The sequence below is a fragment of the Colossoma macropomum genome, unplaced genomic scaffold (assembly GCF_904425465.1).
Source record: "Colossoma macropomum unplaced genomic scaffold, Colossoma_macropomum, whole genome shotgun sequence".
Lineage (NCBI taxonomy): Eukaryota > Metazoa > Chordata > Actinopteri > Characiformes > Serrasalmidae > Colossoma > Colossoma macropomum.
The window spans coordinates 47,799,304-47,871,392 of NW_023494792.1; the positions used below are offsets into that span (position 1 = coordinate 47,799,304).

General features: G+C 39.1%; 2 protein-coding genes and 1 long non-coding RNA gene across 3 annotated transcripts; all 3 read right to left on the reverse strand.

The window, feature by feature from the left end:
• Window positions 1–4,628: 4,628 nt before the first annotated feature.
• kcna1b (potassium voltage-gated channel, shaker-related subfamily, member 1b) lies at window positions 4,629–8,184 on the reverse strand. The gene is made up of 2 exons (XM_036577397.1): window positions 7,824–8,184; window positions 4,629–7,242 (listed from the first exon to the last, which is right to left on the reverse strand). Exon 2 carries the CDS (start codon window positions 7,051–7,053, stop codon window positions 5,566–5,568), a length of 1,488 nt encoding a protein of 495 aa, XP_036433290.1. The 5' UTR covers window positions 7,054–7,242; window positions 7,824–8,184; the 3' UTR covers window positions 4,629–5,565.
• A 26,421-nt stretch (window positions 8,185–34,605) lies between these two features.
• LOC118812401 lies at window positions 34,606–51,843 on the reverse strand. Its single transcript, XR_005007535.1, has 2 exons — window positions 51,464–51,843; window positions 34,606–40,721 (listed from the first exon to the last, which is right to left on the reverse strand). It is a non-coding gene; the product is annotated as an uncharacterized LOC118812401 (long non-coding RNA).
• Window positions 51,844–53,006: 1,163 nt separating this feature from the next.
• On the reverse strand, window positions 53,007–55,115 carry LOC118812402 (shaker-related potassium channel tsha2). The gene has a single exon (XM_036577398.1). It carries the CDS (start codon window positions 54,761–54,763, stop codon window positions 53,300–53,302), a length of 1,464 nt encoding a protein of 487 aa, XP_036433291.1. The 5' UTR covers window positions 54,764–55,115; the 3' UTR covers window positions 53,007–53,299.
• Window positions 55,116–72,089: the final 16,974 nt, after the last annotated feature.

Sequence of the window (72,089 nt, forward strand, 5' to 3'; positions counted from 1 at the left end):
TCAAGCTCCACTTTTGCTTCAAATCTAAACAATCCACAAGGGTTTCTGTCCATCCTTCCACTGTGAGAAGACAATTCAACACTATGAGTCTGAACGGATGTGTAGCTGTCAAGAGAAAAAGACATAGACAAAAAATAATTTGAAAATCAAACAAAGAAGCTGCTGGTGCTCTCACAATAATGGACTGACCTCATCTTAGTCCTGACCTCAACATGATTTAATATGTTTGGAATTATTTGGGTCATGAAAAGCAGAAAATTCTTAGACTAAACTTTGGAGGTATCCAAAAATATCCAAAAAAAACAGAAAGCATATCTACCAAAAAAAAGCTGTAATAATGGCAAAAAGTGGACCCACTAAATACTGATTATAAATCTGATGTTATAAATAGTTTTTCAGGCTTCTGTGTAGTTTTCTTTCAAATCCTTGTTTCCTGCTTTTTTCTTGATGCTACCTTGTATTTACTGGCCATTCTGAATGGAAATTAAATAAACAAAGGGTGGTCTCTGACTTTATTGCATCTCATTATTGTTAACCATGATGTATAGCAATGATATCTAAATGAAGAGCAGAGTAGAGGGCTCATATCACACTGGATGGAATTTCATTGGTTTCTTCCCATTTTACCCTTACATTTGCGTTTAGTAAAAAGGTTCAGAAAGCACTAACATTCTTTCAGACCTCAGTAATAAAGCTTACATATAGTAATTGTAACAGATTATAAAAGATTATAAAAACAGAAAAGAACAAATATATAAGACGTTTAGTACTACCATAACCAACCCAGTACAATGCAGCTGAACTGTTTAAAGTATACAAGCAATTAAATACAAAGAAAAAGGCCAGTAGTTTTCTCCTTCTTGTCAGTAAATGTGTTTATATATATGAAAATAAGATTCCATACTTCAAATTGTGTAACATCATCAAAAATCAATGGCTGCTTTATAGAATTCCATTGATTTAGACCCTCTATTAAATCATGACCCAAACCTGTAATTAGAAAGCTTTTTAGAAAGAAATACATCATTAGAAATTATTAGAAATTATTATATGGATTATAGAAAGGGTTTTGGTAATATTCCCATTTCATACAGTGAAAAAAGAAAGAAAAGAATACTGTAGATATTTTTTTAATGAGGATTTTATCCTGGCATAATAGCTGTCTCAGTATTTTATAATATTTTGCACAATGTGCACAATGTAAAGGGAGAGAGAATTATTTTTGGTCCCCTGGTTTGTCTGCCATAGTTTATAAAAACAAATACATGTATATATATATATATATATATATATATATATATCCTACTCTTAAGTAAATGTTGTTACTCTGACATGAAAATGTACAGAAAATGCTCATGGTAGAAATCTCTTGAAACACTGGGTTATCCTATATTGGCAGGACGCAGCTGCTAAAGCCCAATTAACACATTATTTTCATGCTCTTTACTTTGCACCCTTCATTTTCCATCAGAATATCTTCAGCCATATACAAAACCTATTTATAAACCCCCCAATCCTATAAACTCCTGGATCTTTTTCTAGGAACTCCTAATTAGACTTTTTTCCTACAACTGTTGCGGTCAGCTGTACTTCCAAGAACCCATACAGTCATAGGCAAAAGTTTAAACACCCCTGGACAAACGGCATGGTTTATTGATTTTATAAGACAACAGAGGGAGCAGGTTCTATGGGGAGTTCTACGAGGAACACACTTAAATGTGGCAACATTTCTGCACATTTTAGTGCACAATGTCTATTTATTTGCTAAATGAATAAAATATAAAATGTACATTACATATTGCACATGCCGCATTTTATGTTTCATACTGTTCTCATGTTATATGTTACAGTCAGCAAAAAAACAGAAAAATAGTGTATAAACAGTTGTGTATTAAAATGTGCAGAATTGTGTTCTCTGTAGAACTTGTGTTAACTTATTTTCACTTAGAAGATCAACAAAACATGCCATTTGACCAGAGCACCCAAACTTTGCATACATCTGTACATTAACAGCACTGAAGTCCAGTAAGCCCAGAGGTGGATAGTACCTAGTCAATATACTCAAGTAAAACTGTGAATGTATTTGTACTTTTCCTGAGTATTTTCTAATTGGAATATGTTTACTTCTACTTAAATCTATTCGTGATGAAAAGATATATAATATTATTTACAGTTTAGTCATCAACACTTAGTTACTATTGTTATTTCAGATACATTGGTGACTTCTGTACTGTGCTTTGCAATTGTTCACACCTCTGATGACTGAGGTTTATATTATTTTAGACCAAAGATGCAAAAAAAAAAGAAGAATAGAGCCTTTGGAAAGAGTTCACCTCTGATTGAGTCATTATTTCACCAACATAGCAACACTTTTACATGAGTATGGGTTTAGACACCTGTTAATCTGCTGCATACCTTTACTGTACTACTGTTATTATAGGGCTTTCAAAGGAATGGTTAGCATTTCCCTGTAGTTTGTTGTTTATATGAATAAATATACTCTTTTGGACTGTGCAGTAGGTTGGTTATCATGGCAGTGTTGAAATCATATACATTTATGCTTCCGTACATGCTGTTTGTTAAGAAATAACACTACTGCTCCTAAACTTTACTAAATGTGGTCATCTCAGACCCCTGTAGAATGGTGATTTCTCTTATTTCCTCTCAGATTTCCAAATTCTGGCAGTTAAAACTGTGCACGAGTTCTTTAATAGCCATTTGTAGCACTTTTCTCTATTAATTCATTACATAAAAGACTGTGGTTCATGACCTTGGGAGAATGCCTAGCTAGATGTTAAGCTTCTGGGTTTCACGAACACTCCAAACATGACCACACTGAGGTAGACAAACACATAAAAAGGCTCGTTATGGTATGATGCGAAAAAAGCAGAAAATAAATGGACAGCGAAAGAGATGAAAAATAGATATTTCTAATTCTTCTCTGTACAATGATGACCGTTTCTGTTTCTGAGATTAAGTCGCTTACTGAGGTTTATATACAGGGATTCAAAGGGGCAAATCCTGAAATATCCTACATTAGAATCTTTTTTTCTTGTTGCCTTCTCAATCATTATGTCGTCATGGAGGCCATGCGTTGTGCCGTTCATTCTAGACTATTCCACAAACAGAGCCCCCCACCACACCACTATTTTTATGAGCAGTCTTTTTGCATTTTCTCACTACAATAGTCCAAATGATACTCAGATGGGTCCTTCAATATGTATCATACAGTAGGTTAAAAGGAGCTGCACAGTAAAATTGATGCTATTGTACATGGAGGCACTTTTAACAGTTCTGTCAGTTAGAGGGTTAAAGGCACTATATGCAACGAAAACAGAATGTGTATCTTCAAAAATGTAGATGTTAAAGTAGATAAAGATACACTAAGTAACATTTTCCTCCTAGTTTTACACTTTAGCTGTATATAATGGTAAATATGCTGTAAAATCATGAACGTCTTGCAAGCCTTAAAAGAGACTAAGTGAGAGTTCTGTAGTGTCATTTTTTGTTTTTTGTCAGAAGTGCTATGCTAGTACAGTTCTTGTAAGAATAGTGTGGATGCATTTGTGTGTACTTTAACAAATGCTACGTGCACCAAATAAAAATGGATTACAACACGCATGAAAAGATTGCTTGTGATATCATCGACAATGGCAGACACTGAGAAATCCTAGGAAAAAACTTAATTAGTGTACCTTTAAATGTGGGGTGCATAATTTACAAGTAGTTTTAGAATTGGTCTGATTATAATCTGTGGGTTGCCACCTCCATGTTGTTTTGTCTGTAGATGTAATACTGCTTGGAGTGTACCAATATTATTTCAAAATGCCATTAAGATATCTTTGCAAATATATATTTTTTTAAATCAACATGTACACCGATCAGTCATAACATTAAAACCACCTTGTTTCTACACACATTGTCCATTTTATCAGCCCCACTTACCATATAGGTGCACTTGTAGTTCTACAATTACAGACTGTAGTCCATCTGTTTCTCTGCATACTATGTTAGACTGCTTTTACCCTATTCTTCAGTGGTCAGGACCCCCCAAGGGACCACCACAGAGCAGGTATTATTAGGGTGGGGCATCATTTTCAGCACTGCAGTGACACTGATGTGGTGGTGGTGGTGTTTTAGTGTATGTTGTGCTGGTATGAGTGGAGTTTTTAAACATGGCATCCACTCACTGCCTTGTTGGTCCACCTTGTAGTCAGAGACAACAGCTCATCTATTGCTGCGCAGTTTGTGTTTTTCTAGTTCTTTATCTGTGGTCACAGGACGCTGTTGGCTGGATTGTTTTGCTTGGTGGACAATTCTTAGTCCAGCAGTGTTTAAAAACTCCAGCAGCACTGCTGTCTGATCCACTTGTACCAGCACAACACAAACTAACACACCACCACCATGTTAGTGTCACTGCAGTGCTGAGAATGATCCACCATCAACATAATACCTGCTCTGTGGTGGTCCTGTGGTGGTCTTGAACATTGAAGAACAGGCTGAAAGGGGGCTAACAAAGTATGCAGAGAAACAGATGTACTACAGTCTATAATTGTAGAACTACAAAGTGCACCTATATGGTAAGTGGAGCTGATAAAATGGACAGTGAGTGTAGACACATGGTGGTTTTAATGGTATGGCTGATTGGTGTATCCCTTCATTAATCTACAAATACATACAAACCAATCTCAATTCGTAACACTGATGTCATGCATTAATTATAGCAGGATACACAGTACCTGAGTCGAGTAGGCCTCAATGCTTCATAGTTGACATGCCACGATCTCTATAATTAACTGCTCTGACCTTAAGATTAAACATTCAGTTCATAAATGCTTTTAAATAATTTATACCAGGAACAATAAATAATAACCATTGCACTTTTGGTGAAACCAAATGAGATAAAATCTGAGGGCATAAATAAATGGAAAAAAAGAAAAGAAAAAGAAAATAATGAGGTAATGTTTGTGCATGCCAATATCAAAAAACAAAGAATATTTTAACATGCTTATAATCTCCCAAAAATACATGTGGTGTCTCACATGGTATTGGGACTAATGGGGCGAAAGTCCTAGCATCTGCGGGAGAAATAGCAGCATTGCAGATGTCTTCCAGAAAAGTGCCACCCATCCAGCATGAATCCTTAGAGCGAGACTGGAACACTATGCTTTTCCTGTTACAATAAGGTGCATCTATTCTGCTCAGCGGAGCTCAAGATGTGACATCGCATATCCCCCAAAAGCAGACCACGTATCAGTATCTGCAGATGCTCTAGAAGGTCTGATGCACGTTCCTGGATGCCGTGTGCAATGTGTTATAATAAAAATCCATGTGTAATTGTTTCGGTGATGACAGGTAGCAGAGTCTCCCATTGGGCTTGCATTTTCTTAGAATTGAATATTTTAAACCACAGTATCTTAATTTTAGACAATCTGTTTGAAATATCTGTAGAAAGAATCCCTTGTCGTAAATATAGGGTAAAGCAAAAGCAATGCAATAACGCATTCTGGTATTATTAACACACTGGGTACGGTTGAGATGTTTCTCCAAGATGAAACTGGAACATTACACGTCTGTTAGAAGCTTCCCCTTGTTCACACAGTTCTGGTTCATGACGGTGCAGTTCCCAGTTCTTAGGTTTGCCTCTCTAAAATTGTCAATGCTGTTGTTCATGTCCTCATCTATCTCTACATACTCCGACTTGCTGACGATAGACGAGCTGCGCCGACTAGAGCTGGAGTCGGTGGCAATGTTGGGATTGCTTACATTGAGGAGCTGTGCCTGCTCTTCTCCTTCAGTCTCTCTGTGGTAAAAGTAGTTGAAATTGGACACAATCACTGGCACTGGGAGCGCAATGGTCAACACACCGGCGATGGCGCACAGAGAACCCACAATTTTGCCCCCAATGGTCACAGGGTACATGTCCCCATAGCCCACAGTGGTCATGGAAACCACAGCCCACCAGAAGGCATCAGGGATGCTTGTGAAGAAGGACTCCTTCTCCTCAGCTTCTGCAAAGTACACAGCACTGGAGAACAAAATGACCCCAATGAAGAGAAAGAAGATGAGCAGGCCCAGCTCACGCATGCTCGCCTTCAGAGTCTGGCCCAAAATCTGCAGCCCTTTGGAGTGTCTCGACAGCTTGAAGATCCTGAACACCCTGACCAGACGGATTACCCTGAGGATGGCCAGAGACGTGGCTTGCTCTCCCCCTCCCTTCGGTTCCCTCCCGTTCTCGGGATCCTCTGCTAGCTCTGTGCCAAGCGTGATGAAGTATGGTATGATGGCCACCACGTCAATTGTGTTCATCATGTTTTTGAAGTAGGCTGCCTTGCTTGGACAAGCGAAGAATCTCACAATCAACTCGAAGGAGAACCAGATGATGCAGAGAGTCTCCACAATGAAGAAGGGGTCTGTGAGAACATTTGGTTTGTAATAGAAGGTGCTGTTCCCTATAGTTTGTAAGTGTCCCTGCGGGTCCTCCTTGAGCTCTGGTAACGTCTCCAAGCAAAATATGACGATGGATATGAGAATGACCATAACGGACACAATGGCGATGCCTCTTGCTGGACCTGAGCTCTCAGGATGCTCGAACAGGAGCCAGATTTGCCTCTGGAACTCATTCTCTGGCAGTGGGCGCTCCTCCTCGCGGATGAAGCCTTCATCTTCCCTGAACTTCTCCATGGCCTCGACACCAAGCTCATAAAACTTTATTTCCTCTGAGAACATATCCAAAGGAACATTCACAGGTCTCCGCAGCCTTCCACCGGACTGGTAGTAGTAGAGGATGGCATCGAAGCTCGGGCGATTCCTATCAAAGAAGTACTCGTTCCTCAATGGGTCGAAGTAGCGCATCCTCTTTTTGGGATTGCCCAGCAGCGTGTCTGGGAACTGAGCAAGCGTCTTGAGCTGGGTCTCGAAGCGCAAGCCAGAGATGTTGATGACCACACGTTCACAACACTCGTGCTCCTCGTGCTCGGCGGCGTAGGACTCCTGTGGGTGGCCTGCCAGAGCCGAGCTCTCGTCCATGTGGTCTCCTGCCACCACTGTCATTGCGGAGCTCAGACCAGCAGCGCCACAGGAGATGCTGGGGTCGGGCGCACGTTCATGCAGCTTCTCGCCTCGCTCCGCTCTCTGCGGCTTAAGCTGGCATCGGAAAGGAGCTTCTCCGGCGATTACCCTTCCACCGGCCCATAGCTCCAGTCTCCAGCAGAGTGCTGCATCATCTCCTTTTGGTCACCACTCATCCATAGAGAAAGAGACAAGGAGAAAGGGAGGTGATTGGATATCCGAAAAATGATTGCAGAGAACAAAAGCAAAGCAGTATATTTCCTATCATGAAGACAAAGCAATTTTTTTTCTTTCAAGATGTGTCTTCCTATCTGTGCACTGTGAAGGCTAAAACGAGCACTATAAAGGCTAAAATGCGCATCAGATGAGATGAACTCCATTAGGAGAAACCAGAACAGCCTCTCGAATCCTACACACACACACACATACACGTACACACATATACACTATTCCTCGCTGCGTAGCCGTTATGCACCAGCGTTCAAGTTTCAGGCTGCTGCCCACCTTGTACTGCAAAATCTGCATTCACTCTTACAATATTCATTTACATCCAGCTAAATGTAGGTGTACACTGTAGGTACCGAACCCAAAACAGTGGTGCTTTTGCCGTTAGTGTGCAGTACCACGGCACGGCACCTCACATAGGGAGCTTATAATGCACAATAATCCCTTAAATACAATTACAACCAATACCTACAATCATGTCATTATGACCAGTTGGTGTTGTAACACTAATATTTTATAGTTCTTACCTATGGCGATCTGTCAAGGGCTTTGTAGGGGATCTGGCTCCTGATTACAGCCGGTGCTCCAACTTTGGCTTCAATCCGAGCCCCGCCGCGCGCCGAGAGCTTTTCCTTTCGTGCTAAACGAACAGACTCCGGTTTCCTTCGCTAACGATCCTCTGTGTTCCCGCAGAGTCACAGCCAATGTGTGGGTAAATCTCCACACCGGCGTCTGTTTACCGTCACGCTGAAGGGTCTCGGACGCCAGTGAGCGACAGCGTGAGAAGAAAAGTGACCAGCACCAACAAGATCTCCGCGCTTGTGTTTTGTTTTTTTCGTGCTCGTCGTGCGCTGCTGCGCTCCGAGCGTAGCGCGCCTCCGCCGCTGCCCAGCGCGAAGAAGGGAAAAAAGAAGATGATGATGATGGTGGTGGTGGTGGTGGTGGTGGTGTGATGGAGAGAGTGAGTGAGAGAGAGTGAGTGAGAGAGAGGTGGGGGGTGGGAGGGGGGGGTACATTAGCGGCCGAGGTGCCGCATCAGCAGAAACGGGGATAAGAAAGAAGTCTTTCGTGTTTTGGTTGGTCCAGAAAACGCGGACAAGCCGAGACGCAGCGGACACTCGGCGGAGCGGGACGGAAACGCGTGGGAGGAACCGGCGCTGCGCGAGTGGAAAGAGCTCCGAGATAATGTGAAAAGCACACTGCAGGAGCGGAGTGAAGGGGAGAGAGAGAGAGAGAGAGAGAGAGAGAGAGAGAGAGAGGCAGAAAGGATGGGGAAAGAAGGAGTGTGTGTGTGTGTGTGTGTGTGTGTGTGTGTGAGTGAGAGAGAGAGAGAGAGAGAGGGAGAGAGAGGGAGAGAGAGAGAGGCAGAAAGGATGGGGAAAGAAGGAGTGTGTGTGTGTGTGAGTGAGTGAGTCAGTGAGTGAGTGAGTGAGTGAGAGAGACAGAGAGAGAGGCAGAAAGGATGGGGAAAGAAGGTGTGTGTGTGTGTGTGTGTGAGAGAGAGAGAGAGAGAGAGAGAGAGGCAGAAAGGGAAAGAAGGAATGTGTGTGTGTGTGTGTGTGAGTGAGAGAGGGGGGGGAGAGAGAGGGAGAGAGAGAGGCAGAAAGGATGGGGAAAGAAGGAGTGTGTGTGTGTGAGTGAGTGAGTGAGTGAGTGAGTGAGAGAGACAGAGAGAGAGGCAGAAAGGATGGGGAAAGAAGGAGTGTGTGTGTGTGTGTGTGTGTGTGTGTGTGTGTGTGTGAGTGAGAGAGAGAGAGAGAGGCAGAAAGGAAAAGGAGAGAGGATTGAAAGAGAAAGAGAGAGGGAGGGAGATTGAGAGAGGGAGAGAGAGAGATAGACAGAAAGGAAGGGGGAGAAAAGGAGTGAGAGAGGCAAAAAGAAAGGGGAGAGAGGGAATGAAATAGAAAGAGAGAGACAGAGAGAGAGAGGCAGAAAGTAAGGAAAGAGGAGTGAAAGAGAGAGATAGAGAGAGAGACAGAAAGGAAGGGGGAAGAAGGAGTGAGAGAGAGAGAGAGAGAGAGAGAGAGAGAGAGGGAATAAAGTGAGAGAGAGAGAAAAAGAGAAAGTGGGGGGTTGGTGGTTGCGGCACAATGCAGACGGTCTGTATCAGCCTCCACAAGCGCTTTTTCCACACCACAGAAAAACATGCAGTGATGATTTTCTTCATCTCTCCTGCGTTTTATACACTGTGTTGTGATGAGCATGAAAACGGGGGGTCTGCATGTGTACACAGTCAGAAAAAAAGGCCCTGTGGTAGTAAAAGGTCCTTTTTTAAAGGCCACTAAGGGTGAATGGAAGTACTACCTGTGTACCTTCAATGAGATTTAAAGATACACTACATTTACTTTGGCATGTTTATATCTTTTCTTAACTTAACTTCTCTAAAAAGGAAAAAATAAAATTAAACCCCTTGGTGTATGGGTTCAGTCCAACTTTAAAAAAAATGGAAATGGTGCATAATGGAACTGTAGACTTACGCTTGAGGGTACAATTCCAGTGACAGCATTTGTGCTTTGAAACATTAAGTTAAATCAACTGGTCTTTATTTAGTCATACCTCAGTGTAAGTTGTATACATTGAAATGAAATGCAGATCTTCAGGACCCTGGTGAAACACACCAACAGCAGTACATTAAACAAAGACTTTATGGTGCAGATATACAACAGTGTGAGACAAGTGCAGAATATGCAATAAATACAATACAATAAATATAAAGAACAAAAAAAACACATAACAATAAATACTAGACAGGACAACAAAATAATATTTACAACTGGGCACATATATATATATATATATATATATATATATATATATATATATATATATATATATATACGCTGCTGTCAGAACAAAACCTTGTATCTCATTATTGTCAACCTTGTATCTCCATTGTTGTTTTTCAGTTTTTGACATAATTTGAAAACGCCTGTTGCCCTTTGCATTGTATGTAAATTTTTTGATTCATAGAGCAAAAGAAATGGCCCAGGTCCCAGGTTCCATTTACTTACAGTAAAAGTAAAGCAGGATTTTTTCCTTCTCCTATAAAGTTTCCATTTTGGATATGAGGTTTTATTCAGACAGCAAATATATGTATATACACACATACATACATACACATTGACATCAAAGCAGCATATGGGTGCAAACATTGTCAACTATAAACTCTACAGAAAGACTGATGTCTCATTGCGGCATTCAAATAGTTACAGAATTTAAAGTCTAGGCATGCGGTGATAAAAAAGGGGAGTGTGATCAGTCTATAGTGGATGTTGGAACAAACTATGGTCGTTATATGGTTTAGTACCTTTTTTGTCAGTGAGCCTGTGAGCATTTAATTAAATTCAGTTCTATTTTATTTGTTTGTTGTTTTTCAGACAGAAATGCAATTCCAGACCAAGTCAAATGTGCAATAAAAACTCTTGAAGAATCTTCTTGAGGAATCAACACTCAGAAGGAGAACTAATCTATACTATAGAAGTTGGATTAAGAAGCACATGCTCTCAATGTTGCAATACACATTCAAAAGTTTTGCATAGCAGCTGTGTGCATGGCATATTCTGGTTTGAAATGTTGTGTGTCATGCTTATGTATGACAGCACAGAATACAATATGCTGCAAGAAGTAAGGTCTTCCATATCCAGCAGTTTCTTGTTGAAGGACACTTGGGTATGTCTTGTTGAAGGGCACTTGGATGTTTTGCTTTAGTGCACTCAAAATCACAGGCAAGAGGTGAAAGCAGGTCTATTGTGAGAGGAGAGGAAGGTCAATGTGACAGGGGCACTTGGGCTGATAGGAGTGGCTCATTATCTCACCTTGACATTGCAAATCAGGTACATAATCATTGCACCAGATGTGTGGAGGCTAAGCACTCACAAAAGAAAGAAGACAAATGGCTCTTTGTATCTACAGAATATATAATGTTGACTTTTCACAGAATAGAAGAAAGAGTCTGAAATATGTTTTTCAACTTACTGAACATTAATGGTGGTTTTATTTGAGAACACTTCATGGCAATGCTCCAACATTTCTCCACAATAGAGAAAAAAAATATATAAATGTATATGATGTAGTTCAATTCATGTTGGTCATTAAGGAGAGGTCACAGTCACTTCATGGACAATTTTGAAGAAAAAAGGTAGTTTTCAGCACCTTGGACAGTGACAGTTCTTATGTCTTAAGCATAAGCTTCATCCATTTATCCTCTAATTTAAAATGACCTTTTGGATGTAAGAGGTGTCTGTTTGTGAATGTAACTGCAATTGAACATCTGCTAAAATGACACCATGCTTTACTTTAGTACCCGCCTCCTTACCAACATATATGAATCAATATATGATTCATATTTTATGCAGCTCGCACCCCACACTGCACTGCTGTGGGAGGCCTGAAAAACACCATCTATAACACAAAAGCAGTGTCCCAGCAACCAATGCAGGATAAACTGAAAAACAACCTGAACTGGGATGCCAAACATTATCAACAGCACTTATTTCATTATTAGAACAATTTCTTGCAAGTTTGTTTTTCTTTGATTCATTGTTAAATTATGGCTATTTGGCTATTAGAAATGGCAGTTCAAAGAAGCCTTCACCTAAAGTGTAATTAGTGAGTGGCTTTGTATGAAAGCAATTTCAAAGTAAAATCACTAGATCGCAAAATCTCGCCGAATAACACATGGATTACATGGCCTACACTGATCTATAGGGCTTTATATAACAACATTTAGTTATAATTGCAGCTGCTATGATGTATTTGAGTAACTTAGCAACTGCCAGGTGTACCTCTGTACAGCTAAATTGGCCTTTTACTGCATGCAGGGAGATGCTGTGCATGCAGGTTTACAGAGCAGCGACAAATTCAGTAAAAACACATGGGGATTGTGAAGAGAAAAAAATAAATAAATGTTGAAGGTCAATAAAAGTAGCTAGGATGGTAACATTGTAGAATGATTTCTTTGAAGAATGACCCTCCACCTTTTTACGTCTGTGCTCCCAGCCTAGCATGGAAATTTCAACAGCACAGGTACTGACAATTTCAGCATTTAAAAAGTGCTAGCACTCGCCATGTTACTTGTGTTATTGCTACCACAAGGTAGATTTTATTAAGATAGATTTCATTGACCTGCAGAAGTGGCACAGTGTAACTGTTAGATATAATACAAATAATGCAAGGCATAAAACAAGCAATATTGGTGAACAGTAGGAATTTATTTATTTTTTTGTGGAAGTCATCCATTTTCAGCTTTTGTTCTCAGTTCTTGCAAAGATATGAGCTCTCAGTCGGCCATCGTCCAGTACGTATTCCAGTGTATATGCCATACATGTATGTATGACCTGACTTAGACTTGAGCCTCATTCTTTTCTTCCGAAAGTGGAAGAAACATGGAGAGGCGTCTGACTGCAGACGGGACTCTACATTGTCAGTTAAAAGCTTCTGCAGGTGCAACATTCACCACGAAGATGAATTTCAGATTCAGATTTGTCATTCCACCTTAAATGGTGCAACAGTATTTCAGCACCTGACTGCTGCACCATTTAAGGTGGAACAGACAATTTGACCAAGCCAACTTCAGCTTTGTCATTCACCATTATTTTGCTGTCTTTTTGTAAACTATGCTCAGCTTGGTCTTTTTGTTTTCTGCTGTCATCTAAATTTAATCAAAACTAGTGGTTGTTTTTAGTTTGCTGAGATTTTAGTACTAGTTTTAGTGCTAAGCTAGTTTTTATTTGAATCCTGTGCTCCCAAAAATCATCAAAAATGATCTTCAAATATAATTTTTTTAATAAAATCATTAGTACTTTGATTTTTTTTTTTATGTGTAGTATGCCTGTCATGGTTATCTCTGTACCATGGATTTTGTATTAAAAACAACCTTAATATACAGTCATACACTACTAACCTGCTACTATTAAAAAGGCTTATTACAGTTAATGTTATTTTTGGTGTGCAGTGTTGAAATGGCCTTAAATTAGCTGAGGGATGCATACTGACTTTAGGACTCAAAGATTAGGACTTGGGATTTTACTTGAGACTTGTGTATTGACTCGTGTATTAACTCGGGACTTGAATTGAGACTTGACTGTTTTGACTTGGGACTTGAGTGTCAAGAATTGAGACTTACTTGTTTCTTGCAACTTAGTGACTTGTTCCTACCACTGCTGTGTAGATATGTATTCCATCTCTTAGTATGTATTCAGCAGAATATATAAATTTTGTACATTGATAGTACATATATGTATATTTACAGTATATGTAGCCTCCTTAACGAAGAAAAAAGTCTGTACAATTTTTCTTGCAAGTAAAATTATCTGCCAATATAGTGAAATAATTTGACTCATTAAAATCACTTAAAATAAGAAAAAAAGAATTGTCTTATAATGAGCTTACACCAATCTCAAATGAGAAATATTAGATATTAACTAGACTCAAGAAATTTTCACTTGCCAAGACGTAGGTATGTCAAAATATTACATTTATTACATCAACTGTACAATACACACCAACTCTGAACCGATGTACACATTTAAAACAAGTATAGTCAGTGCATTTTTTTCAGTGTAGGAGTGGTACCCTGACTAGTGCATTTCAGTCAGATGTTAGACATGGAAAACAACAGCAGCTCTATGCCAGGACTCTGACAGAGTCGCTATGGAACTGCTACAAGGTAAATTATGTCAACATGTACAAGCTTCAAACAAAACATGGAATGTCATTTACAGGCTTGTTTAGATTTAATCTGGAATGGTAAATATTCCTGTGAATCTGCTTCAGGCAAACATAATACTAAAATCACATAGGGGTGCTAGCAGAAACTAGCACAATCATTGCATTATCGTTTGACTGAGTTTTATATTTATGACCTGAACTGAATGCCTAGCTCTAATAGTCATGGTTTGCCATGTGTTTGTTTGGCATGTAAACATATCGTACATGTATATGTTCCACCTTCCAGCATGCACTCAAAACAGTAGACTTGCTGCATACATATCTGCTTCATCTGCCATTATGTTTTCGAAACAGTACAGAAAACTGCACCTCAGAACATGATGTTCTGCCTCTTCTATCTAACGATTTTAATGACAGCTAGGCCCTGAGCTGGCATGCTGGTCCTGCCAGGGTAGGATGGTAGTCTCTTTTACACCTTTGTACCAATTTGCTAGTGCTGCGAGCTGCAGGCTGCGGTGCTGCAGCGCGGGGACATCCTCTAGTCAGCGGGAGAGCGAGAGAGGGTTCAAATGTACAGCATGTTCAACACACTTCTCCATGGTAACCAGGAGCTACCAGGCACTAAAAGAGAGAGAGAGAAGAGGAGGAGGAGGGAGATAGAGAGCGATAGAGAGGGAGGGAAGGAGAAAAAGCACAGAGCAGTGTTCTGCATGCAGAATCGAGAGCACTGCGGAACCTCTTATTGGCAGGTTTATCATACTGTACGGCATTCTTTATGCAGGAGCTCTCCAGCTTTAAAGCAAAGGCCGTGTAGATGATTCTGACACGAGTGCAATTGGAAAACTCATTTGACACGAGTCTAAAGCACATTACGTTTTTGTTTCCATATATGACAGTGTGGGGGAATTTTTGATCATTGGTGAGTCATTGTGAACTTGGTCTGTTTACAATGTCCAGTAATGTGCTCAAAAAAATAACCTGGTTTAATGATTCTGCGCATTTATTTACTCAGAGTCAGAATATACAGACTTTGTCACCTCAATATAAAATGCAATTGCAATTAATGTACACATATTTTCTATATTCCTATATTCCTAATTTTTTTCAACTGTATAATGTTGCTGATTTATATTTGATAACATAGTGTGGGCTCGTTTGCCATAAGCTCTTGTGACCACATGCTTCCGCCAAATAACCTGGAAACCTTTGCTTTTAAGCCTGAGGTAACATTAATGGTCCAGTATGGTAAACATGAACAGCATAATTACAGTCACATGATAATGAATCATTTCACACAAATACGTTTTTGCAGGCAGCTCATTTTTACCGCATTTGCTCTACTCTGTGCAGTGGAATTAGTCTGCAGTGTTTTGAGGGTCCTGTGTTTTGGTATGTAAATTTGCCAGTTAGTGCCCAATCCAGTCACTTCAGTAGAGTGTTAGGAAAGACAGATCGTCTGTGGTTTCTTGGCTGGCTGCAGTGTATTAGCAACCTTTAGCTTACTGGAGCACAATGTGGTGAGATGCTTCTGAATCATTTTATTGCCACCTCTCATCTTTTTAAGGTCGCTGACCATTCCCCCCAGAGTGCCTACAAACTAGGAGGGTGATATGATGAGGAATACTGAGCCGTTCTTTAATGTGTTATTTTGGTGCTTCAAACCCTGATAGTGAAAATCGTCTGCCTTTTTCAAAATCTATAGATGTCAAGGTTGATTGCTTTTTTTAATGAACAAATCCCAGAACATTATTCTCAGAGGAATGTGGAAATTATGTTTGGCAATTACTGACATGTTGCGTAGGTTATGTATTTAAAGCAATGGTTCTTAACCCAAACCTGAACCAGGTATTCTCTGTTCTTAATGGTTTGTTTTGAGTGTGTTGGAGTTGGAATACAGCAAAAATAAGGACCGTTGGGGGGGTTTCTAAAGACTTGTTTAAGAACCTCTGATTTAAAGAACATTCTACAAAATAGAGGTACTAAGGGATAAATAACATTTTGTTTACTATGGATTCTTTCAATGGACCGTTCAAGACACACAAGTGTGAAGAACATGGGCAAAGTTTAAAGCACCTCCACATAATGTAAAGTTTCTGTATCAATAAAGTGCTAACAAGTCGACTTCAGGAGCATAGAGCCTCTATTTGGGTTTTCAGGTTTCTTAATGGCTTAATTATGATCCCCCTGAATGAATGTGTTTACATGCACTTAATAATCCGATAACTGCAGAAAATCAGATTTTGTCAGTAATCTGATCAATGCGTTTACATGTACTTGAGTAATCAGATAATGGGAAAACTCTGGGCTTACATGAGTCTGGCAATAATCGGATTTCTCCTTTGCAACCAGACAATAAACTCACAGAAGAAGACGTGATGTAAACATAACGTAAAACTCAAACTTCATACCTCAGCTAAATCATGCCACTTTACCTGAAACTATGAATATACATCATCTAGAAGATGAAGAAAATTTAAATCCTATGTTTCGTCAAGCATGTTGTTGGTTTCAGCGCCGCTCCAAAAGTGTTTTGCTGCCATCTAGCAGCAATGGCACTTGCTTATTTCCGGTACCGTCGTCTGTTTTCTCACTTGCACAGACTGAGAAATCCGAAAGAAATCCCAGTAAGAGTTTACATGCACTGAGAAATCTGATTACTGAGCTATTATCCAGCTCTCTTTGTTGGATTTCTCAAACGGATTTCCAGACCTCACTCCGGTCTAAGAAATTGGAGTATACTGTTTACATGACCATGTGGATAATCAGATAACTACAGAAATCCGATTATGATCAGATTATTGAGTGCATGTAAACACACTCATTGTCTCCATCCACTTTTTTTGGTGGCTATCTTCTTCCTCTTTTACCCTCCATTGTTCCTAGCTTAATTGTCTTTTCCAGTAAATTAAATTGGTTTTGCTCATAATATGTCCAAAATAAGAGTTTCGGTTTGTTTAGCTGGGTGCCAAGTGAGAGGTGAGGCTTAATTCTGTCAAGGACTCATTTGGCTGTTTTCTTTACCAAAGTTCATTGGCATCTGTGTTTTTTCCTGTCACGCTTCTTTTATTGTCCAGCATTCATATTCAAAAAACACAACAGAAAAGACCATGTTTGTAGAGAAGATCTGTTCAAGCTCCTTCACATAAGTGCCAGTCTGTGTCGTATTTAGGAACCTTTATTTTTAAGAGTGTATTTATGTTTTTTTTCATCAGAAAGTCAAATAAGCAGTTGTTGCCTTTGACACACAAGGATGCAGCCTTTGCATCTTTCAAACTACCAAGCATGCCATTTTTTAGCCAGGAAGAGATCCTGCTGTCTTCCTGCTTTAGCGAGAACTCACTAGTTTGCTTACGTTTATATGACAGCCGATCAAGCTTGACTCACAGAGCACTGCTAAACTGTGTCTTTATTGGGTGCTGGGAGAAGCTGCACAAGCACATTTACAGAACAGTGATAAATTCAGTAAACTGATATGCGGAGACACATTGTGGACGCCTGAGTAGCAAACAGAAGTACAGTGGTTTTGTTATGGAAGGTAATTGGTTAGTGCACCTGCAATGAAATCACTCAGTCATGCATAGTGAAGCAATCTGCACATACAACACATTCTCATTACACAAGGGAGCATATCAATCCCCATATGCTCAACTGACCTTTCAAAGAGATATAGCCCATAGCATTTGAATCCAGTTTGACTTCAGGTCAAGCTAGACTCCAGGTGGAGGCAAGTGTCCTTATTTAAAATTTTTGCTCATGTTCAGAGACAAAAAAACATAAACAAGCACTGATGACTGTGAACAGACTGACACTTACTGCTCGTGATTGTGCTTCTCATTGTGAGTCATCTTGCTGTTTCTTCCTAGGAATATGTACAGATCACCGAGCAAATGCATATTCTTCTTATCTGACCTGTCTTGCTTATATAAACATATACTCACCGTTGTTCATAAGTGCACACACACTCACATAGTTTATTTTCCACACAATTTTGTATTTCTGAAACTAAATGCTACATATCTACACCTAAATCTAACCCTAGTTTTTCAAGTGAAATTTGGGGTAAAGCCGCAGTTGCACTAGATATTTGTAATTCGTGTGATCTTGCGAAATTGGGCTTGATCAAAGCTGGTTCAGAAGATTAGTGATGAAAAAAATCCTCTATGTTAGCGCAGCTAACAAGCTAGCTAACTCGCTAACCATAAAAAGTAGCAGCACAATAGTGAACATAACTGAATCAGATAATTATATACTTGTTTGAGTATAGTGCTGGACATTAAGCTGTACCAAAAAATGTAAATAACTGGCATGGTTGGTGGCAGTGAGGAGACTTGTGTGCAGCTGCAGTTAGCCAATGAGCTTACAAAGTATTTAGCAAGCTGGCTAACTCAACTACCATAAAAAGTAAAAACACAAAAGTGAACATTATGTGGCATCAGGGCAGGCCAGTGTTCTATGTAGTTTTAAAAAAATATTCATGTTTATTTAGTTCACAGGAAATGTTAGCATTTGTGATGCTCAGTGTTGCAGGGATCTTTATTTTGAATGACGAGGTTCTTTGAGGTGGTGGTTGTAGCTAGTGAGTGAGCCTAGAGTAGTGTTGGTAGAGTAGTGTTTTTTCTGCATTTGTTTCTGTACGTGTTTTTTGAGTTAAGCCAAGTTGAATTATGGACCGGAATCCCTTATGTCATAATAATAATCAGATAGTTATGTATTCAGCACAGCGCTGCTCACATCTGCAGCAAAAAAAAAATTTAGATAACAGGAGTGGTCGACGGCAGTAGGGTGACTTGTGTGCAGCTTCACTTAGCCAACAAGCTAATATCATAGTCAGCTTACTCATCTAAAACAATAAAACAACAAAAGGAAATATACTAATACAGTGTCCAGACTGACTGTGTATCATGCTGTCTCTCTTTCATGTGTTTATTTGTAGCTTGTGGGGAAGAAATTGGAAATGCTTTCATGCTTAGCTTAAATATGATTTACTAATTAGTGTTTCCTCCATATTGTAGGTTCAGTGGTGTGAATGATTGCCCCATCAAAGATCACCACAGCCAAAGCAGTACTGCTCTTGGGGGAGGAAGTGAATTCATATGTCAAAAACTGTACTTGACATTAAATCACTCATTGGGGAAAATTCCATTGAAATGAATGCATTATAAAGGCAGTGGTACATATTACAACCAGTGGCGAGCTGTGTCTATTACAGCTTCAGTTAAATTTTAAAACTTGGTCAAAAATTAAAGATTAAAAAGCCTCTATTATGATGCCAATTTCTTATAGCACCCTAATGGGATTCTGGTAGTATGTTAGTGCTAAGCCAATGGTGACATGGGGACAATAACTTTTTTCACCATTTTAAATGAAACACAGACATGTGAAGCTTGTAAATGACATTCCATGTTTTATTTGAAGAGTGTAGCAGACATAATAACATGCATTTTACCTTGTGTGTAACAATTTTACAGAGACTCTTTCTGTAAAGAGCCTTTTCACAGAGCTGCCGCTGCTGTTTTCTGTTTCTAACAGCTTATTCAAATGCACTAGCCCATAACTCAGACTTGCAGTCAATGAAGTATTTCCAGAAGGCCTAGAGTGATGTTGTTTCTTGCAAAAAATTTTCCCACTCACCAGAAATCGAAAAGTGATTGTTTGATTCCAGTGTCAATTCCCGAATAATGGTGGTGGTTAATCTGACATGTTAGGTCTTCAGTTCAGCTCCTGAAGTCCTAACCAATGGGGGAGCAGGCTTGGCTGTATCTATCAAGATACCACAAAGAAAAACTCCTGACTAAATAATTTTCTGTTGGGTGTTTCAAGAATTTAACCCTTTTGTTTCCAAACAAAACTGGTAGGTCCAAAGTTTTACTACATACTTCTATAACCCAAGAATAACTACCATTTTGCATTGTAGTCCATGTAGTTGCTGAATAATAAGATTTTGCATAGAATAGGCCTAGGATTTTAAAGAGTTAACAATGAAATGAGAGTAGCACACAAACATTTTAAATACGGCAAGCATTATGATACTACTAAATAAAAATGAACTAAAATGACAGACTATTTTTAGTTCATTATCTTCAGGCCTTCTCTGAAGATTTCCCACTGTCTACAGCCTATATTCAGGTTTGAGTTTCAGCTGTGCTCTCGTGGCTCGGGGTGGCTGAGAATGCGATTGTCTCTAGGAGAAAGTAAAGGAGAGTGCCTCCCACATTGCTAAGCAACACTTTAGCCAATTGACCTATTAATGCTATGCCCACAAGTTTGTTCTTTCATAGCAACTGTTGCAAGTTTTTACAAAATGCTGGCAAAAAAAAGCATTCAGTGTAATGATGTAATGAGAAAGTTTATTGCACAACTTTGTTAAAAAAGGGCCTTTCCTTTCCAACTCACTTAGTTATGAATTAAACCACGAAGGAGTCACAGCACTGTAACAAACATATATATATATATATATATATATATATATATATATATATATATATATATATATATATATACACACAAATACATAGGGTCAGATCGGGTCAAACTGTATTTTTCTTTAATAAATGAAATCATCATTTAAAAACAATGTTTTTGGTTTACTTGGCCTATGTTTGTCCAATATTTAAAGCAGTGGGAGGATCTGAAAATCATTAAAAATATGCAAAAAAAGTAGAAGGGGCAAACACTTTTTTGTAGCACTGTACCTGACGATGTTAAATGGCAGTGGTTGAAAGGATGTTGTGGAGGTGCATACTGGCATTTGCTCTCCTACTTGGGTAGAGTTATTGGACCTCTACATTGGGAATCGGGCTTTATTAAGAACTGAATGAAACAAGGTGACTGCTACCAGGTGACTGCAGCTTTTGTTGCATCTAAGGCTTTGAAAAGAGAAAACATCACAGAAAGCACACAAACCAACAGAGGGTAACAGATCTCACCTACAACAACTATGACGAGTCAGTTGATATTTATAGCTGCTAGCCGTGAATGAGCTTCCGGGTAGTTTATGAGCCATGGGTCAGTGGTTTTAAAGCTCAGGACAATAACCGAGGCCTATTTCTTGCAGGACCATCAACAGTTCAGGAGGAGACACTATGAATATCAAGAAGAGTCAAAACCAACTGGAAAGTAAGCACCATGCTTTGATGAGATGTAGTGACACCAGTGTGTGACTTTTTTGCCATAAATTTTGACCACTTTCTCGATGATTGAAAAGTCCATACTGTATTTTAAAATGCACATTATAATGTGCAGACAAAGCTGTTTAGAAATATTAGACTCATTTATATAGCAATGTTTACTCCAGTTAAAATGAATGTGACAATTTTCAGGAATTTCAGGGCCTGGGTGACTTGCCATAATTGACAGAACATGATCTTTGGCATGATGCTATAGATGAAGTGCCACTGTTCCGTAAAGAACCAGTTCATGGTTCTCCAGCATTTTCCAGCCTAATCTCTATCTGCTGCAACTGTAACTAACACTCTCAGCAAAATGAGTTCTCTTACAGGACCAAATATAGATTCTATGGTTTAATAATATTAACACATAAACTGAGATGTGATGTATCTCCACACAGACTACAGTGCCATGATAAAGTTTATGCCCCCTCCTTATTTCCTCCATTTTTGCATTTTTGTGACACTAAATGGTTTCAGATCTTCATACAAAATGTAATATATGATGAACAGAACATGAGGAAACAAAACAGTTGATCATTCATTCATTTACTTATTGAAGGTTTTGCAACACCTATATCACTCATGTAATAATTGACCTCCCCTCCAAAATGTAATAACTGGTTGTGCTGCCTTCAGCAGGCTCAACTGCAACCAAGTGCTTCTTACAACTGGAAGTCAGTCTCTCACATCACTGTGGAGGAATTTTTGGAATTTTGCAGAATTGCTTTATTTCAGTCACATTGGAAGGCTTTTAAGCATGAACTTCCCATTTAAGGTCTACTCACAGCATCCCAATGGAGTTCAAGTCAGGATTTTGACTAAGCCACTCCAAAACCTTAGTTTTGTTTCTTTTAATTCATTCAGAGGTGAACTCTTGTATTTTGGCTTGTTGTCTTGCTGCATAACTTAACATGCTGCATAACTTGCACTTGAGCTTTAGATCATTGACTGATAACTGGACATTCTCCTGCAGGATTTCCTGGTAGAGAGCAGAATTTATCAATTATTGCATGTCGCCCAGCCCCTGAAGAAGCAAAGCATCCCCACATCATCACACTACCACCACCATGTTCGACTGTCGGTCTGATGTTCTTATTTTGTAATGCTGTGTTAACTGTGTTCCAGATGTAGCAGAACCCCTGTCTTCCAAAATGTTCCATTTTCAACTTCTAAAAGACTTAAGGTGTTTTCTGGCATACGTGAGATGAGCTTTTATGTTCTTCTTGGTTAGCAGTGAGTTTTGCCTTGCAACTCTCCCATGGATATGTTTTTGCTCAGTCTCTTTCTAATTGTGAAATCATGAACACTGAACCTTCTTTGAGGCAAGCAAGGCCTGCAGTGCCTTATATGTTCATCTGGGCTGTTTTGTGACTACTGGGATAAGTTGTTGCTGTGCTCTTGGAGGAATTTTGGTAGGCAGGCCACTTCTTTGAAGATTCATCACTGTTCCAAGTTTTCTCCATTTGGAGATAATAGCTTTCACTGTGGTTCACTTGAGTTGCTTAGGCTTAGAAATGGCTTTGTAACCCTTTCCTAGAACGATATGTTTCAATAACTTTGAAATAAAGTCCTATTTTATTGTAGATTCAATAGGGCTGGTAGTAACCAAACCTGAGTGTTTCTAATTTAATTGTTCTCAGTTATCAACTAAATTTGGTTAACTGGTTGATTGAGTAACTAAGGGTGCAATTACTTTTTCACACGGGCCCACTGGTGTTTGATAACTTTTGTCCTTTAGAATATGAAATTATCATTTAAAAACTGCATTTTGTGTTTAGTCAGTTTGTCTTTGTCTTATATTAAATGTTGATAGAGGAACTGAAACAAATGTGACAAATATGCAAAACACAATAATTCAGAAAGGTATTTTTTTAAATGACTTTTTTATGATTTCTTCATATGATATCTGCACTGTCTATCCACATTTCATATCAGCAGCCATGACTTCACAGTTTAGACCATTCAAACCAAAGAGAACCAACCCACCATATTTGTCACATACTACGGCAGCATCTCCTTTGGTCATTTTGAGGTGCTGTGATCCTGATCCTGATGGCGTATTCAAAGGAATTTGCGTGAAATGTGTTAAACATCAAGGAATGCACCACATAGAGCTAGGGTGCACAGACTGAATCATTGTGTATTACATACTGTAAACCTGCTGGTGTGGAGTTTCCAATGGCTGATTTTGCCTAGCAACAGCAGCGTGTGTAGTAGAGGGCTTCTGTGACAGCCTTCACATGCATTTAAAGGAGAATGCAGTTCCACATAGTTCATAGATCTGGACCCTTTTACATCATATATGTGTTAACGTTTAGATTTTGGATCCATGTGACTTGGAAAATGCTTAAATGCTTCTTCTTTGTATTTTGGGGTTTCAGATTTTTTTGTACGCTGTGTACATATATTAGCACACAATCACTGTCCTACTATGATATCGTGTGAGAGATCTCCAGTATGTGAGAATAAACCCAGTCGTACTGTATGAATGTAGACCCCCTCCTACACCCCCATCCCCCCAGTCTCATTCACAAACACACCGGTGCTTATATAATTCCTGTGATCTATTTATAAAGCCCATAGTATGTGCATGGGGAAAGAGAGGGACTCACGCAGCGCCCTTCAAGACGAACACTCATGCCCCGGGGGCTGCTGAGGCCGGACTCTGGGGAGCTATTCTTAGCCCCGCGTTCTAGCACAGCCAATGAAAAGGGAGTAGAAGTGACAGATGTAGGGGGAGGGCGGAATCCGACGCATGGAGCGCATGGCCGTGTCGGACAAGAACGAGGGAGAGTGAGGGCGTGCATGTGAGAGAAAGTGAGTTAGTGTGTGTGCGTCTGCGCACTGGAAAAGTCATGATTGATGGTGTAGAACCGCTATGGAAATGGTTTGAAAGCAAAGTGGCTGTGCTTGGAGATGTGTGTTTTTGTGTGTACATGTTTCTTAAATGTGAATTAGTTTGCTGGTAATTGGATGAATGGATTTGAACATGAATGGTTTCTCTACGTTATTTCTGTATTTCACTATGTGAATGACTATCCAATAATAAAGGCGCCATAGGGTTATTTGGTGATGCCATGGAAGAAAAACCTTTGGTTGCCCACAGGACCTTTCGGTGTGTGTTATTTTAAAGGAATACACCAGCATTTTTCAACCTAATCTCTATCATGTCACAGCTTTCTGTGATATAGCTTTTAGAGGCATATAAAGTTTCAGACGTCTGGTTCCCATCGCCACCACTGTGAACAACTCTGGGTAACTTTCTTCCACTCTGAATGACTTTGTTTACATCTTAATAATTTCAATATGCAAACATTTTGGAAAAACTGAGGGATTCCCCTTTAAAAATAAAGGTACCAAAAAGGGTATCTTGGAGTGATGTCACAGAAGAACCGCTTTTGGTTCACTTGATAACCTTTTAGTAGAGGGTTTTTTAAATAACCACTTTTGTAATGGAGATGTACAAGTGTGAAGAACCATTCTGAAGTGTACTGAATTTCCACATAATTTAAAGGTTCTGTACTAGTTAATGTGTTTCATAGAAGCATGCACTCTTAAAAAAGATGGTTCTTCAAGGGTCCTTTAGTAAAGGGAATGGCTCTTTTTAGATCCATGGGTTCCATGTAAACCATTTCATGCTTAAATGGTTCTTTGCATTGTGAAATGGTCCTTTGGATTGATTGAGAATGTGTTGTATATGGTTCTATTCTATGGAATCATCTATGGAAAGAACAGTGTCACCATGCAAAGATCCATTTAAGCATGAAATGAATCCATATAGAACTCATGGTTCTAAAAAGAACCATTCCCTTTACTAATGAACCCTTGAAGAAACATGTTACAAGAGTGTATATCCAAGCCAATAACCATTATATAGCCTTTATTGTCAAGAGTGTTATAGAGGTGGTCCTTCTTTGGCATCACTCCAGAGAAACTTGTCATCTTCACTTTTAAGAGTGTTTTGCATTTAGGGAATTATTTTAAGTATATTGACTGTTACTAAATTCTTTAATGTTCCACTAAAGCTCCAGATCATGCTTTTGAGCAACTGGCCATGCTTGTGATTGTTCTCCCCAAGCACCATCTGAAAATTAATCCTGAAATTGGTGAAATCACCAGGATTCTTGCTATTGTTAAGTTACACCAAAGCTGCTTGGAATCACAGCTGGGTTACACTGACATACAGTGTCTGGCCCGCAGGAGAGGTACTGACCTGATGATAATGCTATAGACTTATTATAGTAACGCTAATTATACACTTTTATTCTAAACAATGAATGCCAACATGTCCTCGTAGCATTTATAGGGTAACTTCTGTGGTGAAATGGGCTAAATGGGCTAAATGTGGCGAAGTGGTCAATGGTCTAAAACACAAAAAACTACTAACAATATTGTAAAAAATGAATGGGTCCATACACAACTTGTCTAGATTTACTTATTCTCTGCTTCTTATGCAAATAATCTCCAGGTTATGCAATGGTACCATATTATTATCAGAAGTGGGCATCTGTGTGACTGCAGGCAATCATTAGGTTCTGGGGTTCCAATCCCCTCCATGTCAAAGGGGGTGAGTGTTCACCTCCAAGCAACCTTCAGCTGGTGTAGATGGTGCACATGTGCATTAAACCACACTCCTTATAATGAAAGTGAATCATTAACAAATTTATTTCAATTTAATTTTATGATTGTCTTAGTTTGTATTATAAAATGTTTGGCGTTGTTTTCTTCTACGCAAAGAAAGTGCATAATTAAGCTTCATATTTAAGTCTTTAGTTATGTTACCTATTTTTAAAGCATCAAAGGTAAAGCATATTGCATATTTTGCACTGAATTATAAATAAATTGGTGCAGCAGTTCTGAAGTGACCATGCATCATTTCAGAAGTGTAACGTTTGTAATTGTGAGTGTCTCAGAGACAAAATTGGTGCATGTCCTTATATTAGTGTAAGATGAATTTTAACACCTATCAGATTTGATTTGGAAATGAAAATACAATCTATACAGCTAAACAAAATAAGGTCCTAAAACTGAGCCATGTGGAACCCCTTTGGTCAAGCATTTCACCAGCAGCTGCATGTTCAACTCTCTAGATGTGATGTTGTTTTAACAAATTGGAGAATGAATGTCTTTAAACTAGTATGTGTTTAAAAAGTTATCACATTTGATGTGGAAAAGCAGATGCAACCCATAAGACTGAAAGGGGTGTTCTGCGACAGGCTAGCCATGTGACTTTCACGTCAGTGAGAGTGGTCTTTGTTTCAGTAATGTAAGTCAGCCAGGCGAGAGCACAGCAGCTTTAGTCAGACCCCGCAGGTCCTACTGTGCCAACTGTGACAGAGAGGATGCTGGGATACTTCCTGGAGGTATGGGTGCTGTGATCACAGCCAGTGATGTGTAAGGGCCATGCAAAATCCACAGGAGCCCAAAACTGACTGTCCTCACAGTAAAATCCTTATTGCACAAAGTCTAATCTTATCTGCAGGGCAGCCCAGTACTGAGCCAAAATGTGTAAGGGACACGCTTTTTTTCTCTGGTTATGATTTCAGGCACTGAAGTCACTGAGGGTCATTACAAAAAAAAAGAGATTCACACATTTGGTCACTAGACATTGTTATCCTGGAATCTGCATTCCATGCCTAAATGATTCTGAAAGAAGTCTGTGTATTTACTCATACTGTGACTTTTGTCAATTTATAATGGTCCATGTCATCAAACACATCTCGATGCATTAAAGGGGCATGTTTGGTTCAAAGATTCAAAGGGTTATTTTATTAAATGCTCACTGACTTACTTCTTAGTCACTTGACCAACAAATACATGCCTTTACAAATCAGATTTTTGGACAAAATAAAATAAGGTCCTAAGATGGAGCCATGAGGGACACCTTTAGTAATAGCATTCATCAGCAGCTACACATTAAACTCTGTTAAGATACAAATGTGACATGGTTACATACAAATTCAGCTACTCTTTGACCAATTTGCAATGCTATAATAATTAATAACTTAAGTAATTAAATTGCAAGTTTTTGTCACATTCCAGAGAGAAGCATATTGGTTCAGCTTTTAGAATTCATCGCTGACATTCAGTGTGCACATCATACACTCAGTAGATGTTCTGCTCTGAATAATTTCTGTTCATGAAAAAGGAGGCCACAAATTATTATCCACTGCCTTTTAATCTGCAATCAGTGCTCTGTCTGTGATGACTGGTCCTTGATGTGGCATTCACAGCTGCGCAGCATTTGGAATTTTTTCTCTCCTCGTCAGCACATCTCAAAGTGAGCAATGTGTTGTGCCCAGGCCACAGGCATGTGTGCGTATGCCTGGGCCGTTGGCATGTGTGGTGGGCTTGTCAAGTGGGCTTATGTCTCCTGTCATTCTCCCCAACCTCTCGTGGAGTGATGAGCTAATGTCACATGTCGTAATAGAGGACAGAGAGGTGATGGGGCCTAGGTGAATGGTAGTAGTGCTGGTGGAGGGGGTGCATTTTTGATCACATTAACATTTCAGCGGGGTTCTGTTTCACTGTGCCTGGCTCAGATCCATCCATACTGTAGGATGTGTTGTCTCAAACTGCTTTAATAATTGATGAACAAATGGTTTCATTTCACTTGAGTGAAATGAGTTTGCACAACAGAGACTGCTGAGGACGGGAATTCAGGTCTGTGCGTGTGTGTGTGTGAGTGAGTGCGCATGGAAAATTACTGTTATAAATCTGATGTTTGACAACAGTTTTTTCTAAAAACGCTTCAGCAGAGCTTCTACAGAGCCTGAGAAGTTTCCATTACCATAAATTACCAAGTAACAGACACAAGTTTGCCCTTGTTCTTGTAACCAGCCAGTGCAGTCCCTCTGATCCTAGGTCACACTTTCACTGAGGAGGTTAATGTGAGCTGGAGCGCACTTTTAAAGTGTTTACCATGCCAGTGACATATGACCACTGAGAATGGTTGGATGGTTGCTCTAATTACACCTGAGACATGATTACCAATTAGTCCAGAGGAGGGCTTTACTAATCTGTCAAACAAACTGGTGTATTTCTAAGACATTATATTAGCTTGAATATTCCTTTATTATTGAAAGAATATATGAAGACTTTCATTCCAAAATGCTATATATCCATACAGTCAAAAGAATAATACCTGATGTATAAGATATAGCCAAAAGTAGGCGAACACCTGACCATCACACCTATATGAGCTTGTTGGACGTCCCAGTTCAAAACAATGGGTATTAATATGGAGTAGCCCCAACTAAGGGGCTGAGCTCAAACCTTAAAAAACAGCCCCAGATCATTATCCCTCCTCCACCAAACTTTGTTGCCACTGTCAGTTCTGGTAGTTAATGTTCCCAGATTCATCCATCAGACTGCCAGAAGGTGAAGTGTGATTCATCACTCTGGAGTACAGTGGCAGCATGCTTTACACCACTCCAGCTGATGCTTGGCATTGCATATAGTGATCATAAGCTTGTGTGCAGCTGCTCAGCCATGGAAACCCATTTCATGAAGCTTCCAACACACAGTTCTTGTGCTGATGCTGCTTCCAGAAGCAGTTTGGAACTCTGGGTGATGCAACAGAGGATAATTTTTTACGCTCCATGAGCCTCAGCACTCAGCGGCCCCGCTCTGTGAGTTTGTGCGGTTTACCACTTTGTGGCTAAGCTGTTGTTGCTTATAGACACTTCCATTTCACAATAATAGCACTCATGGACTTGTGGCAAAAGTGACATCCTATGACAGTGCCATGTTTAAAGTCACTGAGCTCCTCAGTACAACCTGTTCTACTGCCAGTGTTTGTCTCTGGATATTGCCTGGCTATGTGCTTGATTTTATACACACCTCTTAGCAATGGGTGTGGCTGATGCACCTGAACTCAATATATAAGAGGGGTGTCCACATACGTTTTGGCTATATAGTGTATTATGGAAAACACATGACATTTTCATGTGCTGAAATGTCTTACAGGTTATTAGTCTAATAAAGTCAAGTCCACAGCATCTGGGAGATAAATTACCACACTGGCTTAGACAATTCAATGACCTGGATGACTGAAAACCTTCTTTTGAATCTTTTCTCAGCTCTGACTCTTTCGTCTTCGTGTGGATTAGTGGATTTTATCAGCCTCTGAATTCACAGGGGGAGCCAGTGTGAAGTCCACTCCGATTCCGTGGGTTGAATTACAAGTGTGTGTTCAAAAATAGATTATTCTAATTCCCTCTGTGGAAAAAAAAGGCTTTGCTAAAAATAGCAGGCATGGGCACGCACATGGGGAGTGGGGGAATGTGGGGGAGGTTCGGGGGTGGGATTCCCTAAAGGGTGTGAGGACCTGTGAACACGGACTGATGCATACTGTCTTTGGTGCAGATCCACTAATAATAGCACAGTGTTGCATATTATCAATGACACAGATCCTGCCCTTTATTTATTTGTGTGTTTAGTGTTTAGGTGACTAATTACAGGGTAGCTTCAGGTTAAAGCAGGACACTTACTGGAAGCATCTGAATAAAATCAAAACCATTAGCCTCAAAGATGGATAAAAATATGTCCAAATGTATTTTAATGCAAAATTTTAAACACTCCATGTCCAAATGTAATATAACAACTTACACATTACTGGAACATAAAGAAAACCTGCATAAATATGGAGAATCATTTTGTGTTTTGACAAATACAAAACTACATCAGCAGTCAAGCGCATGCTTTGGCTTTTCAGTTGATATAGGTAGTGTTATGGTTGTTAAAGGTAGCTTTTCAGCTCTTACTAGTAAAACGTATAGAATCCTTTAGATTAATTTAAATTTTACTATATTGTATTATAGTTTATTTTTTTATTGTATATAGTTTATTTTTACTCGCATATGCAGCAGGTGACATTGATGATAGCTGTGCCTACTGTAGCATGAAATTCATTAGGACAAAGTATGGCAAAACAATGTAAACAACAGAGTAAACAACAGTAAAGTTTTTTGCAATGTCTTTGGTAGAAAAAGCTAAAAACTTTATTTTAATATAACATTATCATCTTATTTTCCATTTCCCCACCTGGGCAAATCACTGTTCTCCTAGAGAGGGCGCTATAGTCTACAACACTGATGAAGCTATGGCACAGACCCTAGTCTTCGTGGGCCACATCTCTGCAGAGTTGAGCTTAAACACAACTGATTCAACTAATCAGCTAATTAATGAGTTATTGAACTCAATTATTGGTATATGGTATATGAACTCAGAGTGCTGGAAGAGAGAAAAAGCTGTTCTGCTGAGCTGTGGCCCAGAAGGAAGCCAGTCTGACATCCCTCAGCATTTTGCACAAAATCCAAAGCAGTAAATAGTATTACAGTATTTTCTATTTCATATCTACAATACTGGGCAAAAGTCTTAGGCAGCAATGAATACAGCATTAGCAGTAAGTGTGTTTTTCCCCACTAAGATTAGAATTGATACAGAGGATTCCAAAAGTCTAAGACCACATTGAAATTCTGGTATTTTTCATTTAATCTTGATTAAATAAACAACAGAAAGCTTTAAAATCTTGAAAAATTTGAAAACAAAAAAGTACAAACTCACGCAAGTTTGAGACGGTGGCCACGTTAAGCCCTTTGTACAGAAAGGTCAGATTATTTTTGTAGTCTAATTTTTTTAGATGAAACACATGTTCAGATGACTCTCGGGTAGATTTGATCTACCATACCATCTCATACCATATCATCTTGATTGCACACTGTCATTAAAGCAAAAGGGGGGCATACCAAATAATAAAAAAAATCAAAAATTCATGTAAACGTTCAGAGATTCTACTTTTCACTCAAGTTGCTCTGCTGATGATAGCATTTGTAATAAAAAACCCTTTGTATGAAATCCAAAAGAAATGCAAAATAGAAGCATTTCCACCAGCAATCTCACACTTCTTTATATAAATAAAGAGAAATATAAGAAGAATACAGTAAAAAAGTAGCAACGCTCCCTTTTTTTCAGCAAAGTTATTAATATGTTGGTTAAAAGAATGCAGCTAGAAGAACACTGGTTCAGTTTCTGACTTATTGCTGCACTCCATCCTTCACATTGATTTGTTAAATCCCATCAGCTGCTCATCTGATTTAATTTAATGAAGGATTGATTAGTTGAAGCAGGTATTGGACGGTAACTACATACACTGGGCTTCCTCAAGGAGAGCTTTGGAAAGAGTTAAGCTAATAAACACACATACTTCAAATCACAATTGAAATAGTTTCATATAGTTTCATAATCATTTTCTCAGATAGCACAGTACTATATACTTCAAACACATGTACCAAAGACAAGGCAAATGCAAGACAATTGCATAATGCTTGACAAACAACATCTAAATACCATATAAAAGCAATTACTGTCAAAAGAAAGTAACCAAACAAAGACATAGGCATGTTGATGTAATAGATTTTATTCATGTGGAAAGAACATACACATTTGAATCAAGTCAATTCAATACACCCCTTTTCTCCGTGTAACATTTATTCATAATAGCAACATCTAAGTAACATTTATTCATATTCAACACACATACAGCAACAGCCAAGCAATTCGCAGTCATTGGCTGATAAAAGCTACAAAGCACAGTGCCTCTACGCTTTAGTGTCACACTTCACCTCATGTACCACTTAACCTGAACTCACCCTAGAGGTCTTATATAATACCATGTTTGACATTTGCATCAACATGAACATTTCCATTGGGCCCATTAAGAAGGACGTCTAATGAGGATATCATCAAAAGCACAGAACAGTTTGAGCTTATTTAATAGGATATAGCATAATGTTCCTGATATTCAAAGCATTTTACTATTTATTCTTCATAACAACAATGTTGCCTCTTAATTTCAGATGTAGTCTTTTGCATCAATTAAACGCTTGGCTGCCTCAGTTGTTTCACTATTAGCTATCAGCTTCCTGTAGGCCTTTTTCAGAGAGTGGTACCAGCCAGAATGTAATGCGTTCAGTTCCACTGTGATTGTCTAGTGAACGTGACTGACTGCTCTTGCATAACATCTTCATTACCTGAAAATGAGCTTTTTGGAGAGTTCTCAGCAGCAGCGGATAACATCCAGATGTTTTTCCACCGGCCTGCATCTGCACAGGCCCACGGGAGCGCACTTCACTGCTATACACTGCATGCTAGCATCAGCATTTTTCATCCTGAATTAGGATTTCACATGCTACACAGGAAAACAACGAAAAAACTCAATTTATTTATGCCACACCCTTTCATTAAGATGAAGTATGCATATTGAAGTAAGCATAAGTAAGCAGATGAAGTGCGCTGTTGTTGGAAGAAAACCTCATATCTCCAAAGTGCGATAACTTTACTGGGGAAGGAAAAAAAAAACTACATTACTTTTAATGTAAGTCAATGGAACCAGACTTTTTTTCCAAAGGCAAGATTATGTCAAAAATGTTCAAATTATGTCAAAAACTGAAAAATGACAAAAATGGAGATACAATTTTTCGACAGCAGCGATATACAAGTTTTGTTAACTCAATAATTGTAATAAGAGTAGTAATAAGTGTAGTAATTGTAGTAAGAGGCATTCTGGCCTAATCTGTTTGACAGAAGCCACAATTTACATCATTTTCAAGTTTTGTCCTTCAGTGTCCTGTCTCTACAATACTCAGCATGCATTATGTAAATACACTGTACAACCTTTGGGAATCCTTGGTGTCAATCAATCCTGACTGCTAACCTATACGCTAAAAAATACAACCAAGCTAACATTAGTGTAACAAAAGGGCGAAGAAAACAGCAATTCCATCTGTTTATTATGTCCTTTGTCTTTTTTTATTCAATACAAAATGGACACCAGATCTGAGGTCTTAGAAAAGAAGTCAAACTGAAGTGAGGTATCTACACAGCCAGTTAGCTACCTTGCTAATTTTACCTTGCTTTCAGCTTGTCGTCCTCCTCATTTGACAAGTCATTTCTATCGTTTCTCTCATTTGTACTGATGATAAAATTAACATTGTACTGTTATTTCTTTCATTTTGAGTGCAGTGTGATGTCAACATTTTCAGTTTGTAAGTCAAAGAACCTGTGACTTCATTGTTAGTTCATTTTTGCATGTAAAACTATACCTTTTTGTTGTCAAATGTTGTGTATTGTGTTCCAATGCTGTAATAATGTAATACTTGGCATGTAACAGCTACTTATTTGACTGTCATGCTGTCATTTGACAGAGGACTCTGACTTTAAATGGAAAACTGAGAAGATCTAAAACGCCTTAAACGAACTCGTCAAGACAAGGTTCACTCTCACCGTGGTCTGTGGCCAGCCGTCCTTACATGCTCTCCTGCAGGCAGCATCATCCTCCTCTAGCATGGTTTCTTATGTAATCGACTTGTTTCCTTGAGTGAAATCATTACTTTTGAATGAGGACGGGGGCACTTGAAAGGCTAGGGCTGCTCGAGACACCCTGTCTCTCCCTCTCTCTCTCTCTCTCTCTTTCTTTCACCCACTTCTCTCCCCCATTTCCCGTTGACATTACTTTATTGTCCAGAAAGCCCAGGGCACCTGGCCAACACTTGTCCCATTGATTCTGCTGTGTTGGTTACTTCCTGATGCTCTGCACTCTTCACCATATGATTACTGTATGGGTTCAAGCTCAGGGGCCTTTTAACCTCTATGAATGGGACATCTATGAAGAGGACTGTTTTGTAATTACTATATACAGAGCTTTTGGCCTGGGAATACTAACAGTGTATGCATTATTTTTGCTGTTTATTGTGATGCAGATCAAGGAAGCTGACACTTTATATCCTTGCTGTAACAAAATCTTGTATCTTTTAAATGGTTACTTTACAGGAGTATCCTTGTACTTGATTAGTCTTATTCATCCAGCAGATTCAAATAATTATATATGATGTACATATTGTTGCTGTGGAATAAATCTTTGCCCCATGACATTCTATTATATAAATTTCAAGATATATGGAGCAACAAAAATGCTCCAAAAGTAATTGTAAACAAATCATGCTCTACTAACTTCCATTCAAAGTTATGAACATTGTAAAGTTATAATTTTGAATATACACTCTAATAAAGGTAGTAAACTGTCTCTAGGGCAGTACCCCTCTTGTCACTGGGGTGGGACCCTCAAGGGTACATCTCAGTACCTTTAGTCAGAGAACATTATTGTGCTATAATCCACTGAAAATATATTTTCTAAGTTGTATTGACTCCACACAACCCGTCTCGTCTCCAGGCTTTTTATTTTATTGCTCTGTTTTAAAACATTCGGTTATGAAAAGATACAAATACATACTTTTCACCTGGAAAAACTTATTTAAGGTACACAATTGGACCTTAAAACCACTGTTGTACCTTTGTGGGTACATTTATATTGTTTGTACCTTGATGAACGAAAAATGTACCTGCACAGAACCTTTATTTCTAGCAGTGTACAAGGTGGGAGCTCAGATACCAGAAGAAGAGGGGGACACTGTTAATATTCAAATGGATTTTATTGCGTACATCTTCTATGTACGTTTACAGTTCATACATATATACATTATTTTAGATGTATAATATACTCTCTATCAATTACATTTGTTAATTTACTGTATTTCACACACTGTACATATTAAGCCACACATGTAATTCATCACCCAGTCATGTTAAGAGCACAAGACAGAAGACACCTGTACAGAACGCCCATTTAACTTTAAGGTCTCTGTTGTATTTTGCACAATACGAGTGATGACTAATGGTTCAGTACAGAAGCAGGACGAAACACAATGCATACGGAGCTTCTCACAGCTCATAGTGAATGAATGATAAAAGACTGCACAGTGTTTACATGGTACAAATGGGCAAGGCTACACTGTAGACCAATACCCACACATACATACAGGATGAAAGCACACAGGACTGAAGACGGGTGGATATTGTGTGTATCGTCTTGGGGGATTTCATTTTCTTTCAGAAATGCACTAGTGTTTTGGTCATGCTCCGTCTACTGGCAGCACATTCGTAAAGTTACTCCACAGAAGGATAAAGCAGTTAGATAGATACAATACTGCTTACGTTACGCTATAGCTTATGTCATACTGTTTTGGGGTTGTTTGAGTCTACATACTGAAAAAAAAAACTGGGAGGGGAGTAGTTTAATGAGCTTTGCCAGAGTGAAGCTTTGACTACTCACTGACCACATATGGCATACATGATTTGCACACAAAGCAAGACTGTATAGCAATTAGAGAGCATACAAAGGCGGTCTTTGCTGCACCATCCTCTGGAAAACCAACCATAAGCAATGACTGGACATTAATGTGCTCATTTTGGTCCTTCACACTGATTTTATGATAAGGCATTTTAAGTTGGACTATGAGGGCCAGTTATAGACATCCAGAGTAAATGTGGGGTGTATTGCCTTGCACATAGTTTAACACGGAGTCATTCCAGAATACAATCCCAGAAGACTTACATTCAGTACATTCATATACTGTTTACTTCAGTCAGTTTGTCAAACTCGGTCATTAATGTTGCTATATAAGCTATCAAAGCTGCTAGACTCTAACTTTCAATCCGCAGGATGTAAGTCATCTAAGTCATCTAAAGAACATCACCATCAAAACTAGTTCTATCTATGTTTTTAGAAGTTAGCTGTTTGCATTCCATTATGAGATCTTAATGAGATCAATGTGACATGAAATATGTAAGGCACCATTCATATATATATAAATGTATATATGAATAACTGAACATGAATATTCATATATATGATAAAACATGCATTATTGCTCACCATACAGAACTATGAACCTGCAAGTTTCTACCTATAAATATAGTCTAAATGTCTAACCACGTTCTGCCTGTCCTCAACATCATTCCCCATAGTAGCTTCCAGAAGTGCTGTGGTGATCAACAGTGTATGGCAATGAATTGGACATTTTATATTACATTACATTACATGCCCTGAATCTAACTTTCGAGTAACAAGATGGCAAGAAAATGAATGTTTCAAACGTGTACAGTTCTACAGATTCTATAACAGCATTGCACATTGTAGGCCAAAGCAGATATTCTGGTTAAATCTCTCCATACATGCTTTATGCAGCCAACATCATTGCACAACTCCAACAAGCCATATGATTTATTTGCTGCAATTCCACATCCATTAAAATACAAATGGAAGAACGTTTGCTGTGCAAATTCCTCAGATAGCAATGTGCGTACAATGTGTAATAAGTGCCCCACTTAAAAGGCACATTATATATATAGTGTATAGATGGTCAGTATGTGCTAGCCAGGCTGAAATCAAAGCCGCAGTCCACCTTGAAGTTCGTGCATTCACTTGCATTCTCTCTAAAGCTCTAAAGTTTTTTGCTGCTTGCAGTCACAGGGGTATACTTATGTGATGAGTTCTGCAAAATTGAAAGTGACATCGCGTACCCCAGGACAAAAACATTAATGCTGGCTTCATCCTAAATCACCAGGGATACGGGGACCCAGGGGTAGACTGACGACAAGAACACCTGCTTACTTTCCGCAAGTGGGTCAGTTGCTAGCTGGTGGAAAGCTATGCTGCATCACTGTTGGCTAATCCCATTTAGTGGTGGTTAAATATATGCATCCCTTAAGAGTGTTTTAACACAATTGGAAGGGTGTGAGCATAGCGCAATGGGGGCTAACTGTGGCTTTTTCAAGATATGCTTTGATAATGTATGTTTGTGGGCTCCAGTCATCAATAATGCTTTGCTATAAAAACTCTGGAGAATCTCAAACAGGTGCTCATACAGGCCTCTGCACATGATACTTTCCTTTACAACATACATCAGACATTCTTATCAAGAGAGACAGTCGAATCATGTTTCAGAGAAAAGTAGATGTTGTGTTAAGGGTCTCTTCCAAGGCAGTCTAAAATACTCCCATTGTTACCCGAGCAGGGAATTGAACCCCAGCTCATGAGACATTAACCACTATCGAGTCTGCTTGCAAGAGAATATTGAGTTAAAACTTTAAGAGATCAACACTGCTGTGTCTTTTAAAATAACGAAAAGCTTGGTGACAGGCTAGAGAGCACCCAAGAGCAACGAAGCTCACAGAACCCAAGGCGAAACCAATAGCGCTATTCTTGAGATGTGACTCCATTTTTACCTCACCTAAACAAATCTTAACGATAGTGGATGCAATATATAATACACCAACTAAGAGGGCACAGGTGCAGTTAGACCTATCTGTGCATTTGCTGAATTATAGGTGACAAATATGCACAGCTTTACTGCAATTATTTAATGAATAGAGCAGAACATGTGCTTAGAAATCTAGTTCATCACTGTATATGGTGAAACATGATGAAACCCATAGCAAATAAATGATCACGTTAAATCTAGAGGGGAGATAATGTTAAATCAATATGAGCAATAATTAGCATCATTTATTAAAGTATTTAAAGTACTTTCTATTTCTAAACAGAAAGCAAACAAATGGCACAATTTGTACTGCTGTGATTTGAATGTAATGTGCAAAATATAATGAGGCGAGGTGTACATTTGCACAGTCATGCACCAACATGTTAGCCGCATACACATCTCACATTCTCGCATTCTCCCATACAATAACTCCTCTTAACAGGTATTCTTCTACACAGAAAACAACAATCAACATCTTGTACACCTGAAATTTTAGAACAATGACAAACAAGTATTTATTTATCAAAAATAGCCCACAAATGAAAGTAAAATTAACAAATGAAACAGAAAAAAGAAGAACATTTACAGAGAAAACAAAGCAAATGCATCTTGCTTCCTCCAGGAAGTGCTCAAAGTGTAAGTGACTGAAATGCATGGCTTTCTACACTATTGCTTTTCTCACACAAATAGTCCCATTGATTCTTGTTTGTTAACGCCGTGTGGTGGTGTGATCCATTAATGGAGCTGAAGGTGGATTATGAACATGGAAAAGAAATAAGCATTTCCACTCTGTTTCTGAAAAATAGTAACGCATTGAATTTATGTGATTTAAACGTTTACACCACTTCCACATGAATAGAACATATTACATCAGCACAATTATTGCCTAAAGTAAGTAAACTGAAAGAAGACATTGTGCTGATGTAATTGTGCCGATGAGTCATGTAAATTTAATGTATCACTTTTTCAGGATATTCAGACACTATTTGCTCAAAGATGTAGGTTTCTAAATACACTGGCTATGGGATAATTATGACATCTTATGACTTTTTGGATGGTGTGGACAGTATTGTTACAAAATCAGTACCCTGTTAGTCAAGGTCGGATATTAAAGGGCCCACATTTTTCTTGTATTTCTTGATGTCCACTTGTAGTGTTTGTGTGGTTTTACATACCAGAACAGTCAAAACCAAAAATGTGACCATTTTCCAACCTCTTGATTTTGCTCTCATTATTGTATTTTTCAAAAATTCTGCATAATTCACTTGTTGCAGTATAAACAAAGTCACTCTGAGTGGTTTGATAAGAAATGGTTAATTAAAGAAAAACATATCAATTCAGATTTTCCTAACAGTATTGGTGATGGGAACCAGGTGTCGCGATGCAAATATAGCCATTTTATTTATTATCCAAAACATTTAGTGACTCTACATATGAAGACTGTATAATGTTAATAAAGGTAAAACTGTGTAAAATCCATGAAAATATGTTTTCTTTGGGGACCACTTTGCCTTATAACACCCTGTATGTTTTTAATTCTATCTCAACACTATCATAAATCAATGTCTCAGGCATCAGGAAACAGAAATATTTATGTAGTAACTTTCCGTAATGTAGCTTTCAAAGGCAAAAGATGCTTCAGATGTCTGGAGCCTTTCACCGCAACTGTGTATAATTCTGATTTTCACATCAAACCACTCTGAATGTATATATCTTGATTATTTTGTTGATGATTTAATGCAGAAAATCAAAAAAAAATGTAAAATACTTTTTAAGACTGATATGTGTAAATGAGCACTGTTCTTATTGGCCACCTTATATTGTGTCTCACTCAGAAAGCGGTCTGGGCTAAAACTCTCCTAATAACTTCAACATAAATGGATGTGGGCTAAACTGCTGTGGGCTAAATAGGCAGATATATGTAAATGCACTGGTTTTCGTGACATCACAAAAAAGTTTTAGCTTAATTTCCATATATGACTTGGGGGTGAAAGGTATGTCTTGAAACTGTAACAATGTTTTCATACACTACATCAAGTTTCAATGATATGGGCCCTTATATATGTATAGATCTTGCTTTACTGCACAAACCAACATGTCAATGGGCTTCAGCTAGACTAACGCGTACAGATACAGCAGGCCTCAAGAATGGACAGTGAGGACAAGCGGGTCAAACTATTTTGAGGAACATGACATATAAGTTCATCTGACTCCATGGCAGGGTAAATGCACTGGTTTAATGACGGCACAGACAGTTACATGATTGATGCAGCGGTACTGTTTCCCAGGGTGAAGCTTCTGGAAAAAATGAAGATCATGACATTGAGGTAGATGCTCTTTTTTTTTTTTTTAAACGACAGGTGATACAGCATTCTGATCCAAATGTTATTTCAAACTATATGAACAATCACAATTAGAAAAAAAGGAATAAAGAAACAAAGGTGAAGTCAAAGACCCTGCAGCTTTTGCCCTGCACTACACTTTGTTTGAGGAGAAAAGGGGTGTGAGGCTTTCTACACTGCCGTTATTCTACAGTTCATCTGTTCTTTCAGTTGCTGTTCCAACAAGGCAAAATAAGTCACGAGAAAGAAGAAAATCATTTAGCAAAAATGCTTTAAAAAAATAACCTGTCACCAGTTTAACCGATTTCTTTTCATATAAAACATATGATACCTTAAAAAAATAGAGATTTAACAATGTTAACCCTTTTTTATCTACGCTGTCATCATTGTTCCCATATTACTTGACGAGTACACTTGAAGCTGTTTCGAGACGTTGGTTAACAAAGAGTGAAAATGAAGATTTCTTTTTGTGTTGTTGTTGTCATTATGTCTGATTGCATGCTCTGTACTTCCAGGCATGCAATATGATTTGGTATAGCACATGATATGCAATGTTCATCTGTGACATATTCTTGATGTGTACCTGTGAGAACATACATGCACACGCATACACACACACACACACGCACACACACTCCTGTCATTATAGCATGTTGTTTCCTAAAAGACATCAAGAACACGTTTAGTGTCTCATAAAGCATATATGTAGATGATCTGTGATTCAAGTAAATTCTCCTCTACCTCAGTTCAGCATGTCTCTAAGCCACAGTTTGTCCTCAGCCTGTCTGTCACGTTGTCCAAGATGTGCCGTTCAGTTAGACTCCACGTTTGAAAAGCATCCCTTTATCGAGATCCTTTGAGGCGTTGTCCAAGAAAAGAACGTTTGTGGTCCTCCCTATGTTACGTCTGAACATTGTAACGTCCGTGCTCACTTTATTTCAGTCGCTTTCATTTGAAGTGTGAGATTGCTGCCTGGTCTGTTTGACCTCTGAGTCCATGGAGTGGTGAGGCGACTCGTGGTTCTCATTTTTCTTGCTGTTTTTCTGTTGATCCAGAAATCTGTGCCAGGGATCGTCCCTCTGCTCCTGAAATCCAAAATAAAACAGCTATAGTCCAACTTTCATCACAGTCTTTAAACATCAGTCCCACCTAAGTGAGACTTATAAATGTTCTACCCTGAATGCAAGTGACCTATCCATGTCCCGTGTTCTGTAAGGTGAAGTTTCACTGAACATTGGCAAAAACCTCAATTCAATTTACTACATAATGCTGAGTTTACAGTTTACAATGCTATGGCACTGAGTAGGACTATTTGCTGTAACTAAACAAAACTAGTAAGGTTTGAACCACCATGCTAACGTTGATTAGCAAGAATTAGAATCAAGCTAGCTCTTATGCGGCCCAAAGCTGGAACCAGCTGCCAGATGATCTCAGTAATGCCCCAAATTTGGTCATCTTTAACAAAAGACACTTCAAAAGACACATTTTTTTTCTTTTTTTTTCTTTTTTACTTAATTTTACTTATAAAATCAACAAAACATGTCATTTGACCAGGGGCACCCAATCACCTGTACAAAAGAACCTACATTGTGACCTTTCGCACATGAAATCAATATCGTTTGAAATAAATTACGTACTCTAAACTGAGTCATTTTTGTGGTTTTTGGGCTAGTGCTAACAGTGACAATGGAGAGTAATGTACATTTTTAGATGTGTCAGATGGCAGGTTTTATACAATACAAAAAGCCCATAAGAGGTCCAACTACATTATGCCACTGGTTAGGCCAATAAGGTATTCATAACAACATGAGTAACATCACCTGGAATCACAAACAGGGACATTATTACCTCTTTAAATCATGCTTCTCAACCACTAAATACATCTATTGGCCAGATGACAGAAGACACATTTGTTGGAATAATCATGTGTAGTTACACCTCTCCTGGCTCTGATAACTGACACACTGGTGCACTGCTGTATGTGGCTCCAGCAATGAAAAACTCCTGAAATTATTTTAACATATAGAAGGACCACGATGCAAATAGATCTGAATGTTAGACATATAGGAATATACAGTACAAGGGTCATTTCCTACATTTTTCATCATAACGTCTGCTTATGATCTTGGTGTGGTAACAGACGTAACTCATTTGTACATGACCATTTTCCAACATCTCTTTATGACTTAGAAGTAAGGCCACTGCACACTGGACACCTCACGGTGCATCATGTGCAGCAACCAAAATTTTTGAAACCACTGCTTGTAATGAACGTATGAACACCAGTGACAACTCAGCACTGTTCAAATTCTGTTTTTTACCATTTTACCATTACTATGTTTAATTAAAGTCACATCAAGACCACAGAAAGCAACAGTAGATGATACATGACTTGACAGGCAGTCAGTCTTTTACATAAACAGATAAATGCTTGGTAAGTCACTTCAGCTAACGTTACTAGTCTTTTTTTTCACCTCATGTATTTTAACACTGAGTTAGTGAAGAGGTAGTAAACTGATACCAAATGTAATAAATTATGTTGAAAGTTTAATTTCATTAAATTTATATGAGGAGAGTGTAACTAGATGTTTATTGGCACTCTTGCTGTGTATTATAGCAGTGCTCCATACTGTATCTGCTACATGATACTACATGATGCTGTGTGGCAGAATAGTGCAACATGTCTTGTGTACGGTGGCCTTTAATTAGGCTACTGAAGACTGATATGTAAATGATCTCTGATCTGATTGGGTGTCCCTGTATTGTGTCTCATTCAAAAAAAGCAGTCCTAGCTGAAACCTAGTCTTTATAACTTTGTTGTGAACAGGTGGAGCTAAACTGCTGTAAGTGGAATAGGTGTATATATGTAAATGTGCTGTTTGTTTAATGACATCATAAACACAATGAACTTAAAACGGGTTATTTGTGTGGCTTAGTTTCCATATATGGACCACATTTTTACAAAAAGTTCAATTTTTACACACATGAAACTATTAGTTCAAAAAAAAGAGGGATAGTTTTCAATGATATGAGCTCTTTAAACTGTACTATGGTGCCTGTCTGCTATATGTGGCGAGCTGAAACATTATCTTGCTTTTGAGAAAAATGATAGCTTTTATGCTAAAATGTAAATACATTCTTAAGGTTTATTTAATATTCATATCATGCACGCCAGCTATCGCCTGCACATGACAACAATGTTACAGGTGTAAGCACAGTTTTATCGCCAGCAGAACAATGTCCTCATAAATATTACAGTGAGGCTTTTTTCTGTCCCAAGCAAACAGGATGTGGATTTTTAAACGCTGCTATTCCGTAGAGGAGATCCACAATGCAACACTGACACAGATCTGTCAGGCAGAGTTAGCGACCTAGCACGCTACAAAATGTTCCCATTGCTCTGGCAATGAGCAAGAGTGAGAGGCTGTGCTGCCACGACGTGAAGCCATTTTCTACAGCCTTCTCCTCAGGCAGTGACCACAGCCAAATACTGTAGAAGTACATGCTGCATCAACACTATAACAATGCTGCATTCACACTAACCAGCTCAATGATGAACTTACTTTGAAATATTTGGTTATAAAGTCCCTCATTCTTTTTGCTCACTCACTATCCTGTACATGCACAATGGTGCAGAGGAATCGCCTTTCTCAGCCCTCTATTCTGCAGACACAAGCAATGTCTAACCTCATCTATGGGCATAGATGTCTAAATGGAGAAAAATCAGTCAAGCAAACTAGTTATATCAAAACTTCTATTTTAAGCTCTGTTTTGCACCATTGCACCAATCTTTCAGTTGCTGTGTCATGACTAAATAGTCCAAATTAATTGGCAGTGTCTATTTATACTAAGTGAAAACACTATTAACCACACAGCCTGGCTATTGGCACTCATGTGACTATAGCACACCAAAATGCTTATTTCTGCTACCATTGTTTATCTTCCATGAACAAAAACGAGGCAGCATTGGGAGAAGTTGCTAAAGGTTATACAGACTCATCTCGGACAGTAGACTGATGCTGGTTGCCATAGCCTAGTGGATAACACCACCGCCCTGCACATTGAGACTGTGGTTGATTTCCTGCCTGGGTTAAAGTGGAATTTGCACACTATTTGGGTCACACTTTCTTTAGATGGTCCCCTATAGATGATGTACAGATGCTCAGATTATTAACGAACTTTCTGGTGATAGTCGATTATCAACAACATTATGGTTAGGGTTAGAGTTAGGAGTATGTGTAGGTTTTGCACTGAGGGTAGGGTTAGGTTTATGATTAGGGATAGATTTGATAGAATCTTTCACATACAACTTCAAGTTCAGTTGGATTTAAGATATTTAGATGAATGTTAAAGAAAGACAGAGCATCTACAAAACATCTACAGTAGACCATTCAAATAAAGTGTTAACCTTTGTTTCTCACACTTCCAAATGATGTTTTGTCCATTTTTACTGTCTTAAATAAATTAAAAATAAAAAATAGTGATAATAACCACCTGATGAGAGAGAGAGTTGTTGGTATATATGACCTCAAGGTTTAAAAAAAGCTGAATTTTACTGCTGAAATACGGGCTAATACTACTGAATCAGTATCAAGAAGTAGAATAAAATAGCGCGGAATTATGTACTGTGAAATTATCATGATGTTGAAGTGCAAACAGTAAAATCATGACATTAAAATTCAAAGCAACATCATTCTATTTAAATGTAATGTAATTAGCATCTGTCAAAATTATTTTAGAATAAGGTATAATTACAATAAAGTACATTACAGTCAGAAATGTTTTTTCCCTTCTTTTAAAAAGTTAACAACATCTGAACTTTTATTTGATTTTGAGGCAGCTGTTTTAGAACTGTTCCTACTGGCTAGTTTCTTGGTTTTTAAATATCATTTAAATAGCATTTGCTATTTTTTAATTTTACAGAGTAATGTGACAATAGGTAACATAAAACATTTGCAGGACATAAAATAGTCATTTGGAATGGATTACTTCTCCAACACTGGCTCAACCATATAACCAAAGCATGCATCAGTACACATATCAATTAAAATATGAATTTAATATTTTAATCCAAACTATATGGAAAATGCCTCAAGTTATCAGATGAAATTGCTAATTATGTACCAACATAACAAGGGTCACCACTGCCGCTGTGCTCCATGTTGCCGCCATGTGTTGTAACACAATACAACGCCACAAATGCCATACATGAGTCCACCATTATGCAGCCAGTGTTATTCTCAATTCGTCACCATGACAGCAGAAAAAACAAAGCAATTCCCGTGTCTATGGAAATATAGCTGACGGACGAGGGGCGTTAAGGGGTCAGTAGGGGTTAAGTGTAGCACATTTGGATCTCACATGATGGCAATTCATCATCTGTAAGTGCCTTAAGTCCACGGATTATGAAGGAATCAATGCATCCACTGCTTGAAATAACCTGCCCTTTTGGCAAAGTGAACTTGTTGGTCATGTTAAGTAGTAGAGCTGTGTTGTATGGGGGAAAGGGAAAAAGTATGCATTTGGTGTTAGTACATTGTGACTCCACTCATCAACTGATTCAGGCCAAACTCTTAGTAACAAATCACTTGCAGATGCAATGTACTACATAATGCAGCTGAATAGCACGGCTTTTGCCTTTATGACATTTTTAACTTTGCACTAGAACTAAATTATGCTGTTTTTATACTGCTAATATACTGATAATAAATGACAAAAGTATATAATTGCTGTTGTAAGTTTATAGGAGAAGGAATGATACATTCTTAATTCCAATGTATGTTAATGTATCAGATCTTACTTTAAGTATTTCAGAATTTTGAGCCATTTCAGTCAAAAATGAACTGTGATATTAGGAATCATATTGATATTGGCAATCGGCAGATATTGCCAGACAGATGTTTAAATTTGAATGATAGTTCAAGCCGATATTTGATGGTGTATTTATTGTCCTCTGGAAGAGTAGAACGGTTAGCCAACCCTGCACTGCTGTACTAAAATGCCTGCATTTTATTGTAACCCTGCACAAATAAACATTATATTTCTCCATAATGCTATCCAGGTAGTAATCCCAATTTCTATATTTGATATATTTATTGTTATGTATTGGCATTGGCAGAATATTGGATTTCAGCTTGGGCCTACACATCCCATATTGGTGCATCTCTAATTCCTTTAGTCATTTGTCATTAGGTGTTCACACAAAGCTAAAAGCTAACTTTTCAAATGGTGTAAAAACCAATGAAAAACTATAACTAAAACAATGATGACATAAACAGCCAGAATGTAGTAAGTAGGACCATTATCCTGTATTATTAAAATACGCTTGGGTACTGTTCATAAGGCTACATGACATCTACATATGCCTGTCATGACAGCTGACATAAACCTGCATAAATGTTTATAAATGCTTTTTCCAATAAGCGTCATTCGCTATAAAGGTTACATTTGCCATTTTTATTCAAAGTTAGCTAAAGCCTTTATGAGTGTCTCAAGCTCAGTGTCTTAAGCCTTTATGACAGATTACACCTATTGGAATAATCTAGGGCTGAACGATTTGGGGATCTAACTGGGATTTTTCCAACTAATATTGTAACTTCAATTTAAATTGCGATTTAGGCCTGATTTACTTTGGCCAAGAAGATCAGACCATCCAGCTTTTTTGGCTTGAGACTTGACACTTAACTGTAGTGTGCCAAACTGCCCGTAAGTTGTAGTTGTGATGTCACAACACATGGAAGTTTTGCTGCCTCTGATTGGTCTAACTTGTTTACAGGTTACAAGCTTTCATTAGGCTTAATTTCCCCTCTGTTTTTCAAGGGTTTTTCAAAAGTTCTTTAGTAAAGACAATGGTTCTATATAGAACCATAAACACTCAATGACCCACTTGCATACTTAAAAAGTTCTTTGTATGGTGAAATGGTTTCATAAATTTATGAGAATGTATTGTATGTGGATCTATATAGCACCTTTTTGAAAAGGGTTTGATATAGCACCAACATGTTCTTCTATTGCTACAAGCTTGACATCATAACATTAGCACAACCCTTTTGGCACTATATAGAACCATATACAACACATTCTCCAAGAATCTGAAGAACCATCTCACCATGCAAAGAACCACTGATGCACGCAAATGGGTCTTTGAGTGTTCATGGTTCTATCTAGAATGACTGTCTTTACTAAAGAACCATCTTTTTTAAGAACCTTGAAGAACTTTTTTATGATCTTTTTTTTTGTAGGCTATAAGTAAAAAACTTGCAGCTCCTGCGATTTGAAAACTGCACCGTCTTAAATTGCGATTTTGATAGAAAAACGATTAATCTTTCAGCCCTAGAATAAGCATTTATAAACATTTATGAAAGGCTTATGTCTGTTTCCACGTCAAGCTTATGTAGATGGCATGTAGCCTTATGAACTGTACCCTACAGTAAAGGGTTACTGTAACTGCTTTGAACCTCTTGTTTGGTAAAAACTCAGGACAAGCAGAGTAGATCATAGCTTTAGCATGGGAGAAGCTAGAACGTGGGCGTTTGGTGGCGACTTTTCATCTTTTTCCTCCCTCACCACCTGATTCAGGCCAACCCATTAACTCAGAAGTGTCGCACTCTCCACGCATGCAGGAACACACCAGTCAATACTGCAGTGCAGTGTTTTCCAGTCCTAATCCTCAAACGCCACTGCTCTGCACATTTCAGTGATTTCCCTACTCCCAACACACCTGACTCAACACGTCAGCTTATTAGCAAGCTTTTCATGGCTGTGTTTGCACAGGGAGCACCACCAAAATACAGAACAGTGTTTGCAAATATATCAAAAACAAAAATGACCATAAATTATACCACATACCATGCAGCATAGTAAACTGAGCAATATAAATAATACTTGTTGGGCATTTACTCAGCAAAATCAGAGTAATCCAAAAAAGTAAATGACCTCATTAAGGCACTTCAAGCTAACATGAGCTTTATTTTAATTTAATTAAATGATTAATAGGTTTAAATCTACTCAATATGACTCTGACATAAAAATAAAGGCCCAATTAAAGCCAATTACTCTTTTATTTGTGCACCTAAGCTGATGAAATCTATAATATATCCATATATTTTGCACTTATGTAAGTCAATTTTTCTTATGTAAAACCCATTTGAAAAACTGAATGACTAAGAGAAACAGCCCTCATGAGTGCAGAGTTTGAACAGAGCTATTAAAATAACATTATTATTGCAATAGTTTGAATGTATCTAGATATTCATAGAAATTGTGGTTCATTGTGGTTTCTACACGGCATTGGCTTTATATTGTGCCTGAATGAGAAATAGATGCATTCTCCTAATGTTAAAAAACATTAATGAGCATGTTTGCTAACATACATACAGGATATTTTCTATGATCGCTGGGCGAAGCTGGGTTTTTCTCTGCTTTAAGTCTGAGTATCATCTGTGGCTGAATATGACTGTTTGTTTTTCACTGCAACTCATGCCTCCCTCACCTTCAAAGTGCTGCAGGTCTGTCTGGCACAGGTTCTGTGCTTCATTGACTTTCATGAAATGAAGAGCCTACAGACTAAAAAAATATGCCCTCTATCAAATTATGTAATTTCAGTCTAGGCTCTCTTGCATAATGCCCTTCAGAGAGTTGCACCCAGTGTAAATCTAATAAATGAAACCTGTCCTATTAAACAGGCCATGCTTAACCTCTTCTTATTGTTTTATTCTTACTAAATATCTTCTTATTGTTTCTACCATAAGTATCACAAAGGATTGCCTGGCTGCACCACCCCCAACAATGTGATCTCTACATCTTTCCCATGTGCTGTGTAACGATACACAGAACAAAGAATTCAGTGCGATACAGTGATGTCTCGATTTGATTTCTCAATGCAGCAGAAATAAGGAGTGACTGAAAATGTTGCTTACATAATACAGTCATACGCAAAAGGTTGAACACCACCTGTGAAATTGAATGTTTGATTTTCTAAGAGATAACAAGCAAACACATCCTTACACACAACTTAATATGGCATTTTCTGCATTTATTTTAAACTTTTTCCAAGTTTAACAGATAGATTTTTTTTTACATAAATTAAAAAATATGCCATAAGTTTGACACAGGCCACATTTTGTTTTAGCAAATAAAAAGCAATTGTGCATTACGTGTGTTCTCTGTAGAGGATGTGTAAACTTATTTTCCCTTAGAAAATCAAGAACGTGTGTTATTTGACCAGGAGCACCCAAACTTTTGCATACGACTGTATGTGAATCTTTCCATTTTCAGTTTATAAGAGCATTCAACATTAAGAAAGCACAATCTCATTATAAAGCTGTGCCTTATAATGTCCCAAAATAATGCTCTACATACAGGCTAGGATGTTAGCCCCAAGCTAGCACACTAGCTACAAGCTAACATGCTAGCCCTGATACAACGATATAATACAATACAATGGGCCATACAATTTGCTACGGTGTATGGTTCATCTCTAATGTGCTGCCTGTTAAACTGATAAGGGTGGGTGATATGGCAAATTGTTTTCTGAGTTTTCTAAATTAAGAACAGAAGTGGAAACGGCAGCAAAGCTACATTTAAAAATGCTATGATAATATGAAGAGTTAAGTGATTTTCAATTTAACACTACAGTTAAACAGACAAAAAATCTAACAGTTGGTAAATATCAATGAATATTTTGCATGACAACAATCAATGACAACAGCATAATGGATTGACATCCATTTACGTAGTTACTGTACACTGGTTGTTTTTGTTCACAGGCTCCCTGTAATCAGTCGAAATCTGTTTTTTAGTATGCATGCAGTTGTGTATTCAAAAAATGCATCGTCATGTATTTTATCATGATAACAATAACATAACATCATATTTGCCCACCCCTGCCAGATATCTTTATAAAAGAAAAATGTATGCATTGTGTCGCATTGGATGTAGGCCTATTGTAAAGTCAGTAGACTCCACTACAAAACAGAGTCAACAGCTCTTGTTTACAGTGTTTTTGTCATTAATTTTTTAGACCAATGATATACATATACCTACAGACGAAAGTCTGTCATCCCTGAAACTGTAGCCTATAAATGAACTGTTCGTGGAAGCAGCACAAATGTTAAGCTGCCAATAGCATCAGCTAATAAAAGCAGCATGTGTGGAACCTAGCACTGCTGTCACTGTTTCTTGTCCCAGGCCTCAAGGCTCTCCCGCCTTCATATGTTTACCAAACCCAATGTTTACTTTGAGGCCAATCTAAAACCTTATGACACCATTAGTTATTTACAGGATCTGCCCATAATATACTAAGTACTAATAATATACTAAGACTGCTGTGCATAAATCCCTTAGTTACTTCTATAAACTCACAGACAGACTGTCTATCACCACCATTAGTGAACTATACTCTGCTCTAAGTGTGACAGTGCATGTGCTTTTGCGCATTGTACAGACTTGATCTCAAGGTCATCAAGCCAAGCGTTCAGGCCAGTGTCTTTTCATCTTTCAGAATAATATCTAGCTATCTCAGCAACCTTCACGCACCACTAAACAGCCTTAGTTACACAGGCTTTATGTTCCAGTGTGTGCATAGAAGAATGATTTATGTTAGAGGTCTTAATTGTTTAATGATGGCTCTAATGTTGTTAAATCAGGTCTAACTGCATGTTCTTGTTCTCTGACAGCTGTATTGGTGTATAGCTGTAATTTTCCTTGGTGCTTGCTCAGTGTCTCAATCGGCGATACGACCTCTAGTAGCGACGTGGTGTACTGCACTTGCACTGTGCTGCAGTGGAACTGGCAGCGGTTACGAAATAGATTGAAAAACAAGCAGAGGGAAAATACATTACTGTGTTTGTTTGTTTGCATGTTTGTTTGTTAACGATCGCAGTAAAAGTATTATTGCTAAATTAGTTCGAAATATTGCTGCATCATTATTATTACTATTATTATTATTATTATTATTATTATTTTCCTGTTACAACAACAGTTGATTTTAGTCTTTATTAGATTAAACTGAAAAAATAACCCTGAAATAAGCTGGTAAATTCCTTTTTTGTGTGTTAACTACACTCTTATAAAGATGGTTCTTCAAGGGTTCTTTTGTAAAGGGAATGGTTCTAGAACCATATCATGCTTAAAAGGTTCTTTGCATGGTGAAATGGTTCTTCAGACTGATGGAATGTCAAGCTTGGAACAACAGATCATTGTAACAATGTTCTAAAAGGTTCTAGGCTATATAGCACCAACACATTTTCCATCAATCCGAAGAACCATTTCACCATGCAAAGAACCATATAGGACTCACAGTTCCTCACAGTCCTTTACTGAAAAACCTTTGAAGAATCATCTTTTTTTATGTACCTTTAGTCTACATTTATTTAAGTTCATTAAATCTAAAACCTAAAAATGCACTCAATTCATTCTGTGTCTGAAAATCAAACACGATTAAAACCATTATTGTACATTCAATCATACGGAAAATGTAAGCTATCTTACATAACCTGCTCTGGGTCTCACCTCGATGCTGTGCTTCATCGAGAAGGTAAGGGTACCTTATAAAGACACTCCACACAGCCTGCATCTTTCTGGGAAATAGACTGGTGTCGACTGCCACCTAGTGTTTAAATGAAGAACTGTGCCCATGTTTAACAGCACGTGGATGCCTCGTATGTGTATTTTTAACTGTTAATCAGTTGTTAGATATGTTATGATTTTAGTTCAGTTCTACGTAGATGGCAGGGAAATGAGCGATTAGGCTGGAAGACACACACAAACACAAACAACAGCTTCTTTCCAGCTGAAATGCTGTTGATGAAGATCTAACACATCTCACCTGGTTTTTCTGCAGGACCTTCTTCCACCAGAAAGTGGGGAGCAGTTGTCAGGCTGCAACAGTTCTCAACGGTGCCACAGCCACAAGTCTGAGCACGTATTTCCATTTAGCCTCTATTGACATCGCGTGATTGGCTGCAGCGCCTCCCAATCCAGCCAATAGGGTTCCGAGTCTGAGCTCCTCACGCCACACTTCAGCGCCCTCTCCTCATCAGCACTTGCTTTTGTGTTCACAAAGTCTGCAGTCGCGAAGTGGAATTGTAGAATCGCCCCCAAATCAGGTGCAGTTTTGCATCCGAAGACTTCGTTCTCATCCTTTGTCACACTGTGTTGTGCAATAAATGTATCTGCTTTGTTAACCCACCTCCCGCCCCCATGTCACGACCCTCACACCATTAAGTAGTAGTCTAGCACTTCGAAAGCCCACCTACCAGTTTCTCTACTTGCAAAAGAAGCCGAGACTATGACAATTTCACGTTCTTACAATTAGAAACACATTGCAAAATGTTGGTAGCTGCCGAATATGTTCTACTCCGTCTCGTTTCCTTTGCATCTCTCTACATTACTAAAGTCGGCGTTATGAAGCAGCACGATTAGAAGCAACAAACCGCCTTTGCTATATTTATGTGAAAAGAATTTAAGGCAACAAATTGCCTGATGCCAGGAGATCCAGAACAGTCTGGAAGGTTGCTATAGAAACGCTTCTGCCTCCAAAAAAAGTCTGCAAGGAGCCTCCCTTTCCCCCTTCGCCCACTAGATGGCACTCTAGGCTCAGAAGCGGTCTCAAACAGCCCACAGGTACATTTTTCCAAGTTTTACCATCTTCTCCATCAAAAACAAACCCTTTGTTAAGATGAACATACAGGCCTACACCGGGAAAGGTTTTTTGGCTTAGCTACACTGAAATGAATTTGGTGAAATACGCAGTGATTAAGGATTCATTAACACGCGCCAAAGAAGTGTAAACGCGAATTAGAACCTCGAGTGTGCCGAGTGGGACGCCTGGGCTGAAAGTGCTCAATTACACGCAATTATTTGATAATTAGTCACTTATTCCCTATTTAGACTTACAGCTGATGCGTTTGGCTCTTTTACTAACCGACTCAGATGAGAGCAGTTTTGATGATGATGATGATGATGATGATTTTCCAAAGCTGACCACGCACTGACCTTCAGCACTTAACCGTCCCTGACCATCTCAACTATGACAAATAAGTGACTACTACAAAATCCAAAAACACAAGGCTCGGCTCTCCCAGTGACCTTAACTGCAATGCCCACTTCTGAAAAATTAAATAATAAATAAATTAGATATATCATTGGTCCTATCATCTCGCTTAGGCAAATCATATGTAAACTTTATACCCCACAAACAACGAGGCTAATAATAGTAATGATATATTACTAAGAGTACGCGAGTAAAGTGCTATTTCCTGCGAGGTTGGGCTTAGCTGGTTACTAGTACTATATATATATATATATATATATATATATATATATATATATATATATATATATTTGAGGCTGGAGGCAGCTACTTTTTCCCACTTCGTGCGTCTTGATACCAATCATTGCCAATATGGAAGACAAGTTTGGAAAAAAAAAAGAAAATGAACAGAAAACAAAAGCAAGAAACTCCAACGCTCCACTTTCACATCTTATTCCTCCAAATAAAAGACTCCGTTTCGCTGCAACACATGCTTGGACATAAGAGCTCAGCCAAATGGACTCAAGCCGGAGCGCAAAGGGGGGATGAGAAATGGAGTCACGTGCGCTACTGGTGCGCACGCTGTTGTTTTTTGTTGTTTTTTCTTCGTTTTCCTTTCACCCCTCAGCGTCACACGTCGGTAAGCTTTCCCGTGTAGGCTTTGTGAGGGCTGCAGTTCGTGTATTTGATCGAGTCTGCGTCGTCCGAGTCCACGTAGTCCGATTTGGAGAGGGACGGCCTGCTGGGGCTCTTTCTCAGCTCTCCAAACGAGGACTGCTGCTGCTGCTGGCCACATGTTACGTGCGTGTACTGCAGCTGCTCCTCGTGCTCTGTCTCCCTGTGGTAGAAGTAGTTGAAGTTGGACACGATCACAGGCACTGGGAGTGCAATGGTCAGCACGCCAGCGATGGCGCACAGCGAGCCCACGATCTTGCCCCCAATGGTCACTGGGCACATGTCCCCATAGCCCACAGTGGTCATGGAGACCACTGCCCACCAAAAGGCGTCTGGGATGCTGCTGAACCCAGACTCAGGGTCATCAGTCTCTGCAAAGTAAACGGCACTGGAGAACAGGATGACCCCGATGAAGAGGAAGAAGATGAGCAGGCCCAGCTCACGCATACTCGCCTGGAGTGTCTTGCCCAAGATCTGCAAGCCTTTGGAGTGTCGCGAGAGCTTGAAGATGCGGAACACGCGTACCAGCCGGATGACCCTGAGGATGGCCAGCGACATGGCCTGCTGGCCACCGTTGCCCTGGTGCTCAGCTAGCTCAAGGCCAAGTGTAATGAAATAGGGCATGATGGCCACGATGTCAATGGTGTTCATGATGTTCCTGAAGAAGGCCGCCTTGCTTGGGCACGCCAAGAAGCGCACCAGCAGTTCAACGGAGAACCACACGATGCACAGGGTCTCCACCACAAAGAAGGGGTCTGTGAAAGGGTTAGGCGGTGGTGGCAGGGGTGAGTCGGCGCGACCCGTCGCGTTCCAGGCCGCCCGCTCTTCTTCTCGTGCCTTTCCGTCCTCCCTAAACTCAGGCAGTGTCTCTAAGCAGAAGATGACGATGGAGATGAGGATGACCAGCACAGAAACGATGGCAATGGCACGAGCCGGACTGGAGCTCTCCGGGTACTCAAAGAGGAGCCAAACCTGCCGCTGGAACTCGTTCTCAGGCAGCGGCTTCTCCTCCTCCTTAATGAAACCCTCATCCTCCTTGAAGTTGTCGATGACCTCCTCGCCCAGCTCGTAGAACCGGATCTCCTCCATGAAAACGTCCACTGGCACGTTCACGGGTCTGCGCAGCCGCCCGCCAGACTGGTAGTAGTAGAGGATGGCGTCGAAGCTGGGCCGGTTCCGGTCAAAGAAGTACTCGTTCCTCAGTGGGTCGAAAAAGCGCATCCTCTTCCTGGGGTCACCCAGCAGGGTGGCTGGGAACTGCGCCAGCGTCTTGAGCTGCGTCTCAAAGCGCAAGCCCGAGATGTTGATGACCACACGCTCGCAGCACTCTTGGTCCGCTCTTTCGGGCTCATGGGCGTCCGGGGACAGGGCCGCCAGTGCCACGGTCTCGTCGAGGTTCTCCGCGGGCACCACGGTCATCTTTGTGCCCCCCCTCCCCTCCCCACCCCCAAGAGGGCAACGTGATCCGGTGCCTGTTCTATTGCCCGTCTCACCGCGCCTCGCGCGTGTTGCGCTCGTTCAGCGTGTGCGTCCTGGAGGAGGAAAACAACCGGTGAGTCCGAGTCTCCCTTGCGCGCGCGTCTCGCTCTCTCTGTCTCGCCTCACTCTCGCTTTCGCGCACGCGTTGCTCTTGTCCTTTTCTTGCGCATTCTTTTCCCCTTTACGGGTGGCGCGCGCGCTTTTGTTTGTTTTTGTTTTGCTTTTCCTTGCGTTCTCTCGTTCCTTCTTTCTCTCTCTCTCACTCTGTTTCTATCTCCTCCCCCCACCCTCGTTTCCCTCCCTCCGCACGCGGGCTGTCTGGAACCGCTGGCACGCTCGCGCCTTTTTAAAGCGGCGTCGCCCTCCCCGCGCTGTGACGTGGACACACACACACACACACACACACAAAGACACGCGGGCTCGCTTCTGATTTTATGGCGAACGAAGCCAATTCAAAATGTTCAGCTGTTTTAGCCATCGACTTTTCCTGTTCCACTGAAAAAGGAATGAAAGGCATGGAAGGCCGTTCATGAGAACACGTGACTGGCACTATCACTCCAAAACTCACTAAAACCATTACTTGAAAGCTCAAGTTTAATTTACTTAATCGTTTATGATTGTTTACCAAGAATCATTTAAAAGCGCGTCCTTACTTTGCCTCAGCTAAGGGAACCTGTTGGTTGGTTCTTTAGGAATCTCCCTATTTAAATTAATGGCTGTTTGGCTCAGCTTTGAGGAGCAGTTTGCTGAGGGAAAAGTTCATATTTCCACACTGCCCTGCCTCTAAAACACAGCGCTTGTTGTATTTTCGTTGTCACATCAGGCCATTAGATTTTCCACCCATTTTTCGGCCAGCCAGGCTTCCAGAGCTCGGACTGGCTGCGATTTGTACTCACAGTCAGGCCGCGGACACCAGCCAATCCGGCGCAGGTGGCGGGAAACTACTGGCCAATGGTCGCGCAGCCAGCGGGAAACTACCAGCCAATCGCAGCGCAGGTGTGAGGAAAACTACCAGCGTTGGGGGCGGAGCCTGTCAGAATATGGGTGGGAAAGGGCTCTGTCTCCACTGCTGGTCTTCACAGAAACTGAGGTAAAACTAAAAGAGGATGAAATGTCGTTTTCTCCCCTTAAAATGCGCTTAAAACAACACTTCTGTTGAGCGTTGCTGCGCAGTCTTCCAGTAGTTTGCTGTAAACTCAGATATCACGGCGGAACAGAGATGAAGCAACAGTTCATCGAGGCAGGGGAGCAGAGAGTTGAGGGCCAAGTAGAAAAGAGTGACGTTAAGGCTGAAAATAGCTATCTTTTTTTCTCCTCGGGCCCAGAGAGCTTTCTTTTCCCATGGACTACCTCCGGCAGCAGCTGCGAAAAAAGGAGAGATGGAGTAAAAATATCGCTTTACATTTCCAACGCATAGTGGGCATGCTGTCTCGTTCAAAGAAGGAAAGTTATGCAAGTGTTGCTCGTAATGTAAGTGTCTATAAGCCACGAACGCATAGCATACGGTATTAGCTGTTTCGTTCATCAGCATGCAAGAAGAAAAACGCTGACTTTTGAAGGAAAACATTTTATTTTTACAGCAGGTTTGCTCATTTATAACGTATGACATAAGCGTGATCATTATCCTCAGTAACAACTGAAGAGGCCTGTAACCCAGTGTTGTTAGCAGGGTAAGGCCTGGACCTCCTGAACCACTCTAAAGTTTCACTGGCACAGTTCTTGACAGATGACTGAGAGACAACAAGTATTCATCTCTCTCTCTCTCTCTCTCTCTCTCTCTCTCTCTCTCTCTCTCTATTAGCCCCTCTCCTGCAGACGTGTGCCCATGTAGCCCTATTTGCCCTATGACAATCACACTTATGGCCAGATTCCTACTTCAGGCCATAAATGCCATAGCAGGATGATTTAATGTTTGTCCTCATTGACCCCCACAGACACACAGTTATCGTGTTTCACTCTGTTTAAACGGTCATTTATTTTTGATCAGTGTTACTAGTAATGTCTACACTAGTAATACATATATATCATCACTGTCCCAGGAAAAAAAGAGTAAGTTTACAGAAGAGGGCAAAAACATTCTTTATTTTCAATGTAATTTAATATAGAGAGATTTTATTTCAGGCACTTTTGGAGCATTACTGTTGGTTCCATTCATCAACAAAATTTCAAACGTAATGTAATGGACATCTGCCCTACTCCAATGAATGTAAGAAAATGGAGACACATGTTTTTTTCTTTGGACAGTATCTATAATATAATATAATATAATATAATTTAATATAATATAATTTAATATAATATAATATAATATAATATAATATAAAAGTCTCTCTATCTGTCTATATATATGTATCGTAGCTGTCCAAAGAAAAACAAGTATCTCTAAAATGGTAACTTTACAAGAGAGGGCAAAAACTTTACTTTTTATGTAAATTAATGTAAATATAATTTATTCAGAGTGATTTTGGAGCATTTCTATTGGTCCAATCATCATAAAATTTTAACATAATGTGAAGGACAGCTGCTGTACTCATATTATGCAGAAAACTAAAAATCTCCAAAAATGGAGACACGTTTTTTATTGGACAGCGACGATACATATATGGCTTTGAGTTTTGACAGTAATTATAGATGTAACACATTTCTGTTCAAAGGTTTGGAAGCACTTGTTATTTATAACTTCAGACTCCAATAAAATTAGACACCAACATGTAAACAAATGGCTTATTTACATCTGAAAGTATTTTGGGAACATAAATAAGTTTTTTGAAAATAGTAAATGCTATTAACTAATCAAGTGTAGTTATTTATTAAATAACTTTAAATAAAACATAAAATATCATAATCATTAATTGATATTTGACTGGCAAGATTTGTTCACCGTTTTTCAAATATGAGGCATTCTGGATATTAATTTCATTATATGTTCATTCTCAATGCTGTACAGCTTTCTTAAATATTATGAAATCATGTACAGCTTCATTCATCAGCAAAAACATTCATTTTTTACAACTTTCTACAAATTGTTTGAAACCTATAGAATGTTTGCATAATATTTGAATCAGTTTATAGTGTACCTGCAACAAAAGTGGTTTCATATTGTAATGAGGCAGGTCTGAAACAACTAACACTGTAATTAACCTATGATCCACACCTGGTTTAATTAAATGTCTGAGAGGTGTTAGATATGTATTGCTAGCTTGTTTGTACTTGTGTAACTTGTGTGATGGTGCTGGAGGACACCATCCATTCAGCTCCTGTACAAGACACTAAAGCTTTCTATTATAAAGCACCATTAATGTTATCTGAAGCAAATGCCCTGTTAGATTATTGTGCATTTGAATATATTACCTCCAGCTCTTAAAGGTCTTGTCCCATATAACATGTTGAATCATCTCATGTTGTGTGTGGGAAACTGGGGGGGGGGATGCAAGCAGCTGACAGGGACTCACGTTTGCATGTCACGTAAGCAGTGACTGCCAGTGGGCTCTTTAACATGCAGATCCACTGAGAGCTTTCACACACACCTCGATGTTTGGACCCCTGCATGTGAGATTAAACCACACAAGCACGTGCAGGGACAAATTTAGGGACAATGCATAGTCTCCCAGGGGCAATTAATGATGACCTATGAACTACTGCATCTGTTAAGCACTCCTTAATAAGAAAAGCTTTGGCTTCATCACAGTGACTGTGTCATGGAACAACCATAAACAAATGGAAAGAGTAATATTCCTGGCGTTCCTTGCCCCTTTTCCAAAAGCACGGCGCTAGTCATGATCATTGGTGTCAATTAGATACAAAAAAAAACACAAAACACTGAATTAATGAGTTTGCTAACCTTGTTAATATGCACATTTATAATTATGTTTTCTCACCGCAGCAATCTGCATGTTGAAGATATGAACGTGGGTGTCTCAGTACCTATAGTGAGCTGCCTGGGTCCACACTGCCCACAAAGCCAGTTGTGTAGGTTGTTAGCATTTCTTATAAAACAACTTACTGGCACACTCTAGCTAGAGAGCAATTGTATAGGGGGGGCATTCTGCCCACTAGCCAACTCCTCTAACTTCTCTAACTTCTCTAACTTTGTTTTCTGAGAGGTTTGGTTACTGTAAGCAACACATTTGTTTTGCTACTGCGTAGTAAAAAGCCTTTCCAAGGGGTTTTCATGCTTCGGGGATTCTAAACTGTTGGCATTTTGCTGTGTTTTTGGAAATGTGGAAATTAGGTACAAAAGTCCAGAGAAGAAATGGCACTTAATTCAAAATGAAACTGCTGTGTGTCTTGCTTCTTTAACTTTGAATGAACATAGGAGGCAAACCTACATCCTCTAGTAAGCATCTAGTAAGTGAACAGCTCTCTTCAGTGGGACCATGGCTAAAGAGACAAGGGCTCTGGATTGATTACTGAACCTTTTAATACCTTTTAAAGAGTAACAACACCCTTAGACTTTTTTCATTAATAGCTGAAGCAGGAGATCAGTACCATCTCTGCAGTAAGGAGACTCGTTGTAGAAATGCATTGTTCTGTAATAATAATATACACCAACCTTGCTTGAAATGTGAACACATCTTTCCAAACTGTACAAATATAATTTTTATCGTGGTCAGTTCCGCCTCTGCAGTGCCCCTCTGGTTCAACTCTGCTATAGACATGGATGATGTGTCTTTGCACTTTGGATGTGCACAGTATGCAAATTAGCCAACCAATGTTACCGCCCCCTGATGATGCCCTACTCGTGCTCAGAGCCATGTAGAAAGGTGGCTCTGCTCGTGTCATGATCATAAATATGAAACCATACAAGTCTAGATCGAGGGAGAACATCGGGTTATATCGAATATGGACCTGTTGAATAGATAATTAGAAGCTAGCTGTCATGGTTTTAGGGAATGTTCTACCGTTCGGATGCCTTTCCCGCTGGCTGTTGATAATTTTCTGGCACTACGTTAACTTTGGCAGCTTCAGTCAGTGGCTTATACTGGTAAGGCTTAAGACACGCTCTCTTGTCAGAAACACTTTCCCTCGTTGAAGATGGGGATGGTAGTGGAGAAAAATCTTCAACCTCGTAAGACCTCGAAATTGCAAAAGTGCTGTTTGATTCTGGCACTCTCTATGTTTTCTGGTAGCTAATGTTAACTATAAAAACACAGCAGCCCAGCCCTCCTGGTTTCCCTCACAGGCCCACCTCCAAACCGGTAGATCACTGCAGTGCCCCTCCCAATGTGCCCCTCCCATTTTTGAGCGTTTTTCAAAGTTGAGCCAGGGGTGGAGTTAGCTGAAAATAGTGGGGTGTAGTTACCCTTACATAAATAACACTTTTGATAGCCAAGACATTAGGTCTGTTATTCAGTATGTATTGTACAGCATTATCAATACATACTTTACAATTGAGTTCCCAAAGGATAGAACTTTTGGAAAATTATGGAAAAGAAAAGAAAATCTTCAGCATCACTACAGCCTTCCGAGTTTTGTGTTTTTGAAGATCTCTGGATCTAGTCTGCTACGGAACAATGCATCCACATAAATCTACCTGTTCATTCAAGAATGCGCCATATAGATTTTACAGCTGATTCAATATTGTTACCTTGCTAATGATATGGACAGCACTGTCGTAAAAGCCCAGCAGAAACTATGCTAATTTAAAAAAAGCATGAAATGAAAGCATTAGCTACCATGGTAATATATAAATACTATCGATGCACTGAAAACTGTAAAATGGCCATCTACAGTACTGTGCAAAGGGACCACCCTTCATTTATTTAATTTCTAATCAAACAGCCATTAGGTAGGTTATTAACTTTTCAGCACATATTTATGAGGTGAAAAGATAATGCACTTGTATAAGGCAGAAAGTCAAAGGAACAGTTTCCAAAACTGGAAAAATAATAAAAATTATAGAGAAAAGTGGGCTTCTAACAATCATGCAAGACCTGGTAGACCACCAAAACTGTCACCATCAGATAAAGCTTTCATCTTTGAGAGAGAAGAGAAAATTGAGAAACAGACAAAAAAGAAGAACATTTGCAAATCAAACAAAGAAGCTGCTGGTGTTCTCAGAACAATGAACTGACCACCCCAGAGTCCTGACATCAAAATCATTAAATGTTTTTGGGCAAAGGGTGGACACAATGAATACTGAAAAAATATATATTTAGTTGTTGAGGCCTCTGTGTAATTTACTATTAAATACATTTTTATATATATATTTTCCTGATGCTAAAAAAAAGAATAACTTAGTACTTATTTTCTACTAGAAAGTAAATAAATTAAAAGTGATCTTTAAATTTTGCACAGTACTGTACATGCATTTGAACAGACAAGTAACATCACATACATTAGTTGAAAAAACATGCAATTGAAGCTGCCAGAAGTGGGCCAAATCCACGTCTTCGATATGTGGGCCACCTTTGGCTCACATGCAGGTTACCAGTGCTGACAGTGGGCCAGCAATGCTGTATCTCTGCCATAAGTGGCCCACATCCGCATGATATCCGGAAGATTACTTGTATTGTCTCTGTCAGCTATAATGAATGAAACTGTTCAAGAAAACTTGCTGTCCCATATCAATTAAAGATCGGCCTACATATAACATTGCCTTAAAATTTGGCCATAATAAGACATTAGTATGCAGCATATTTAAGATAGCTGTCTAAGAACTAAGACAGTCTACCCAAACTCAATGCCTTAAAATATTACCTATGTATTACGGCATTGCCTCTGCCTTCATCATATGATTATCTACTGTTCAATGTAAAGGTCTGACTGTGTCCAGTGGCTAATGTCGCCAAAGCTTAGCATTCCAAGTGTGCTTTTTCCAGTCATAATTGACTCTTGTCCAGTGCTCTAGTTGAGGATAAAGAACACCATGGGGAAAAATGTAGTTAGTCTATTTGTAATGCCTTGGACATTACCATTATGGAATGACAGCAAAGCCATAACAGTGTTACTGTTGATTCATTAGAAATAGGGTATTTTACATTAAAGATTCATTCAGAAATTGCTGAAACAGCACCATGGCCACCCAAGGACATTCTAGTAACAGACAGTGCAGTAAACAAGCATGTGGGACGGAATAACATACTGCATATATTATTGGGTGGAATGAAAATATTCACTTGCTGTACAGTAACATGGCAAATTTGAATGATCTTTCCTCCCATCCCTCTTACTGACCATTTCTCCATCTTCCATGTAAATGCCATAGAGTAAGCACCAGGCATTATGAAAATAAAGCCATTCCTCAATGTTCCTATAAAGTTATAAAGTAATTTATAACACCACACTGACACAACAAACCATATAACACTAGAGCTGCAACAACATAACACTAATATGCAGTTTCATCTTTGATGTTTATAGAACGGAAATGCTGTGGGATTTTTATACAGTTTCTTTATAGCTGCGCTGTGTCATGCTTTGTAATTTACATACAGTAAATCGTGCCCTTAACCTCTGAAACCGTCAAATGTCTAACCTGTCTTTTCTTCTCTGTTTAAGGACATAAAGTAATTCCTAATTGGAGGTGAGAGTGGGAATCTCCCTTATCTTTACCTGGAATAAAGACCTTGTTTTATCACAGAGAAGTCCCTAAGCCTCACCGGCTTAATCTTTAATTAAGCTCATTAACATGTTGGAGTTTGTTGAAGACCTTTGTACTCTCTGCCATAAACATTAGAAAATGTCTTAGACGTGTAATGACAGTTGTGAACAAGCTTCTTAGAATGGCCTATGTGGAAGCAAACTGTCCTGTCGGCTTACTAGGAGATGTTTCCCAGAATAAGTAATCCTTAATGGACTTGTTCAAAATTAGATATAGTATTAGCTGATTTTATGCATGTTGGTTTGAATATTGTATACAGGAGCAGTTTATGGGAGTGCATTGAACTTTAATTAGCTAGAATAGATCCAAAACATGTGAAATGTTCTTAACAATCCTATTTTGTCCAACTTTGTCATTGTTGATGCTTTTAAGTCCTTTCAAAATTTAAAAATTATAACATACCATTTGCTATGTTCAAACTCTGATTTATAGCAGACTGATCCATCAGTTATACATGACTATTGATACAACTTCATTACATTACTCTGCTAGCCTGCTAGCCAGCAAGTTAAAGGCTGCGTTCAGACAGCAGAGTGTATTCCTCCCAAAACGCCATTATATCCTACACTCTCAGAAATGAAGGTATGAAACTGTCACTCGGACTGTACCCCTCTTGTCACTGGGGTGGTACCCTCAAGGGTACATCTCATTGCCTTTAGTCAGGGAACAAAACTGAACCGTAAAACATTGAAATTATATTTTCTAAGTTGTATTGACTCCGCACACCCCGTCTCGTCTCCGGGCTTTTATTTTATTGTTCTGTTTTAAAACATTAGGTTATGAAGAGGGACAAATACATTCTTTTCACCTGGAAAAACTTATTAAAGGTTCACAATTGGGCCTTAAAACCACTGTTGTACCTTTGAGGGTACATTTACATTGGACCTTGATGAAACAAAAAGTACCTGCACAGAACCTTTATTTCTAACAGTGTAGGGCAGAAGGTGGATTCAGCGGGCTCTGCTTGTTCCACCACAAAACACGTTTTTGTGCCATGGATTGCAGATTTTTCCACCATGGACACTCTCTGAAAATAAACAGTGTGAGAAATACCCCCTGGTATTTGGGGGGCCCACGTTGGCTGGCTACTCCAGCACTGACTGGCTGCTAACGCACTCACCATAGCAGTGCTGATGCTACCTTCAATGGCAACAAAATGTTTGGTTTAACAGCTCCTCTTTTGGAAATGCTCTTTTCTGGTTTGGTAATGCAGTGTGTCATACATGAATTGAAATCGTACTCATCTCCTCTTTTGTCTTCAGTTTGAGAAATGAGTAACAATTCACTTTTTCCACCCATCTCTTGGGAACTTGGGCAAGTTTTCAGATTTACAGAGATGCTACAGCATGTTGTAAAGTTTTTCAGAGATATAGCTGTAACTGTATATAGCATAGTTACAGTTGCTAGGCTATGAAGGACGAACTTGGTTAACCAATTTGACCCAGCTTGGGGCAGACCAGTGCTGCATCTATCATTAGATAAGAATAATAAAGACAGAAGCTCTTTTGACCTTTTTCTGAATTCGTATTAAGGAACCTTCAAGAATTTTGATTTTGAAACATTCAGAGAGTCCAAAAGGTTAATTAGGGGGTCATGGACTCCCCATGACGCTTTGTATTTCACACCTTGGCTGTACAGTAGTAGAGTTCTGCACATATTTGCTATTTTAAAAATATTCAGCTTGAAGGTAAATATTAATTCACTGGCATGTACCATTCTCCACATTGTTATCACTGAAGCTGCTAAAACTTCTTGAGAAATAAACGACTAGTACCCCTCATCACTTGGTGAGTAGTTTACTTTGATGTAGAAATACAGTGTTGTGTCTCTTTGCTTACTAGTTTTGGTATTCAAGGCACTGATTAACATTGCTAATGTTCACATGGGCTGAGCAGGATGAATTAAACCTGCTGGACCTTTTCTCCCCATCTTTCTGCTTCAAAAAGAAGCACAGTTCTAGTTTCTTTAGTCTGACCATATGTATTTGATGGTGTTGAACTTCCCATTCAAAACACCACCCATGAAGATCCACTCCATTCTTTTTACATTTGGAAAACTTGTCACAGGCAGATTCCTCAAGGTTCAGGCGCAGATTTTTGTGGAATCTGTTCTGCTGCCTCAACCCAGCCTAAGGCTACAGCTAGTAACGGCAAAAAGGAAGGCAATACACTAGGGTTGTAAACCAAAGCTTATACCCAGACAAGGCAATCATTCACAAAATTTGTTCTCAGACCTTTCAAAAAAAGTTCTGCATTGCAAAGTTTGCAATGCAGTCTAACTATCTCACTGAGGTTAACCTAGCCGAAGGTAAATGTGTTCTCTTCACTGTCAGATACAAGGCAGATACAACCAAGTGTGCTCTTCTGTTGATCAGGACTTCGGGAGCTGGACTGAAGGCCTAACGTGTTAGACGAACAACTAGCATAAGCCCATTGAGTAGGACCAATTTCATGAGCAAAAAGTCATTATAGGCCTACTACATTCTGCCAGGGCTCTTTATTGAAAGAGCCACTGTAAAAACAAGTGCACACAAGGCCAAATGTATGTTAATATGTTGGATATACACTTCAAATTATACATGAAATGCCTTTCACAAATTTAATCTGGAATAGCCAAAAAATGTCCAGGTGCATTTCAGTTTGCATAGTGCTATCAGATGTTCTTTGTTGTCTTATGCTTCACTTTCCTCCTTGGTTTTAATCTTGTCTGTTGATTATTTTGTCTGTTTATTTTTCTAGCCTGTGCCTTAGTTTTACAACGTCTGTTGCTTTTCGTTTAACTTATAGTTTCTTCATTTTAATCTTCACATGATTTCACACGTGTAATGCATTTAATGTCAGTTGTTTTTTAAATATGCTATAGAACTAAATATGACTTACTAGAATTCTGTAAGGGAGCTAAAAGAAATTAGCATTATCGTAGAGGTGGGTTTCTTCCTCATTTTTTGACGTTTTGCTTTTTGACATGTATGGCCTGACCTGAAGGGCTAGCTTACGATTCTCCACATGACAACAGCATTGAGAAATCATGTTGGCAAAGGAGAGGAACTGCTTTTTTTGCCTGAGCATTAAAGGGTTAACCAAACTCAAACATAACTGAAACCTTATCTTGGCTTTACTTTATTGTTATACACAACAGTTTGAAGGTTATTTGAGTTTCTGTTCTATCTGAAGCAACCCATGTAGAGGCTGTACTGCTTGGGTTCCTCCTCTCATATCTTTGTCTGTGGTTTGACGCTGCAAATGGACGGTAACAGTCAGTTCAACTGCTGTTTATTGTCTGTTGTATTTCGCCCCCCCTCATTTCACCATTTATTGCTCTGAATTTCCATTATGTTCAGCCAGCAGTCCACCTCCCTATCGAATCGCTGTAATAGCTCCCTTAACAAATCAACAATTTTAGCAAGTCATGCACATACACACACACATGCAGGCACACACACAGTTTCCAGGCATTCAGCAGACGGTAACCTCGGTAATAATACTGACTTCATCAAGGTGACTGCACCTCCCTCGTGCCTGACAGACTGGCATGGTGATTCAAATGTCATTGAGGAGGTCTTTTTTTTTTAGTACTTGGAATACATCAGTGGTGGGTTGCTCACTGCTGTCAGTCATTCAGCCACGCTATCCAGGAATGCATTAGAGGATTGAATGGGTCACCACTGCTGTCTTAGAAATGAGGAGGAGGGATTAATCTACTAGATAGTGTTATTGTAATCATCCACACACACACACACACACACACACACACACACACACACACACACATGAGTGTATATACTCAGTGTTTGCTATGTATTTAATGAGACAGGGTACACAGTAGGACTGCATAATATATCCTGTGTTTTTTATTATCATAATATTGGCCTTGCCAATACTGATACAGCAGAAGACTGCAATATGCAAAAGATCTTACAAAGACATTTCTTTCTAAGAAAATGTTTTGTATTTGTGCACAAATTTCTTGCCAGTTTACTCATGGCCAAGCTGGGAGGGTGAAGGCTAGCACATGCTTCCTTCACAACGCACAACGCACGTCAACTGCCTTTTGAACTGCTGCTAAATGATGGCTGTGGCATCGCCAGAGGGGATTATCTCACCCTCCCGACAATAGCGCCATTGGTTGTGCCACTTGTGAGCCCAGAAAACATTAGCCTTTAAACACCAATGAAATTTCCACCAAGCTACTATTAGCTTGAAATAAAAATACTACATTTGATCTGTCCTTTCACACACAAAATAAATACAGTTTAAATTAATAGCATTGTAGCAATTTTAACATGTACATTTGTCAGTTTTCTATAAAGCTTGTTCAGTCTAGCAACAGTAACTACAAAAAAGCGCTTTTGTAGGTGGAGCACAGCAGCTCTGAGACTTCTCCTATGATGCTTAATGAGACTGAAGAGCACATGGCAAGTCCACTCCTCCATACAGAACCTCACCAGATCCTTCAGATTCTGGGGTCCGCACTGTGAACTCTTCTCTTCAGCTCATCCCACAGGTTTTCTTTAGGCTTCAGCTGAGGTGACAGTGTGGCCATGGCAAAACCTTAATCCTATGGTCAGTGAACCATTTTTGTGTTGATTTTGATGCGTTGAGGCTTTGTGTCATTGTCCTGCTGGAAGATCCAATCTATAGTCCAGTTTAAGCTTTCTGCCTGAGGCAGTCAGGTTTTGGTTTTATTTCTGCTGGTACTTGATGAATTCTGTGATAGCATGTATCTGAATAAATTGTCCAGGACCTTTGGAATAAAAACAGCCCCACAGTTATCACAGATCTACCACCATACTTCACTTTGGCAATGAGGTACTTTTCTGCATGGCGTCTTTATGTCCAGGCCAAACTCATCTCTGGTGTTTCTTGCCAAAAACCTCCATTTTGGTCTCATTTGATTACAGTCCCACTCAAAGTTCCAGTAATGTTTGACTAACTGTAGGAGTTGAGTTTGTTAGTCCTTGACAGCAGGGGCCTCTTACTGGCAACACTCCCAATTTGTGGTTATATAGGAGGTGCTTTATTGTGGTTTGGGAGGCATTCTGACCCCAAGACTGAACTAATTTCTGCAATTCCCCATCTGTGATCCTTGGAGATTCTTTGCCCATTTGAACCATCGTTCTCACTGTGCATGCGGTCACTATAGATATACATCCTCTTCCCTTAACCTCTCTGGTTGGTTTAAGCTTGTTAGTTATTGCCCTGATAGTGGAAATTTTCAACTGTTTAGCTAATTTTCTGTAGCTGTTCTCATAGTGATGGATAACTGAGGGTACTTGGCCTGTGTTTCATCTCATATATATTCCCCAGTGAAACAGGAAGTCACTACTTTGCTGAGCAGTGCTATTAAGCCGGTACCACAAATATCAATGCATTATGAGTACCAAACAACCTCCCCATACACACACACATACACATACACACACACACTGCTCCAAACTTCCTTTTTCGCCCAACAGATAATCACATGCACTTATGCACTCATGCAGAAATGTGCATAATTATACACTGGATGCTGAATTCATTATGACACAGTGCAGCCTGTTCAGGACCTATTATAGGACACCACATTCACAGAGTTCATTCAGGAGAAGACTGCATTTATAGAAAAAGCCTCTCTCTCCTCTCCATATCATAATATGTTCCTGCAATTTCTGTTCCACCGTGCACCCACCGTAGGTCTGTGTGCCAGGAGCCAGTATAATAATGCAGACTGTGTCCATTATCCATCGAAATAGGTCGCAGGTTCAGGCTGCCTGCTTTTGAAGAACTGTCTGTTTGCTGCTCGGAGCCTTTGCTCGTCAGTTCAAGGCTTTGTTATGTACACGGGCTCAGGACTCAAATCAGTTTAAAGACACCATAGAACTACTAGAAATTATATACGAGGCTGTGAAAGAGAAATGAGGAGTGAATGAGAGAGAGGAAATGCATCAAATGTCAGAGAGAGAGAGAAGGAGAAAAAGAAAGTAGAAATGAAAGAGGAAGAAATGAAGAGAGAAAATGAGAGACAGAGTGAAAGAAAAAGAAAGAAAGAAAGACTCCTGCAAATTAGAAAAGCTCGGGTTTACCTTTAATGTGATTGTCATGTCTAATGTGCTGTATCTACACTGAGAATGCTGCTCTGTCTCTCAGTCTCTCTGGTGCTTCATTTTAAAACAATTACCACTTTCAATTTGTCTTTAGTGATAATTCATTTTTGATGGCACAGCTTCATGGGGGATTAGCTACAAGACATTGCTTGGCATTATGTAACTAAACATACACTTTACTGCAAAATCTGTCACCTTCAAAAATGCTTGTGGTGGTGAAATGGTATTTGTATTCAAATAGATTTTATAGTGAAAAAGTGTGTGTTTCTAGATTTTTGAGTCCCAGTCACAGACATAGACTCTTAAAAATAAAGATGCTAAAGAGTGTTCTTTAAACTGATAGTCTAGACGAACTACTTTAGTTTCCCTAAAGAGCCTTCAAAAAGAAGAAGTGTTTTTGTAAATGAGATGTGTGGGGATGAAGAACTTTTGTGAAGTTTAAAGGACCTCAAGCTTGCTAATTTGATCTACTCTTGCTCTATTAAATCTGTGAGATCACCAAAACCTATTCTTGATCTGTTTCATAGTTTCCAAGCCTTTAATATTTAACATACAGACCACACCAGACAAGCACACAGGCTGTTAAGATGTATTGAACTAATGGAAAATTGAAATAAAAACACAATAAATAGAACACAGGATAAGGAATAAATAATAAAGAGCCATGGAGAGGAGCTAAGAGATATGTGAATATATGCACATATGCAGGTATAAATATCTATACATATATAGATCTAAGTAGGCATATAATATAAAACATTATATACAGAATATTAAAGAATGATATGAACATTGCAAGAGTTTAACATCAGTACTCCTATGCAAATAAGCATTAAGTTACAGATGTTGTGCTATAATACACAAAGGAGGTTTGTTGGTTTAGGTTTAAATTGTGTGGTGTCCACTGTGATTAATGAGAGCAACAGCTCTGGGGAAAAAGCTGTTAGCATGTTTGCTTGTGCTGGTTTTGGTGATCCTGAATCTTCTACCAGAGGGCACTGGCTGGTCAAGGAGATGTCCAGAATGACAGGGGTCAGCTGTTTGTCAGCGTGCTTTATCACCCTGCTGTTGTAAATGTCCTGAAGTGTTTGGCAGACTATATTCAATAGTCCTCTTTGCTGTCCTGATTTTGTGCTGGAGTTTGGCTCGTTCTTGTGAGGTGGAGGAAACAAACCAGATGGTTATGGATGAAGTGAGGATGGACTTGATGATCGCTGTGTAGAACTGGATCATCAGGGTCTGTGACAGGTTGAACTTCTTCAGCTGTCTCAGGAAGAACATTGTCTGCTGTGCTCTCTTGGCTATGGAGAGCGTGTTCCTCTCCTACTTCAGATCCCTGGATATGGTGGTGTTCAGGAACCTGAGTGACTCAACAGTGGAAACCACAAAGCCATTGATGTTAAGGGGGTAAGGAGGGGGAGTTGTGCCTGAAGTCCACCACCATCTCCACTGTTTTTGGCATGTTTAGCAGCAGGTGGTTGCTGCTGCAGCAGGAAACCAGCTGCTCGACTTCCTTTCTGTAAGCCGACTCATCACCGTTGGCTATACGGCCCACCTCAGTGGTGTAATCTGCAAACTTCAGGATCTCCACAGCTGGTTCCTTAGAGACACAGTCATTTGTGTAGAGACTGAAGAGAAGGGGTGAGAGCACACAGCCTTATGGAACTCCAGCACTTAGGGTCCGGGGGTCTGACGTGTTTTCCTAGCCGCACCTGCTCTCTCATGTTTGCCAGGAAATCTGTGATCCACCGGCAGATGGGATTTGGCACGGACAGTCGGGACAGTTTAACTTGCAATGAAAGTTTAAATGCAAGTAATACATTGTTACTGTCCAAAAAAAAAGTATCTCTATTTTTTTATTTATTTATTTTTCTACATATTTTGAGGTCAGCAACTGCTCTTTACATTGCGTGAAAATTTCATGATGAATGGAAGAAAAGAGAGCTCCAAAACTGCTTAGAATAAAATCTCTTTACATTAACTTACATTAAAAGTAAAGATCATTTTTTGCCTTCTTTGCCATTTTGGAGATTTTGGAGACTTTTTTGTACAGCACTGAAATATAATATTTCCAATCATGAGGAATATTATCATCTAATCAAGTGAAATTGTCTTACTTTAAAAAACAATGTTTGAAGGAAATCAAATTATGTGACAGTGCTGTACACTAAAAAACGGCTCGTCAGATCTACCTTAAAAAAATACTTCATGTGGTAACAAGTAAATAAAGTAGTTTTATTCAACCTAAATAAATACTTGATGCCTAAGTAAGGTATCCAGCTACCTTGCCATATTTAGTCTGTCCATTCTCTTCATGGTAATGATGATTTGAAGCATTTCAGACAGCCTGCCCTCTAAGCAGTTGTAAGTTTTCAAAAGATCCTCCTAACTTCAGTGTACGTCATCAGAAGGAGGTTTTCCTAGTCTTTACACCAGAAAATCTGCAGGTATGCATGTTTACAACAGATGTAGCAATGGTTACATTTTTCATTGTGACCCTTTAAGATAACAATATATTAGAAACATGTCCAGAAATAGGTTGAATAACCTTATAATATTATTACAACAGTCCCATAATGAGAAATATTAGATGTAATGCCTCTATTGAAGATGCTTTCACTTGCTAAGATATTTTTACAGGTAGAGAAGATGAAGAGAGAAACTGCCCAAAGCAGCTGCTTTCGTCTCTGAGCTAATGCTGTGCAGTTGTCCATCGTTGTTGACCTTTAAGCCTTATTTTGTTATAAACTAGGAATTTGTTTTACTTAATTAGTGCACTTACAATAAGTAAAAATGTGTAGAAATACAGTTGTATGGAAAAGTTAGTGCACCCCGGTCATATTCCATTTTTGTTGACTTTGAAGTGAAAATAATTTTACACATCATGTGCAGAGATCACATGTCTGCACATTTTAATACACAGTTATTGTTTATTTGCTTAACACGTTGGAAAAAAATTAACTGTAAAATGTGGTCTGTGCAAAAGTTATGGCACATTTTATTATTAGTGTTTTTGTCAATATATCAACTACAACAAATAAATAAAAATTCTACCCTATAATTTGCAGAAAATGCCATATTTAAGTTTCTTCTCTGTAGAGGATGTACTAACTTATTTTTATGCATAAAACCAACATTAGGGTTATTTAACCTTTGCATACAACTGTGCGCTGAATAATCTAAAAATAACAATCTTGCAATCGTCTCATAATGAGACATGGATATATTTCCTACACATGCAGTGCTAGAAGCTTTCACTTGCCAAGATATCATCTGTTGCAGTGTCTAAAGGCCAACTTAAAGTCGTACCCTTCACCATTACTAGAAACACCTTTGATTCTGTGACTCAGCTCCTTAACATCCTAAATGGTCAGAGCATGTGGCTACTGTTACAGCTAAGCTCAGTTCAAAGCCTTACTTCCTGTAATGAGTGAAACAGCTTCATGTTCCAAGAAATGATCTCACATCTATGTACGTGGGATACGTTCGGCCTGTAATGAAGTGTCCGGTCCCGACACCCTGACTGCTCTTCTTCCTGCTGTAGGATCAAACTCTCAACAAGTTTGCAGGAACATCCT

Excerpts from the sequence above, each read along its gene's own strand:
- kcna1b (XM_036577397.1), bottom strand. The coding sequence starts at position 7,053 with ATGACAGTGGTGGCAGGAGACCACATGGACGAGAGCTCGGCTCTGGCA.
- LOC118812402 (XM_036577398.1), bottom strand. The coding sequence starts at position 54,763 with ATGACCGTGGTGCCCGCGGAGAACCTCGACGAGACCGTGGCACTGGCG.